The 63,764-nt window shown below is 47.6% G+C and overlaps 3 protein-coding genes and 60 non-coding genes across 63 annotated transcripts; 11 read left to right on the forward strand and 52 right to left on the reverse strand.

Annotated features, from left to right (window-relative positions):
* Positions 1–4,258: 4,258 nt before the first annotated feature.
* trnar-ucu lies at positions 4,259–4,350 on the reverse strand. The gene is given in 2 exon segments: positions 4,259–4,294; positions 4,314–4,350. It is a non-coding gene; the product is annotated as a tRNA-Arg (tRNA).
* A 215-nt stretch (positions 4,351–4,565) lies between these two features.
* trnaw-cca lies at positions 4,566–4,637 on the reverse strand. The gene has a single exon. It is a non-coding gene; the product is annotated as a tRNA-Trp (tRNA).
* Positions 4,638–4,824: 187 nt separating this feature from the next.
* trnak-uuu lies at positions 4,825–4,897 on the forward strand. The gene has a single exon. It is a non-coding gene; the product is annotated as a tRNA-Lys (tRNA).
* Positions 4,898–5,120: 223 nt separating this feature from the next.
* trnat-agu lies at positions 5,121–5,194 on the reverse strand. Its single transcript has one exon. It is a non-coding gene; the product is annotated as a tRNA-Thr (tRNA).
* A 187-nt stretch (positions 5,195–5,381) lies between these two features.
* Positions 5,382–5,453, reverse strand: trnae-cuc. Its single transcript has one exon. It is a non-coding gene; the product is annotated as a tRNA-Glu (tRNA).
* A 277-nt stretch (positions 5,454–5,730) lies between these two features.
* On the reverse strand, positions 5,731–5,804 carry trnan-guu. Its single transcript has one exon. It is a non-coding gene; the product is annotated as a tRNA-Asn (tRNA).
* A 146-nt stretch (positions 5,805–5,950) lies between these two features.
* trnar-ucu lies at positions 5,951–6,042 on the reverse strand. The gene is given in 2 exon segments: positions 5,951–5,986; positions 6,006–6,042. It is a non-coding gene; the product is annotated as a tRNA-Arg (tRNA).
* Positions 6,043–6,257: 215 nt separating this feature from the next.
* Positions 6,258–6,329, reverse strand: trnaw-cca. The gene has a single exon. It is a non-coding gene; the product is annotated as a tRNA-Trp (tRNA).
* A 187-nt stretch (positions 6,330–6,516) lies between these two features.
* trnak-uuu lies at positions 6,517–6,589 on the forward strand. The gene has a single exon. It is a non-coding gene; the product is annotated as a tRNA-Lys (tRNA).
* A 223-nt stretch (positions 6,590–6,812) lies between these two features.
* trnat-agu lies at positions 6,813–6,886 on the reverse strand. Its single transcript has one exon. It is a non-coding gene; the product is annotated as a tRNA-Thr (tRNA).
* Positions 6,887–7,073: 187 nt separating this feature from the next.
* Positions 7,074–7,145, reverse strand: trnae-cuc. The gene has a single exon. It is a non-coding gene; the product is annotated as a tRNA-Glu (tRNA).
* Positions 7,146–7,411: 266 nt separating this feature from the next.
* On the reverse strand, positions 7,412–7,485 carry trnan-guu. Its single transcript has one exon. It is a non-coding gene; the product is annotated as a tRNA-Asn (tRNA).
* A 146-nt stretch (positions 7,486–7,631) lies between these two features.
* trnar-ucu lies at positions 7,632–7,723 on the reverse strand. Its single transcript is given in 2 exon segments — positions 7,632–7,667; positions 7,687–7,723. It is a non-coding gene; the product is annotated as a tRNA-Arg (tRNA).
* Positions 7,724–7,938: 215 nt separating this feature from the next.
* trnaw-cca lies at positions 7,939–8,010 on the reverse strand. Its single transcript has one exon. It is a non-coding gene; the product is annotated as a tRNA-Trp (tRNA).
* A 187-nt stretch (positions 8,011–8,197) lies between these two features.
* On the forward strand, positions 8,198–8,270 carry trnak-uuu. Its single transcript has one exon. It is a non-coding gene; the product is annotated as a tRNA-Lys (tRNA).
* Positions 8,271–8,493: 223 nt separating this feature from the next.
* On the reverse strand, positions 8,494–8,567 carry trnat-agu. Its single transcript has one exon. It is a non-coding gene; the product is annotated as a tRNA-Thr (tRNA).
* A 187-nt stretch (positions 8,568–8,754) lies between these two features.
* On the reverse strand, positions 8,755–8,826 carry trnae-cuc. The gene has a single exon. It is a non-coding gene; the product is annotated as a tRNA-Glu (tRNA).
* Positions 8,827–9,103: 277 nt separating this feature from the next.
* trnan-guu lies at positions 9,104–9,177 on the reverse strand. The gene has a single exon. It is a non-coding gene; the product is annotated as a tRNA-Asn (tRNA).
* A 146-nt stretch (positions 9,178–9,323) lies between these two features.
* On the reverse strand, positions 9,324–9,415 carry trnar-ucu. Its single transcript is given in 2 exon segments — positions 9,324–9,359; positions 9,379–9,415. It is a non-coding gene; the product is annotated as a tRNA-Arg (tRNA).
* A 215-nt stretch (positions 9,416–9,630) lies between these two features.
* On the reverse strand, positions 9,631–9,702 carry trnaw-cca. The gene has a single exon. It is a non-coding gene; the product is annotated as a tRNA-Trp (tRNA).
* Positions 9,703–9,889: 187 nt separating this feature from the next.
* Positions 9,890–9,962, forward strand: trnak-uuu. The gene has a single exon. It is a non-coding gene; the product is annotated as a tRNA-Lys (tRNA).
* Positions 9,963–10,185: 223 nt separating this feature from the next.
* Positions 10,186–10,259, reverse strand: trnat-agu. Its single transcript has one exon. It is a non-coding gene; the product is annotated as a tRNA-Thr (tRNA).
* A 187-nt stretch (positions 10,260–10,446) lies between these two features.
* Positions 10,447–10,518, reverse strand: trnae-cuc. The gene has a single exon. It is a non-coding gene; the product is annotated as a tRNA-Glu (tRNA).
* Positions 10,519–10,795: 277 nt separating this feature from the next.
* Positions 10,796–10,869, reverse strand: trnan-guu. The gene has a single exon. It is a non-coding gene; the product is annotated as a tRNA-Asn (tRNA).
* A 146-nt stretch (positions 10,870–11,015) lies between these two features.
* trnar-ucu lies at positions 11,016–11,107 on the reverse strand. The gene is given in 2 exon segments: positions 11,016–11,051; positions 11,071–11,107. It is a non-coding gene; the product is annotated as a tRNA-Arg (tRNA).
* A 215-nt stretch (positions 11,108–11,322) lies between these two features.
* trnaw-cca lies at positions 11,323–11,394 on the reverse strand. The gene has a single exon. It is a non-coding gene; the product is annotated as a tRNA-Trp (tRNA).
* Positions 11,395–11,581: 187 nt separating this feature from the next.
* Positions 11,582–11,654, forward strand: trnak-uuu. The gene has a single exon. It is a non-coding gene; the product is annotated as a tRNA-Lys (tRNA).
* Positions 11,655–11,877: 223 nt separating this feature from the next.
* trnat-agu lies at positions 11,878–11,951 on the reverse strand. The gene has a single exon. It is a non-coding gene; the product is annotated as a tRNA-Thr (tRNA).
* A 187-nt stretch (positions 11,952–12,138) lies between these two features.
* trnae-cuc lies at positions 12,139–12,210 on the reverse strand. The gene has a single exon. It is a non-coding gene; the product is annotated as a tRNA-Glu (tRNA).
* A 266-nt stretch (positions 12,211–12,476) lies between these two features.
* On the reverse strand, positions 12,477–12,550 carry trnan-guu. Its single transcript has one exon. It is a non-coding gene; the product is annotated as a tRNA-Asn (tRNA).
* Positions 12,551–12,696: 146 nt separating this feature from the next.
* On the reverse strand, positions 12,697–12,788 carry trnar-ucu. The gene is given in 2 exon segments: positions 12,697–12,732; positions 12,752–12,788. It is a non-coding gene; the product is annotated as a tRNA-Arg (tRNA).
* A 215-nt stretch (positions 12,789–13,003) lies between these two features.
* trnaw-cca lies at positions 13,004–13,075 on the reverse strand. The gene has a single exon. It is a non-coding gene; the product is annotated as a tRNA-Trp (tRNA).
* A 187-nt stretch (positions 13,076–13,262) lies between these two features.
* trnak-uuu lies at positions 13,263–13,335 on the forward strand. Its single transcript has one exon. It is a non-coding gene; the product is annotated as a tRNA-Lys (tRNA).
* Positions 13,336–13,558: 223 nt separating this feature from the next.
* Positions 13,559–13,632, reverse strand: trnat-agu. The gene has a single exon. It is a non-coding gene; the product is annotated as a tRNA-Thr (tRNA).
* Positions 13,633–13,819: 187 nt separating this feature from the next.
* trnae-cuc lies at positions 13,820–13,891 on the reverse strand. The gene has a single exon. It is a non-coding gene; the product is annotated as a tRNA-Glu (tRNA).
* A 266-nt stretch (positions 13,892–14,157) lies between these two features.
* On the reverse strand, positions 14,158–14,231 carry trnan-guu. The gene has a single exon. It is a non-coding gene; the product is annotated as a tRNA-Asn (tRNA).
* Positions 14,232–14,377: 146 nt separating this feature from the next.
* Positions 14,378–14,469, reverse strand: trnar-ucu. The gene is given in 2 exon segments: positions 14,378–14,413; positions 14,433–14,469. It is a non-coding gene; the product is annotated as a tRNA-Arg (tRNA).
* A 215-nt stretch (positions 14,470–14,684) lies between these two features.
* Positions 14,685–14,756, reverse strand: trnaw-cca. The gene has a single exon. It is a non-coding gene; the product is annotated as a tRNA-Trp (tRNA).
* A 187-nt stretch (positions 14,757–14,943) lies between these two features.
* trnak-uuu lies at positions 14,944–15,016 on the forward strand. The gene has a single exon. It is a non-coding gene; the product is annotated as a tRNA-Lys (tRNA).
* A 223-nt stretch (positions 15,017–15,239) lies between these two features.
* Positions 15,240–15,313, reverse strand: trnat-agu. The gene has a single exon. It is a non-coding gene; the product is annotated as a tRNA-Thr (tRNA).
* Positions 15,314–15,500: 187 nt separating this feature from the next.
* Positions 15,501–15,572, reverse strand: trnae-cuc. The gene has a single exon. It is a non-coding gene; the product is annotated as a tRNA-Glu (tRNA).
* Positions 15,573–15,838: 266 nt separating this feature from the next.
* On the reverse strand, positions 15,839–15,912 carry trnan-guu. Its single transcript has one exon. It is a non-coding gene; the product is annotated as a tRNA-Asn (tRNA).
* Positions 15,913–16,058: 146 nt separating this feature from the next.
* On the reverse strand, positions 16,059–16,150 carry trnar-ucu. Its single transcript is given in 2 exon segments — positions 16,059–16,094; positions 16,114–16,150. It is a non-coding gene; the product is annotated as a tRNA-Arg (tRNA).
* Positions 16,151–16,365: 215 nt separating this feature from the next.
* On the reverse strand, positions 16,366–16,437 carry trnaw-cca. Its single transcript has one exon. It is a non-coding gene; the product is annotated as a tRNA-Trp (tRNA).
* Positions 16,438–16,624: 187 nt separating this feature from the next.
* On the forward strand, positions 16,625–16,697 carry trnak-uuu. Its single transcript has one exon. It is a non-coding gene; the product is annotated as a tRNA-Lys (tRNA).
* A 223-nt stretch (positions 16,698–16,920) lies between these two features.
* Positions 16,921–16,994, reverse strand: trnat-agu. The gene has a single exon. It is a non-coding gene; the product is annotated as a tRNA-Thr (tRNA).
* Positions 16,995–17,181: 187 nt separating this feature from the next.
* On the reverse strand, positions 17,182–17,253 carry trnae-cuc. Its single transcript has one exon. It is a non-coding gene; the product is annotated as a tRNA-Glu (tRNA).
* Positions 17,254–17,519: 266 nt separating this feature from the next.
* trnan-guu lies at positions 17,520–17,593 on the reverse strand. Its single transcript has one exon. It is a non-coding gene; the product is annotated as a tRNA-Asn (tRNA).
* A 146-nt stretch (positions 17,594–17,739) lies between these two features.
* On the reverse strand, positions 17,740–17,831 carry trnar-ucu. Its single transcript is given in 2 exon segments — positions 17,740–17,775; positions 17,795–17,831. It is a non-coding gene; the product is annotated as a tRNA-Arg (tRNA).
* Positions 17,832–18,046: 215 nt separating this feature from the next.
* Positions 18,047–18,118, reverse strand: trnaw-cca. The gene has a single exon. It is a non-coding gene; the product is annotated as a tRNA-Trp (tRNA).
* Positions 18,119–18,305: 187 nt separating this feature from the next.
* trnak-uuu lies at positions 18,306–18,378 on the forward strand. The gene has a single exon. It is a non-coding gene; the product is annotated as a tRNA-Lys (tRNA).
* Positions 18,379–18,601: 223 nt separating this feature from the next.
* Positions 18,602–18,675, reverse strand: trnat-agu. The gene has a single exon. It is a non-coding gene; the product is annotated as a tRNA-Thr (tRNA).
* Positions 18,676–18,862: 187 nt separating this feature from the next.
* On the reverse strand, positions 18,863–18,934 carry trnae-cuc. Its single transcript has one exon. It is a non-coding gene; the product is annotated as a tRNA-Glu (tRNA).
* Positions 18,935–19,211: 277 nt separating this feature from the next.
* Positions 19,212–19,285, reverse strand: trnan-guu. The gene has a single exon. It is a non-coding gene; the product is annotated as a tRNA-Asn (tRNA).
* Positions 19,286–19,431: 146 nt separating this feature from the next.
* trnar-ucu lies at positions 19,432–19,523 on the reverse strand. The gene is given in 2 exon segments: positions 19,432–19,467; positions 19,487–19,523. It is a non-coding gene; the product is annotated as a tRNA-Arg (tRNA).
* A 215-nt stretch (positions 19,524–19,738) lies between these two features.
* trnaw-cca lies at positions 19,739–19,810 on the reverse strand. Its single transcript has one exon. It is a non-coding gene; the product is annotated as a tRNA-Trp (tRNA).
* A 187-nt stretch (positions 19,811–19,997) lies between these two features.
* trnak-uuu lies at positions 19,998–20,070 on the forward strand. The gene has a single exon. It is a non-coding gene; the product is annotated as a tRNA-Lys (tRNA).
* A 223-nt stretch (positions 20,071–20,293) lies between these two features.
* On the reverse strand, positions 20,294–20,367 carry trnat-agu. Its single transcript has one exon. It is a non-coding gene; the product is annotated as a tRNA-Thr (tRNA).
* A 187-nt stretch (positions 20,368–20,554) lies between these two features.
* Positions 20,555–20,626, reverse strand: trnae-cuc. The gene has a single exon. It is a non-coding gene; the product is annotated as a tRNA-Glu (tRNA).
* Positions 20,627–20,903: 277 nt separating this feature from the next.
* On the reverse strand, positions 20,904–20,977 carry trnan-guu. Its single transcript has one exon. It is a non-coding gene; the product is annotated as a tRNA-Asn (tRNA).
* A 1,227-nt stretch (positions 20,978–22,204) lies between these two features.
* On the reverse strand, positions 22,205–24,872 carry pts (6-pyruvoyltetrahydropterin synthase). Its single transcript, XM_047032335.1, has 6 exons — positions 24,639–24,872; positions 24,098–24,177; positions 23,960–23,982; positions 23,426–23,482; positions 23,238–23,308; positions 22,205–22,896 (listed from the first exon to the last, which is right to left on the reverse strand). The coding sequence occupies exons 1-6, from the start codon at positions 24,728–24,730 to the stop codon at positions 22,773–22,775; spliced, it is 447 nt and encodes a 148-aa protein (XP_046888291.1). The 5' UTR covers positions 24,731–24,872; the 3' UTR covers positions 22,205–22,772.
* A 1,125-nt stretch (positions 24,873–25,997) lies between these two features.
* On the forward strand, positions 25,998–27,905 carry rcvrnb (recoverin b). The gene is made up of 5 exons (XM_047032567.1): positions 25,998–26,227; positions 26,346–26,483; positions 26,647–26,797; positions 27,188–27,299; positions 27,787–27,905. The coding sequence occupies exons 1-5, from the start codon at positions 26,136–26,138 to the stop codon at positions 27,903–27,905; spliced, it is 612 nt and encodes a 203-aa protein (XP_046888523.1). The 5' UTR covers positions 25,998–26,135.
* Positions 27,906–28,708: 803 nt separating this feature from the next.
* On the reverse strand, positions 28,709–33,890 carry LOC124475448 (glucagon-like peptide 2 receptor). The gene is made up of 12 exons (XM_047032055.1): positions 33,797–33,890; positions 33,610–33,714; positions 32,995–33,095; positions 32,630–32,736; positions 31,955–32,111; positions 31,538–31,697; positions 31,276–31,336; positions 31,011–31,077; positions 30,141–30,229; positions 29,708–29,846; positions 29,412–29,453; positions 28,709–29,104 (listed from the first exon to the last, which is right to left on the reverse strand). The coding sequence occupies exons 1-12, from the start codon at positions 33,888–33,890 to the stop codon at positions 28,709–28,711; spliced, it is 1,518 nt and encodes a 505-aa protein (XP_046888011.1).
* Between the last annotated feature and the right edge of the window lie 29,874 nt (positions 33,891–63,764).

The raw sequence follows: 63,764 nt of genomic DNA on the forward strand, positions 1-63,764 counted from the left end.
GAGATCGCTAATTAATGCAGTCATCTGTCATGTACAGTAATTCAATGGGTAAATGTGTCCAAACTTTTGACTGGTAATGTATGTCTCTCCTACCTGTCCAAATGTCTATCTATCTATCTATCTATCTATCTGTCTGTCTGTCTGTCTGTCTGTCTGTCTGTCTGTCTGTCTGTCTGTCTGTCTGTCTGTCTGTCTGTCTGTCTGTCTGTCTGTCTGTCTGTCTGTCTGTCTGTCTGTCTGTCTGTCTGTCTGTCTATCTGTCTGGTCTGTCTATCTGTCTTCTGCAGGCTTAGCAGGCAGCACCTTCATAAGACTGTGGCAGAAGATGAGAGCAGGAAGAGAGAAACCAGGCGTGAAATGATATGTTTACCTAGGAGGGGGGAGAAATGACAGGCCCATCACATGTCTGTCTCATCTGGGGCCACAGGGCTCATTTTGCTTTTTAATCAGCCTGACAGCGGAAAATTTGAATTTCACTCTCCTATTATCTGTCAAAGACAGTCGGATGACAGTCAATTTCAGGGCTTGTCGGGCGGAACAGAAGTGGGCGTGTACCAAATGCACACAGACACACACTCTTTTCCTTCCGAACATCTTGAGTGTGTTGCAACAAGTGGCACTTGAAAAAGGTCACCAGTCAGTGAAGAGAAAGTTCACATGGAAACACCAAATCCCAGAATTCCCCAGTTCAACCCTTCTGCGCTGATTAAACACCTCAGCCCAGCCAGTCGGCTGCTTTAACCCTCCAGCTGGGCGCCTGTCTCTGTAAGGGTAGTGCAGGGCATGTCAGATGCCAGGGAAATGGCAGGCATCCACACCCAAGGTCTTTGTTTTGTTAGCAAGGTTTTTCTTTGGTTCTTTGGGCCACATCACAATCAATGGTTCTATTGTCTGTGTAAGAGACAAATTAAATTATAACTGGTGTGTGTGTGCGTGTGTCTGTTTGCATATGTGTCTTTGTGTGTGTGTGTGTGTCTTTGTTTCCTCCAAAGTATGTGTGTGTGTGTGTGTCAACGGGTGGTGGTGTTTTGAGAACTCATGTCTTACATGAGGTAGCTTGTGGCTTCGCTCCACCTCAAAGATGTAATCCCAGCCAACGTGTCCACAGAAACCATAACACGAGTGTCAGAGATGGTTATCCGTCGATAACGTTGTTTTCCATGACACATTTCAATCCAACCCATTAAATTATTTGTCTGGGTCTATCACAAAAACACCCAGGATCCTCTTTGATTGCTTTAGGTGTGGAAACAATTAAGACTTCTCCCTGGCAGGAGATACTGTACACAGCCCTCCTCCTCTCAGCCATTACACACATAGGAAGACCCTATCGCAAACACTTTTCATGAAGAAGCACTTTAATCATAGGCTTTTACCTGGTAATTGCTATAATCTCATTGCCTGCTATTTGGGTGTAATGATAGGGCCAGGAACACAGTCTTAACCGAGAGAGATGTGCTGCTGTCTCTGCTGCCCCACGTACGAGATGCCCTCAGGGTCAGATCCCAGGTCAGCCTCGAGGACTCCCAAATTCAAACCACTGGGGAGGGCATCCTCACAGCTGATCTCAGATCAGCGTCGGAGGGGATGCACACACCTCTGCTTCGCTCCGGTACGATTGCTTCAGGTCTGGCTGTGCATGAAATGACGCACGTTTATGGAATTTGATAAATTAAAGGTTGGAGCTGATGGGTTCAGCGTTCGTACAGCACAGCAGGAGGATTCTTGACATCAAAATTATAACTTTGGCAAAGCCCACCTTTCCCTGTGCCCCCATCGACCCATCTCTACCTCTCTGTTTGATCACCCATCAGGGGCTCACTTGACGTTTCACGCATGTTGTGGTTGGAAATACACAGACATCATGCTATTAAACAAGAGTTTTTTGTGGTAACATTGTTCCTTCCCTCTTATGAAATCATGGAGAGACAAAGAGAACAAGATGAATACCGCAAAGAGAGAATGCAAGGTTGGTTACAAGGTTAGTACAACCAGGCGTATCACAATTTTGACACATTTTGTGTATCGTTTACTGTACATATACAGGTACTGTACTGTTAATGCCATGAACACACCAACAACTGCAGTTCAGTTAATATGCTGAGTTGGTCTTTTTTTCTTGGTCGGTTGAGCATCTTCGAATCATTTTAATGTCCAAACCTTTGTCAAACACACGTTGTTTATCACTTTGCAGTTGTCAGAAGTTGTGGAAAAGTGGTTGTGAACATTTGATCAAATCAGAGGATAGCTCACAAACAAGCCTCCTCATCACCAAAACCCTGCCAATGCCAGTCAACACTGGATCAATACAGACTTTACAATAATGAGCTGGATCAACACTTCTCCCAGGCCTTTTCCAGAACTAAACACCCTGTGTTCACGCTCGAGGCAGGGCTGACTCGTCACAGAGACTCATCTAGATTCTTCTAGAATCGAAAACACCACACAGACACAGTTGCAGATTTACAAACCTAAAGATGGTCTAACCCTGCTGTCCGGGGAGGCAGATCCATCAACCCAACATTTGTTATTCCATGTCTGGAAGATGAAGCACACAGCTACCACCAGCCCCGCAGGCAGGGAAACGTCTCCATGAATCAGGGCAGGGTCTGGGCCTGCTATGGTGAGGGCATAGCCTGCTGTTTATTCACACTGTCCGTGAGCGAGACAAGACCAGATCTTTACAAACGGCAAGAGGGAAGAAAGAGAAAATGGAGGTTCCGCTAGTGTTGAAGATTGTTTGTGGCCAGCTTGGAAACCGAGTCTCCCCTATCTTGGAAAAAAAGGCTAAAGAGGCTCTTTGTCACAGGGGCAAGGCCCACAACAGAGGCAAACAAGAACACATTGGCACCTGGGTGGGCTCAAGGAGACAAGGGGAATACATATGTGAGGATGCTGTTCATTGACTACAGCTCTGCATTCAACACCATCATCCCCTCCAGACTGGTCTCCAAGCTTGTGGACCTGGGACTAAGCACCTCCCTCTGCAAGTGGATCTTCCACTTCCTGACGGGGAGGCCACAGGTGGTGAGAATCGGTGACCGCACTTCATCTGTACTGATCACCAACACAGGCACCCCCCAGGGCTGTGTGCTCAGCCCTCTCCTGTTCTCCTTGTTCACCCACGACTGTGCGGCTACGCACAGCTCCAACCTCCTCGTTAAGTTTGCTGACGACACAACCATCGTGGGCCTCATCTCTGACAGTGACGAGTCAGCCTACAGAGAGGAGGTTGACACCCTGACATCATGGTGTCAGGACAACAACCTCTCTCTTAACATCAGCAAGACCAAGGAGATGATTGTGGACTTTAGGAGGCGGCAGGAGGAGGAGCATGCACCCCTATTCATCAATGGATCGGAAGTGGAGAAGGTCAGCTGCTTCAAGTTCCTCGGGGTGAACATCAGCAATGACCTCACCTGGTCTGTTCACACGGACAAGGTGGTCAAAACGGCCCGTAAGCGCCTCTTCTTCCTGAGGAGACTGAAGAAGTTTGGTATGGACTCAGTCATCCTTACTAACTTTTACAGATGCACTATAGAAAGCATTCTGACTGGTTGTATCACAGTGTGGTATGGGAGCTGCACAGACCGGGACCGCAAGGCCCTACGAAGTGTGGTCCGTTCTGCTGAGTTCATCATCGGCAGGAAGCTCCCAGCCCTACAGGACACCTACCACACACGTTGCCTTAGGAAAGCCAGCAGGATTCTAAGAGACTGTTCCCACCCATCCTTCAGTCTCTTTACCCCGTTGCCTTCTGGCAGGCGTTACCGCAGCATCCGGTCGCGCACACGCAGACTGGACAACAGTTTCTACCCAAGGGTCATCAGGCTTCTCAATGGACACTGATATGGACATTTTTACTGCACACTAGTCACTTATACACTGTCACTTTCAGCTACTGGTTGCTCTTCAGTAACATTGCACTACTGTACCTCGCCACCAGGCTCCTGTTTGGTCATTGACAAAGTCACTGATCTGTAAATTTGCAAATTTTGTGTATTAGGGTTAGTATAGCGTACTATTTATTGTTATCTGTAATTTAGGAAGTTTTAGTGTTAGGGTTAGTATAGTCGTTTATTTATTGCTATCTGTATATTTAGGAAGTTCACTTATCTAAGCTCAGCATAGATGTAAATTTGTTCTGTGTACTTATAGGATGCGAGTGCCAAAACTCCCATGAAGAAGAGGAGGAAAGGCCGTACAAATAACTCTTCCCGTGATCCGTCGACGGGAGTTTGGGGAAAAAAAGTGTGAACGACTCTGGTGGGACTCGAACCCACAACCTTTGAATGGCTTTTCCTCCCCCTGCCTAGAAGTCCAATGCGCTATCCATTGCGCCACAGAGCCCCCTATCTATTTGCCCAGTTTGACGTCTACCTTTTCAACCTTGACGGCATCGGGTCCCTTTTTGGGCAAAGGGCGTTGGTGGCATGCCTCACTTTGAGGAAGCAATCAGAGCTTGATTTTGCCAGGTCAGTAAAAAGAGGCAGCTCTCATTGCGTCCGCTGCGCCCTGAAAGAAAGACCCGTCTGTCCCAACGGAGGGCCACACACAATGCCTGCTGACCCCGACGTGATTTGAACACGCAACCTTCTGATCTGGAGTCAGACGCGCTACCGTTGCGCCACGAGGCCTACTTGTGAGCCTCTGATGTGCAACCGTCGTGCCTCAAAGTGCGCTGAGAGTACCGTTTACAGAGGCTCAGAGGTGCACCGGCATGCTTGCGAGGGTTTGGCCACACGATCCTTAGGGGTTTGTGTGGTGGAGGAGATGTACGTGTAGATGTTCCACGAAAAGCTCAGCGTGTCCTCCCTTTCCAGAGCCCGGATAGCTCAGTCGGCAGAGCATCAGACTTTTAATCTGAGGGTCCAGGGTTCAAGTCCCTGTTTGGGCGAAGGGGGTTCAAACTGTGGGATGAAGCAGGCCAAATTCAAACGTGTCTCCCTTATGTACCTGACTTTGAGGAAACAAGGGAAGCTTTTAATCGGAGGGTCCAGCGTTCAAGTCCCGTGTGAGCTGTGTGTTCAAACCGCAGAGCGTGGCTTGTGGCACGCAACCTTTGTCTCCGTTGCACGCCTGACTTTGATGCAAAATTGAGCTGAGGCCTGCGCCTAAAAAGGCACCGCTGAGATTTGAACTCAGGATCTCCTGTTTACTAGACAGGCGCTTTGACCAACTAAGCCACGGCGCCTTGATTCGTCAGGCGAGACGGGCTCAGGCTTCTGTTTTCTCTTCGAATAGGTGCTTCAAGGTTGGGTCGAGAGCCTCTTCGAAAGCCACCATGGAAAGTTATGCCCAACATGCAGCAGAGGCTCTCAAGGCACCAGAATGAAGAGATTTTCCAGCTTCTTGGCCTCTGATGGCGGTCTAAAAACACATTCCCTGACCGGGAATCGAACCCGGGCCGCGGCGGTGAGAGCGCCGAATCCTAGCCACTAGACCACCAGGGAGAGCTTGCCATCCTCTGCTCGCTGTCAAAGATGACGACCACGTTGCAAAACGCAGCTGGTCAAAGGTTTCCAGGCTTTCTTCTTTTGTATCTGAACTGGAGTGACAATGGGGGATCGCACGGCTTCCTCGCAAATAAAGCCTCCCACTCGCTCACCCTTTGACAGCTCAGTGGGTAGAGCGGAGTACAGTGTTTTTCAGAGAATTTCCAGCTCCGACGGCGGCACAGCTCATAGTCACACAGGCAAGACCCGCAACAGAGGCAAACAAGAAGACGTTCGTCCCTGGGTGGGCTCGAACCACCATCCTTTCGGTTAACAGCCGAACGCGCTAGCCAATTGCGCCACAGAGACCCTGACTCGACAGAAACAGGACCGGAAAATGGAAGGAAACGCTGGGAGGCGAGTGCCAAAACTCCCAATTAAGAAGAGGAGGAAAGGCCGTACAAATAACTCTTCCCGTGATCCGTCGACGGGAGTTTGGGGAAAAAAAGTGTGAACGACTCTGGTGGGACTCGAACCCACAACCTTTGAATGGCTTTTCCTCCCCCTGCCTAGAAGTCCAATGCGCTATCCATTGCGCCACAGAGCCCCCTATCTATTTGCCCAGTTTGACGTCTACCTTTTCAACCTTGACGGCATCGGGTCCCTTTTTGGGCAAAGGGCGTTGGTGGCATGCCTCACTTTGAGGAAGCAATCAGAGCTTGATTTTGCCAGGTCAGTAAAAAGAGGCAGCTCTCATTGCGTCCGCTGCGCCCTGAAAGAAAGACCCGTCTGTCCCAACGGAGGGCCACACACAATGCCTGCTGACCCCGACGTGATTTGAACACGCAACCTTCTGATCTGGAGTCAGACGCGCTACCGTTGCGCCACGAGGCCTACTTGTGAGCCTCTGATGTGCAACCGTCGTGCCTCAAAGTGCGCTGAGAGTACCGTTTACAGAGGCTCAGAGGTGCACCGGCATGCTTGCGAGGGTTTGGCCACACGATCCTTAGGGGTTTGTGTGGTGGAGGAGATGTACGTGTAGATGTTCCACGAAAAGCTCAGCGTGTCCTCCCTTTCCAGAGCCCGGATAGCTCAGTCGGCAGAGCATCAGACTTTTAATCTGAGGGTCCAGGGTTCAAGTCCCTGTTTGGGCGAAGGGGGTTCAAACTGTGGGATGAAGCAGGCCAAATTCAAACGTGTCTCCCTTATGTACCTGACTTTGAGGAAACAAGGGAAGCTTTTAATCGGAGGGTCCAGCGTTCAAGTCCCGTGTGAGCTGTGTGTTCAAACCGCAGAGCGTGGCTTGTGGCACGCAACCTTTGTCTCCGTTGCACGCCTGACTTTGATGCAAAATTGAGCTGAGGCCTGCGCCTAAAAAGGCACCGCTGAGATTTGAACTCAGGATCTCCTGTTTACTAGACAGGCGCTTTGACCAACTAAGCCACGGCGCCTTGATTCGTCAGGCGAGACGGGCTCAGGCTTCTGTTTTCTCTTCGAATAGGTGCTTCAAGGTTGGGTCGAGAGCCTCTTCGAAAGCCACCATGGAAAGTTATGCCCAACATGCAGCAGAGGCTCTCAAGGCACCAGAATGAAGAGATTTTCCAGCTTCTTGGCCTCTGATGGCGGTCTAAAAACACATTCCCTGACCGGGAATCGAACCCGGGCCGCGGCGGTGAGAGCGCCGAATCCTAGCCACTAGACCACCAGGGAGAGCTTGCCATCCTCTGCTCGCTGTCAAAGATGACGACCACGTTGCAAAACGCAGCTGGTCAAAGGTTTCCAGGCTTTCTTCTTTTGTATCTGAACTGGAGTGACAATGGGGGATCGCACGGCTTCCTCGCAAATAAAGCCTCCCACTCGCTCACCCTTTGACAGCTCAGTGGGTAGAGCGGAGTACAGTGTTTTTCAGCTCCGACGGCGGCACAGCTCATAGTCACACAGGCAAGACCCGCAACAGAGGCAAACAAGAAGACGTTCGTCCCTGGGTGGGCTCGAACCACCATCCTTTCGGTTAACAGCCGAACGCGCTAGCCAATTGCGCCACAGAGACCCTGACTCGACAGAAACAGGACCGGAAAATGGAAGGAAACGCTGGGAGGCGAGTGCCAAAACTCCCAATTAAGAAGAGGAGGAAAGGCCGTACAAATAACTCTTCCCGTGATCCGTCGACGGGAGTTTGGGGAAAAAAAGTGTGAACGACTCTGGTGGGACTCGAACCCACAACCTTTGAATGGCTTTTCCTCCCCCTGCCTAGAAGTCCAATGCGCTATCCATTGCGCCACAGAGCCCCCTATCTATTTGCCCAGTTTGACGTCTACCTTTTCAACCTTGACGGCATCGGGTCCCTTTTTGGGCAAAGGGCGTTGGTGGCATGCCTCACTTTGAGGAAGCAATCAGAGCTTGATTTTGCCAGGTCAGTAAAAAGAGGCAGCTCTCATTGCGTCCGCTGCGCCCTGAAAGAAAGACCCGTCTGTCCCAACGGAGGGCCACACACAATGCCTGCTGACCCCGACGTGATTTGAACACGCAACCTTCTGATCTGGAGTCAGACGCGCTACCGTTGCGCCACGAGGCCTACTTGTGAGCCTCTGATGTGCAACCGTCGTGCCTCAAAGTGCGCTGAGAGTACCGTTTACAGAGGCTCAGAGGTGCACCGGCATGCTTGCGAGGGTTTGGCCACACGATCCTTAGGGGTTTGTGTGGTGGAGGAGATGTACGTGTAGATGTTCCACGAAAAGCTCAGCGTGTCCTCCCTTTCCAGAGCCCGGATAGCTCAGTCGGCAGAGCATCAGACTTTTAATCTGAGGGTCCAGGGTTCAAGTCCCTGTTTGGGCGAAGGGGGTTCAAACTGTGGGATGAAGCAGGCCAAATTCAAACGTGTCTCCCTTATGTACCTGACTTTGAGGAAACAAGGGAAGCTTTTAATCGGAGGGTCCAGCGTTCAAGTCCCGTGTGAGCTGTGTGTTCAAACCGCAGAGCGTGGCTTGTGGCACGCAACCTTTGTCTCCGTTGCACGCCTGACTTTGATGCAAAATTGAGCTGAGGCCTGCGCCTAAAAAGGCACCGCTGAGATTTGAACTCAGGATCTCCTGTTTACTAGACAGGCGCTTTGACCAACTAAGCCACGGCGCCTTGATTCGTCAGGCGAGACGGGCTCAGGCTTCTGTTTTCTCTTCGAATAGGTGCTTCAAGGTTGGGTCGAGAGCCTCTTCGAAAGCCACCATGGAAAGTTATGCCCAACATGCAGCAGAGGCTCTCAAGGCACCAGAATGAAGAGATTTTCCAGCTTCTTGGCCTCTGATGGCGGTCTAAAAACACATTCCCTGACCGGGAATCGAACCCGGGCCGCGGCGGTGAGAGCGCCGAATCCTAGCCACTAGACCACCAGGGAGAGCTTGCCATCCTCTGCTCGCTGTCAAAGATGACGACCACGTTGCAAAACGCAGCTGGTCAAAGGTTTCCAGGCTTTCTTCTTTTGTATCTGAACTGGAGTGACAATGGGGGATCGCACGGCTTCCTCGCAAATAAAGCCTCCCACTCGCTCACCCTTTGACAGCTCAGTGGGTAGAGCGGAGTACAGTGTTTTTCAGAGAATTTCCAGCTCCGACGGCGGCACAGCTCATAGTCACACAGGCAAGACCCGCAACAGAGGCAAACAAGAAGACGTTCGTCCCTGGGTGGGCTCGAACCACCATCCTTTCGGTTAACAGCCGAACGCGCTAGCCAATTGCGCCACAGAGACCCTGACTCGACAGAAACAGGACCGGAAAATGGAAGGAAACGCTGGGAGGCGAGTGCCAAAACTCCCAATTAAGAAGAGGAGGAAAGGCCGTACAAATAACTCTTCCCGTGATCCGTCGACGGGAGTTTGGGGAAAAAAAGTGTGAACGACTCTGGTGGGACTCGAACCCACAACCTTTGAATGGCTTTTCCTCCCCCTGCCTAGAAGTCCAATGCGCTATCCATTGCGCCACAGAGCCCCCTATCTATTTGCCCAGTTTGACGTCTACCTTTTCAACCTTGACGGCATCGGGTCCCTTTTTGGGCAAAGGGCGTTGGTGGCATGCCTCACTTTGAGGAAGCAATCAGAGCTTGATTTTGCCAGGTCAGTAAAAAGAGGCAGCTCTCATTGCGTCCGCTGCGCCCTGAAAGAAAGACCCGTCTGTCCCAACGGAGGGCCACACACAATGCCTGCTGACCCCGACGTGATTTGAACACGCAACCTTCTGATCTGGAGTCAGACGCGCTACCGTTGCGCCACGAGGCCTACTTGTGAGCCTCTGATGTGCAACCGTCGTGCCTCAAAGTGCGCTGAGAGTACCGTTTACAGAGGCTCAGAGGTGCACCGGCATGCTTGCGAGGGTTTGGCCACACGATCCTTAGGGGTTTGTGTGGTGGAGGAGATGTACGTGTAGATGTTCCACGAAAAGCTCAGCGTGTCCTCCCTTTCCAGAGCCCGGATAGCTCAGTCGGCAGAGCATCAGACTTTTAATCTGAGGGTCCAGGGTTCAAGTCCCTGTTTGGGCGAAGGGGGTTCAAACTGTGGGATGAAGCAGGCCAAATTCAAACGTGTCTCCCTTATGTACCTGACTTTGAGGAAACAAGGGAAGCTTTTAATCGGAGGGTCCAGCGTTCAAGTCCCGTGTGAGCTGTGTGTTCAAACCGCAGAGCGTGGCTTGTGGCACGCAACCTTTGTCTCCGTTGCACGCCTGACTTTGATGCAAAATTGAGCTGAGGCCTGCGCCTAAAAAGGCACCGCTGAGATTTGAACTCAGGATCTCCTGTTTACTAGACAGGCGCTTTGACCAACTAAGCCACGGCGCCTTGATTCGTCAGGCGAGACGGGCTCAGGCTTCTGTTTTCTCTTCGAATAGGTGCTTCAAGGTTGGGTCGAGAGCCTCTTCGAAAGCCACCATGGAAAGTTATGCCCAACATGCAGCAGAGGCTCTCAAGGCACCAGAATGAAGAGATTTTCCAGCTTCTTGGCCTCTGATGGCGGTCTAAAAACACATTCCCTGACCGGGAATCGAACCCGGGCCGCGGCGGTGAGAGCGCCGAATCCTAGCCACTAGACCACCAGGGAGAGCTTGCCATCCTCTGCTCGCTGTCAAAGATGACGACCACGTTGCAAAACGCAGCTGGTCAAAGGTTTCCAGGCTTTCTTCTTTTGTATCTGAACTGGAGTGACAATGGGGGATCGCACGGCTTCCTCGCAAATAAAGCCTCCCACTCGCTCACCCTTTGACAGCTCAGTGGGTAGAGCGGAGTACAGTGTTTTTCAGAGAATTTCCAGCTCCGACGGCGGCACAGCTCATAGTCACACAGGCAAGACCCGCAACAGAGGCAAACAAGAAGACGTTCGTCCCTGGGTGGGCTCGAACCACCATCCTTTCGGTTAACAGCCGAACGCGCTAGCCAATTGCGCCACAGAGACCCTGACTCGACAGAAACAGGACCGGAAAATGGAAGGAAACGCTGGGAGGCGAGTGCCAAAACTCCCAATTAAGAAGAGGAGGAAAGGCCGTACAAATAACTCTTCCCGTGATCCGTCGACGGGAGTTTGGGGAAAAAAAGTGTGAACGACTCTGGTGGGACTCGAACCCACAACCTTTGAATGGCTTTTCCTCCCCCTGCCTAGAAGTCCAATGCGCTATCCATTGCGCCACAGAGCCCCCTATCTATTTGCCCAGTTTGACGTCTACCTTTTCAACCTTGACGGCATCGGGTCCCTTTTTGGGCAAAGGGCGTTGGTGGCATGCCTCACTTTGAGGAAGCAATCAGAGCTTGATTTTGCCAGGTCAGTAAAAAGAGGCAGCTCTCATTGCGTCCGCTGCGCCCTGAAAGAAAGACCCGTCTGTCCCAACGGAGGGCCACACACAATGCCTGCTGACCCCGACGTGATTTGAACACGCAACCTTCTGATCTGGAGTCAGACGCGCTACCGTTGCGCCACGAGGCCTACTTGTGAGCCTCTGATGTGCAACCGTCGTGCCTCAAAGTGCGCTGAGAGTACCGTTTACAGAGGCTCAGAGGTGCACCGGCATGCTTGCGAGGGTTTGGCCACACGATCCTTAGGGGTTTGTGTGGTGGAGGAGATGTACGTGTAGATGTTCCACGAAAAGCTCAGCGTGTCCTCCCTTTCCAGAGCCCGGATAGCTCAGTCGGCAGAGCATCAGACTTTTAATCTGAGGGTCCAGGGTTCAAGTCCCTGTTTGGGCGAAGGGGGTTCAAACTGTGGGATGAAGCAGGCCAAATTCAAACGTGTCTCCCTTATGTACCTGACTTTGAGGAAACAAGGGAAGCTTTTAATCGGAGGGTCCAGCGTTCAAGTCCCGTGTGAGCTGTGTGTTCAAACCGCAGAGCGTGGCTTGTGGCACGCAACCTTTGTCTCCGTTGCACGCCTGACTTTGATGCAAAATTGAGCTGAGGCCTGCGCCTAAAAAGGCACCGCTGAGATTTGAACTCAGGATCTCCTGTTTACTAGACAGGCGCTTTGACCAACTAAGCCACGGCGCCTTGATTCGTCAGGCGAGACGGGCTCAGGCTTCTGTTTTCTCTTCGAATAGGTGCTTCAAGGTTGGGTCGAGAGCCTCTTCGAAAGCCACCATGGAAAGTTATGCCCAACATGCAGCAGAGGCTCTCAAGGCACCAGAATGAAGAGATTTTCCAGCTTCTTGGCCTCTGATGGCGGTCTAAAAACACATTCCCTGACCGGGAATCGAACCCGGGCCGCGGCGGTGAGAGCGCCGAATCCTAGCCACTAGACCACCAGGGAGAGCTTGCCATCCTCTGCTCGCTGTCAAAGATGACGACCACGTTGCAAAACGCAGCTGGTCAAAGGTTTCCAGGCTTTCTTCTTTTGTATCTGAACTGGAGTGACAATGGGGGATCGCACGGCTTCCTCGCAAATAAAGCCTCCCACTCGCTCACCCTTTGACAGCTCAGTGGGTAGAGCGGAGTACAGTGTTTTTCAGCTCCGACGGCGGCACAGCTCATAGTCACACAGGCAAGACCCGCAACAGAGGCAAACAAGAAGACGTTCGTCCCTGGGTGGGCTCGAACCACCATCCTTTCGGTTAACAGCCGAACGCGCTAGCCAATTGCGCCACAGAGACCCTGACTCGACAGAAACAGGACCGGAAAATGGAAGGAAACGCTGGGAGGCGAGTGCCAAAACTCCCAATTAAGAAGAGGAGGAAAGGCCGTACAAATAACTCTTCCCGTGATCCGTCGACGGGAGTTTGGGGAAAAAAAGTGTGAACGACTCTGGTGGGACTCGAACCCACAACCTTTGAATGGCTTTTCCTCCCCCTGCCTAGAAGTCCAATGCGCTATCCATTGCGCCACAGAGCCCCCTATCTATTTGCCCAGTTTGACGTCTACCTTTTCAACCTTGACGGCATCGGGTCCCTTTTTGGGCAAAGGGCGTTGGTGGCATGCCTCACTTTGAGGAAGCAATCAGAGCTTGATTTTGCCAGGTCAGTAAAAAGAGGCAGCTCTCATTGCGTCCGCTGCGCCCTGAAAGAAAGACCCGTCTGTCCCAACGGAGGGCCACACACAATGCCTGCTGACCCCGACGTGATTTGAACACGCAACCTTCTGATCTGGAGTCAGACGCGCTACCGTTGCGCCACGAGGCCTACTTGTGAGCCTCTGATGTGCAACCGTCGTGCCTCAAAGTGCGCTGAGAGTACCGTTTACAGAGGCTCAGAGGTGCACCGGCATGCTTGCGAGGGTTTGGCCACACGATCCTTAGGGGTTTGTGTGGTGGAGGAGATGTACGTGTAGATGTTCCACGAAAAGCTCAGCGTGTCCTCCCTTTCCAGAGCCCGGATAGCTCAGTCGGCAGAGCATCAGACTTTTAATCTGAGGGTCCAGGGTTCAAGTCCCTGTTTGGGCGAAGGGGGTTCAAACTGTGGGATGAAGCAGGCCAAATTCAAACGTGTCTCCCTTATGTACCTGACTTTGAGGAAACAAGGGAAGCTTTTAATCGGAGGGTCCAGCGTTCAAGTCCCGTGTGAGCTGTGTGTTCAAACCGCAGAGCGTGGCTTGTGGCACGCAACCTTTGTCTCCGTTGCACGCCTGACTTTGATGCAAAATTGAGCTGAGGCCTGCGCCTAAAAAGGCACCGCTGAGATTTGAACTCAGGATCTCCTGTTTACTAGACAGGCGCTTTGACCAACTAAGCCACGGCGCCTTGATTCGTCAGGCGAGACGGGCTCAGGCTTCTGTTTTCTCTTCGAATAGGTGCTTCAAGGTTGGGTCGAGAGCCTCTTCGAAAGCCACCATGGAAAGTTATGCCCAACATGCAGCAGAGGCTCTCAAGGCACCAGAATGAAGAGATTTTCCAGCTTCTTGGCCTCTGATGGCGGTCTAAAAACACATTCCCTGACCGGGAATCGAACCCGGGCCGCGGCGGTGAGAGCGCCGAATCCTAGCCACTAGACCACCAGGGAGAGCTTGCCATCCTCTGCTCGCTGTCAAAGATGACGACCACGTTGCAAAACGCAGCTGGTCAAAGGTTTCCAGGCTTTCTTCTTTTGTATCTGAACTGGAGTGACAATGGGGGATCGCACGGCTTCCTCGCAAATAAAGCCTCCCACTCGCTCACCCTTTGACAGCTCAGTGGGTAGAGCGGAGTACAGTGTTTTTCAGCTCCGACGGCGGCACAGCTCATAGTCACACAGGCAAGACCCGCAACAGAGGCAAACAAGAAGACGTTCGTCCCTGGGTGGGCTCGAACCACCATCCTTTCGGTTAACAGCCGAACGCGCTAGCCAATTGCGCCACAGAGACCCTGACTCGACAGAAACAGGACCGGAAAATGGAAGGAAACGCTGGGAGGCGAGTGCCAAAACTCCCAATTAAGAAGAGGAGGAAAGGCCGTACAAATAACTCTTCCCGTGATCCGTCGACGGGAGTTTGGGGAAAAAAAGTGTGAACGACTCTGGTGGGACTCGAACCCACAACCTTTGAATGGCTTTTCCTCCCCCTGCCTAGAAGTCCAATGCGCTATCCATTGCGCCACAGAGCCCCCTATCTATTTGCCCAGTTTGACGTCTACCTTTTCAACCTTGACGGCATCGGGTCCCTTTTTGGGCAAAGGGCGTTGGTGGCATGCCTCACTTTGAGGAAGCAATCAGAGCTTGATTTTGCCAGGTCAGTAAAAAGAGGCAGCTCTCATTGCGTCCGCTGCGCCCTGAAAGAAAGACCCGTCTGTCCCAACGGAGGGCCACACACAATGCCTGCTGACCCCGACGTGATTTGAACACGCAACCTTCTGATCTGGAGTCAGACGCGCTACCGTTGCGCCACGAGGCCTACTTGTGAGCCTCTGATGTGCAACCGTCGTGCCTCAAAGTGCGCTGAGAGTACCGTTTACAGAGGCTCAGAGGTGCACCGGCATGCTTGCGAGGGTTTGGCCACACGATCCTTAGGGGTTTGTGTGGTGGAGGAGATGTACGTGTAGATGTTCCACGAAAAGCTCAGCGTGTCCTCCCTTTCCAGAGCCCGGATAGCTCAGTCGGCAGAGCATCAGACTTTTAATCTGAGGGTCCAGGGTTCAAGTCCCTGTTTGGGCGAAGGGGGTTCAAACTGTGGGATGAAGCAGGCCAAATTCAAACGTGTCTCCCTTATGTACCTGACTTTGAGGAAACAAGGGAAGCTTTTAATCGGAGGGTCCAGCGTTCAAGTCCCGTGTGAGCTGTGTGTTCAAACCGCAGAGCGTGGCTTGTGGCACGCAACCTTTGTCTCCGTTGCACGCCTGACTTTGATGCAAAATTGAGCTGAGGCCTGCGCCTAAAAAGGCACCGCTGAGATTTGAACTCAGGATCTCCTGTTTACTAGACAGGCGCTTTGACCAACTAAGCCACGGCGCCTTGATTCGTCAGGCGAGACGGGCTCAGGCTTCTGTTTTCTCTTCGAATAGGTGCTTCAAGGTTGGGTCGAGAGCCTCTTCGAAAGCCACCATGGAAAGTTATGCCCAACATGCAGCAGAGGCTCTCAAGGCACCAGAATGAAGAGATTTTCCAGCTTCTTGGCCTCTGATGGCGGTCTAAAAACACATTCCCTGACCGGGAATCGAACCCGGGCCGCGGCGGTGAGAGCGCCGAATCCTAGCCACTAGACCACCAGGGAGAGCTTGCCATCCTCTGCTCGCTGTCAAAGATGACGACCACGTTGCAAAACGCAGCTGGTCAAAGGTTTCCAGGCTTTCTTCTTTTGTATCTGAACTGGAGTGACAATGGGGGATCGCACGGCTTCCTCGCAAATAAAGCCTCCCACTCGCTCACCCTTTGACAGCTCAGTGGGTAGAGCGGAGTACAGTGTTTTTCAGCTCCGACGGCGGCACAGCTCATAGTCACACAGGCAAGACCCGCAACAGAGGCAAACAAGAAGACGTTCGTCCCTGGGTGGGCTCGAACCACCATCCTTTCGGTTAACAGCCGAACGCGCTAGCCAATTGCGCCACAGAGACCCTGACTCGACAGAAACAGGACCGGAAAATGGAAGGAAACGCTGGGAGGCGAGTGCCAAAACTCCCAATTAAGAAGAGGAGGAAAGGCCGTACAAATAACTCTTCCCGTGATCCGTCGACGGGAGTTTGGGGAAAAAAAGTGTGAACGACTCTGGTGGGACTCGAACCCACAACCTTTGAATGGCTTTTCCTCCCCCTGCCTAGAAGTCCAATGCGCTATCCATTGCGCCACAGAGCCCCCTATCTATTTGCCCAGTTTGACGTCTACCTTTTCAACCTTGACGGCATCGGGTCCCTTTTTGGGCAAAGGGCGTTGGTGGCATGCCTCACTTTGAGGAAGCAATCAGAGCTTGATTTTGCCAGGTCAGTAAAAAGAGGCAGCTCTCATTGCGTCCGCTGCGCCCTGAAAGAAAGACCCGTCTGTCCCAACGGAGGGCCACACACAATGCCTGCTGACCCCGACGTGATTTGAACACGCAACCTTCTGATCTGGAGTCAGACGCGCTACCGTTGCGCCACGAGGCCTACTTGTGAGCCTCTGATGTGCAACCGTCGTGCCTCAAAGTGCGCTGAGAGTACCGTTTACAGAGGCTCAGAGGTGCACCGGCATGCTTGCGAGGGTTTGGCCACACGATCCTTAGGGGTTTGTGTGGTGGAGGAGATGTACGTGTAGATGTTCCACGAAAAGCTCAGCGTGTCCTCCCTTTCCAGAGCCCGGATAGCTCAGTCGGCAGAGCATCAGACTTTTAATCTGAGGGTCCAGGGTTCAAGTCCCTGTTTGGGCGAAGGGGGTTCAAACTGTGGGATGAAGCAGGCCAAATTCAAACGTGTCTCCCTTATGTACCTGACTTTGAGGAAACAAGGGAAGCTTTTAATCGGAGGGTCCAGCGTTCAAGTCCCGTGTGAGCTGTGTGTTCAAACCGCAGAGCGTGGCTTGTGGCACGCAACCTTTGTCTCCGTTGCACGCCTGACTTTGATGCAAAATTGAGCTGAGGCCTGCGCCTAAAAAGGCACCGCTGAGATTTGAACTCAGGATCTCCTGTTTACTAGACAGGCGCTTTGACCAACTAAGCCACGGCGCCTTGATTCGTCAGGCGAGACGGGCTCAGGCTTCTGTTTTCTCTTCGAATAGGTGCTTCAAGGTTGGGTCGAGAGCCTCTTCGAAAGCCACCATGGAAAGTTATGCCCAACATGCAGCAGAGGCTCTCAAGGCACCAGAATGAAGAGATTTTCCAGCTTCTTGGCCTCTGATGGCGGTCTAAAAACACATTCCCTGACCGGGAATCGAACCCGGGCCGCGGCGGTGAGAGCGCCGAATCCTAGCCACTAGACCACCAGGGAGAGCTTGCCATCCTCTGCTCGCTGTCAAAGATGACGACCACGTTGCAAAACGCAGCTGGTCAAAGGTTTCCAGGCTTTCTTCTTTTGTATCTGAACTGGAGTGACAATGGGGGATCGCACGGCTTCCTCGCAAATAAAGCCTCCCACTCGCTCACCCTTTGACAGCTCAGTGGGTAGAGCGGAGTACAGTGTTTTTCAGCTCCGACGGCGGCACAGCTCATAGTCACACAGGCAAGACCCGCAACAGAGGCAAACAAGAAGACGTTCGTCCCTGGGTGGGCTCGAACCACCATCCTTTCGGTTAACAGCCGAACGCGCTAGCCAATTGCGCCACAGAGACCCTGACTCGACAGAAACAGGACCGGAAAATGGAAGGAAACGCTGGGAGGCGAGTGCCAAAACTCCCAATTAAGAAGAGGAGGAAAGGCCGTACAAATAACTCTTCCCGTGATCCGTCGACGGGAGTTTGGGGAAAAAAAGTGTGAACGACTCTGGTGGGACTCGAACCCACAACCTTTGAATGGCTTTTCCTCCCCCTGCCTAGAAGTCCAATGCGCTATCCATTGCGCCACAGAGCCCCCTATCTATTTGCCCAGTTTGACGTCTACCTTTTCAACCTTGACGGCATCGGGTCCCTTTTTGGGCAAAGGGCGTTGGTGGCATGCCTCACTTTGAGGAAGCAATCAGAGCTTGATTTTGCCAGGTCAGTAAAAAGAGGCAGCTCTCATTGCGTCCGCTGCGCCCTGAAAGAAAGACCCGTCTGTCCCAACGGAGGGCCACACACAATGCCTGCTGACCCCGACGTGATTTGAACACGCAACCTTCTGATCTGGAGTCAGACGCGCTACCGTTGCGCCACGAGGCCTACTTGTGAGCCTCTGATGTGCAACCGTCGTGCCTCAAAGTGCGCTGAGAGTACCGTTTACAGAGGCTCAGAGGTGCACCGGCATGCTTGCGAGGGTTTGGCCACACGATCCTTAGGGGTTTGTGTGGTGGAGGAGATGTACGTGTAGATGTTCCACGAAAAGCTCAGCGTGTCCTCCCTTTCCAGAGCCCGGATAGCTCAGTCGGCAGAGCATCAGACTTTTAATCTGAGGGTCCAGGGTTCAAGTCCCTGTTCGGGCGAAGGGGGTTCAAACTGTGGGATGAAGCAGGCCAAATTCAAACGTGTCTCCCTTATGTACCTGACTTTGAGGAAACAAGGGAAGCTTTTAATCGGAGGGTCCAGCGTTCAAGTCCCGTGTGAGCTGTGTGTTCAAACCGCAGAGCGTGGCTTGTGGCACGCAACCTTTGTCTCCGTTGCACGCCTGACTTTGATGCAAAATTGAGCTGAGGCCTGCGCCTAAAAAGGCACCGCTGAGATTTGAACTCAGGATCTCCTGTTTACTAGACAGGCGCTTTGACCAACTAAGCCACGGCGCCTTGATTCGTCAGGCGAGACGGGCTCAGGCTTCTGTTTTCTCTTCGAATAGGTGCTTCAAGGTTGGGTCGAGAGCCTCTTCGAAAGCCACCATGGAAAGTTATGCCCAACATGCAGCAGAGGCTCTCAAGGCACCAGAATGAAGAGATTTTCCAGCTTCTTGGCCTCTGATGGCGGTCTAAAAACACATTCCCTGACCGGGAATCGAACCCGGGCCGCGGCGGTGAGAGCGCCGAATCCTAGCCACTAGACCACCAGGGAGAGCTTGCCATCCTCTGCTCGCTGTCAAAGATGACGACCACGTTGCAAAACGCAGCTGGTCAAAGGTTTCCAGGCTTTCTTCTTTTGTATCTGAACTGGAGTGACAATGGGGGATCGCACGGCTTCCTCGCAAATAAAGCCTCCCACTCGCTCACCCTTTGACAGCTCAGTGGGTAGAGCGGAGTACAGTGTTTTTCAGAGAATTTCCAGCTCCGACGGCGGCACAGCTCATAGTCACACAGGCAAGACCCGCAACAGAGGCAAACAAGAAGACGTTCGTCCCTGGGTGGGCTCGAACCACCATCCTTTCGGTTAACAGCCGAACGCGCTAGCCAATTGCGCCACAGAGACCCTGACTCGACAGAAACAGGACCGGAAAATGGAAGGAAACGCTGGGAGGCGAGTGCCAAAACTCCCAATTAAGAAGAGGAGGAAAGGCCGTACAAATAACTCTTCCCGTGATCCGTCGACGGGAGTTTGGGGAAAAAAAGTGTGAACGACTCTGGTGGGACTCGAACCCACAACCTTTGAATGGCTTTTCCTCCCCCTGCCTAGAAGTCCAATGCGCTATCCATTGCGCCACAGAGCCCCCTATCTATTTGCCCAGTTTGACGTCTACCTTTTCAACCTTGACGGCATCGGGTCCCTTTTTGGGCAAAGGGCGTTGGTGGCATGCCTCACTTTGAGGAAGCAATCAGAGCTTGATTTTGCCAGGTCAGTAAAAAGAGGCAGCTCTCATTGCGTCCGCTGCGCCCTGAAAGAAAGACCCGTCTGTCCCAACGGAGGGCCACACACAATGCCTGCTGACCCCGACGTGATTTGAACACGCAACCTTCTGATCTGGAGTCAGACGCGCTACCGTTGCGCCACGAGGCCTACTTGTGAGCCTCTGATGTGCAACCGTCGTGCCTCAAAGTGCGCTGAGAGTACCGTTTACAGAGGCTCAGAGGTGCACCGGCATGCTTGCGAGGGTTTGGCCACACGATCCTTAGGGGTTTGTGTGGTGGAGGAGATGTACGTGTAGATGTTCCACGAAAAGCTCAGCGTGTCCTCCCTTTCCAGAGCCCGGATAGCTCAGTCGGCAGAGCATCAGACTTTTAATCTGAGGGTCCAGGGTTCAAGTCCCTGTTTGGGCGAAGGGGGTTCAAACAGTGGGATGAAGCAGGCCAAATTCAAACGTGTCTCCCTTATGTACCTGACTTTGAGGAAACAAGGGAAGCTTTTAATCGGAGGGTCCAGCGTTCAAGTCCCGTGTGAGCTGTGTGTTCAAACCGCAGAGCGTGGCTTGTGGCACGCAACCTTTGTCTCCGTTGCACGCCTGACTTTGATGCAAAATTGAGCTGAGGCCTGCGCCTAAAAAGGCACCGCTGAGATTTGAACTCAGGATCTCCTGTTTACTAGACAGGCGCTTTGACCAACTAAGCCACGGCGCCTTGATTCGTCAGGCGAGACGGGCTCAGGCTTCTGTTTTCTCTTCGAATAGGTGCTTCAAGGTTGGGTCGAGAGCCTCTTCGAAAGCCACCATGGAAAGTTATGCCCAACATGCAGCAGAGGCTCTCAAGGCACCAGAATGAAGAGATTTTCCAGCTTCTTGGCCTCTGATGGCGGTCTAAAAACACATTCCCTGACCGGGAATCGAACCCGGGCCGCGGCGGTGAGAGCGCCGAATCCTAGCCACTAGACCACCAGGGAGAGCTTGCCTTCCTCTGCTCGCTGTCAAAGATGACGACCACGTTGCAAAACGCAGCTGGTCAAAGGTTTCCAGGCTTTCTTCTTTTGTATCTGAACTGGAGTGACAATGGGGGATCGCACGGCTTCCTCGCAAATAAAGCCTCCCACTCGCTCACCCTTTGACAGCTCAGTGGGTAGAGCGGAGTACAGTGTTTTTCAGAGAATTTCCAGCTCCGACGGCGGCACAGCTCATAGTCACACAGGCAAGACCCGCAACAGAGGCAAACAAGAAGACGGTCGTCCCTGGGTGGGCTCGAACTACCATCCTTTCGGTCAACAGCCGAACGTGCTAGCCAATTGCGCCACAGAGACCCTGACTCCATAGAAACAGGACTGAAAAATGGAAGTGAATGGATATGAAAGAAAGTCCGCTAAGGGTACCGTTTAATCAACTTGCATGAGATGAAGAACATAATAAGTGCTCTGACAGTACTGCCCTGCAAAAGCTAACCGCAGTAACTACGCAAACAGTGAAACTGAGAAAAATGACTTAAAGTTCTTTGACTATCCAGCCAGATGTGTTGTAGGTAGATCAGTGGTAGTGCACTGCTTGAACATATATGAATGAAGTAATATTTATTAATTAAAAAACATGGCCACAGATTTGACCCATGACCCCAAAAATGCAGATACTTCACTCTGCCTTTTCATTTCCGTAATAGCTACACAGGTAATGCAGAAGCTAAGTGCAGTAACTACAAAGTTGTTTTCCAGTTTTCGTAGGTCATTAGCATAAAAATACTTACCATTATCTGGATATTTTCTTTCAAGTGCAAGTTCCACCATTCTTTTTCCTCTTGATGCCATTTCATTCAGTTGACAGTGGTGTTAAAGAGCACGAAATAAGGATTAGTAGAATGATATGAAGACCGCAGTAAGTGCATCCAATGTAGGGCCATACAGATACAGAGCGCAGCAACTACATTTACTGCGGTTTGCTTCGGTTTTAATTGCGTCCGATGTATGGGGAAACAGATACAGAGCGCAGTAACTAGACTTACTGCGGTTTGCCTTGGTTTTAAGTGTGATTTTGTAGTTACTGCAATTCTTTATACCCCTTTTCTTGAAAACTGAGCAAGATTGAACTCTTAAACCTAAGATAAAACAGATATTGAGTTCAATTTAACTTACAACTCAATTTTGACAAAAACGAAGTTACTGCGGTTAACCTTTGCACAGCAGAGTAGATTAGGCAAATGTCCCAGAGGTTACAGTGTATTCCTGGAACAGTAAACCTTATCTGGCCATAAGAAAGAAAGAGCATCTGCTAAATGACTAACTGTAAAAGTAAATATAGAAGAGTCTTTGTATATTCATACCACGTCAAATAAGAAATTATCTGAAACTCATTCAACATATTTCAGAGAGGATCATTTAAAGGATTAGAGAAACATCTCAGGCATTCTGCTGTCCATTGTTGCAGGTTGGTCCATCCACTGTTAAACTACCCTGGAGGAAGAACGCTCCAATCTTGACCCCTTGTGGTCATCTTAAGTAAAGCATCTTCCGGGCTCAGAGAAGTTTTACTGAAAAGACACCTTTAGTTTAACCATGTGTTTTTCTCTTTTATTGTAACAAGTCTTTGGGAAGTCACAGCATCAACTGTCAATAAGAGTAAACATAAAACGTAATCAACGTTGTTAAGTTTGTTAACAAACTTAACAAAACGTAACTCAAACTTAACATATTATTTAGGTTTTTAGAATTGGTCACATTGGATGGACTTGGGTAAAAAATCTAAAAGATTGTGGTGGATTTACAATTTTCATAAAAAAATCTACTTCAGTCCTATCAAGAATAGGGATTGGAATGTATCAATTTAATTTTACACTGAAAATAGACAAATTTGGCAAACATACTTTTTCATCAATAACACAAAGTGTACTGGTCTGGCTGTAAAGTGTAAAATGACCTTTGGGTTTTGGATAAAATCTCATCAATACATATTCAGCCACAACTTAGATTGTGTGCATTATACACACCACAGGCTTACTTAAGTTTCATTATACATGGGACATTTCCCACCCACTTAAAAAAAATAAATGAAAACCCACACCCAGCACTGAGCGTGACCTTTGACCCCTACGAGGTCATGGACGGGTCGGCCTCACTCTCCCCGGTACACTACGATGTTCTTGTCCGTCTCGTGGATCTTCACCTCGTAGAGAAGGCCGTCAGGGATGACCGTGCACAAGCTGTCCCAGATGAACACTGCCACGTTCTCTGTTGTGCTACATACACAGGCACACAGTCACTTACATTTTTATAATATTATTCTAATCTGATCCATAAATATGATCAGGTTGAAAATAAAAACTGCCCCGAATGAGATGTTGCATGGTTATAAACTTGGTTATAACTCAACTAGAGCTTTGCTTGGTCACAATTTATTCCACGGCTATAATTTGGTAAATAACCATGTATAACATGGTTATCCTCCCTCTGTCTGCTGTCCTCTGCTTTTCCTTGTTCTTTTGTTGCAGGATGGTCGACTGGGGTGAGGAGGTAGTTACTGTGATTGGATACACCTGTATATCGGACAAAAGAGAGAGAGAGATAGAGAGATACACACCTGACTACATCAGAAAAGTATGGGACATCCCTGTCCAAGTTTTTGTGATCCAGTGGAATCATGATTACCTCCTGAAGGAAAAACGAATGGATGTATTATTTGATTTAATAATGAGAGGAACAAGATTGAATAAAATGAGTGAATAGCCTATAAATGAAAATGGAGTCCATGCATCGAGTCCAACTCACCTCAATGTACTTTTTTAGATCTGTGAGGTTCATGACCATGCCAGTGTGACGGTCGATCTGTGGACAGACAAAGAGAGGCTGTGAACAGGTGCGATTGTAGGATCAGACATTTAGGGGTGCTCAGCCCCCATTTAGAATGTGACATGAATACAGTACAGTGCCTTGCAAAAGTGCTAAACCTCCTTGCTAACAAAATCCCTAATTTCACTGGATAACAATTAATTCATTTATGTATTATTATGCAAAATATTGTATGAATGAACGAAAAAAACTAAGGATGTCCCTTTCTTCATGAACTACCAGCATCAAATGATAATAAACAATAATCATAGTAATTCTTTTAAAAAAAAAAATTTTGGAGTGCTGAGATGAAATTTAGGGGTGCTTGAGCACCCCTATAATGGATCTAAAATCGCCACTGGCTGTGAATAACTGTGTGTGTGTATTCTAATAATCTTTGTTTTCAGTAGCCAAATAGTCTCTGTATCATGTGAGAGGCTGACTACCTGCTTGACTGAAAAAAGAAACACTTACTTTACCTCGCACAGTCACCTCCACTAAAAACAGAAAACATTTGTAAACAGATTAATACATGAGTTGATACAAACACCCTCTGCGTTTAATAAGGGCCTTTTTCATATAGATAGTAAAGTAACCCTTTCTCTGACTGACCTTTGTAATTGTGTCCATGTCCATTGGGATTGTTGCACTTTCCAAATACTCTTTTGTTATCCTCGTCGCTCAGACATTTACTGTGGAGGAGACAAAGGACAGAACAAGATTTAGAAATTATTGTTCGTAGGCTACTTGTTGTTACCACGTTTGAACAGCTTAATACGAAAGTACTCTACTCTACTCGTTAGTAGGCCGGGATTATTTATTTATCGCAAGAGGACTACAAATCCCATCAGTTTCCGGAATCAAGCAACAGGTTATATGACCACACGTACGACGAAGCCCACTTCAGTTATAACTGATTATAATAGAAATTAACGGGGAAATATTGTTGTCAGACCCACGTTTGGGAAACATCTTAAAGACGATGTCAATGTTACGACATCCGCTTCGAAGTCGGAACTACATTATCTCGACAATCCTGACAGTAACGTCCCACTTAAAACTCGGTGTTTTCAATCGTATGATTCAGTCAACGTTTCATCAACAATAAAATAATTTCTCGCCGCGGTGATTATACGGTCCCAACGTAGGCTACCTGTGCAGTCGATGGCAAGCGCTGAAAGATTGTACTCGTGTGATGTATCCAATACGCTCCGCCACATCTTTTCCAGTGCATGATTTGGCCATGATTGCAATGTAAATTAGCCAATATTGGTTATAGCCTACACATACACACACAACAGGCGACTATAACTGATAATCCTCTCAGCTGTCAAGCAGCCTAGGTTATGAAGTAGGCTACGGCACGAATGAATAATCATGTCTCCGCCCCTCGGTTGGGTTTACTTTGCTACAAGCACAGTGGGCATGCGTCATTGGTTCACATCTGTGTGTGAAGATAATTATGAATGCATTCATAATAATTTCCCCAAAGTAGGTTATACAATGAGTCTCCTAAAGATCACTGAAATGAACGTGAAATGAAATCCGCGTGAGCCAATAGTCACACTAACATATCGTAATCCTGTTTAGTGCTTTCTTAGAGTTTTTTTCTATATTAAAATGAGTCACAGACAATTGGATTATTTACTGATCTAAAATTGGTTTTAGTTAAAGGTCTTCATGCTTGATTGAAGCCGCTTACACTCAGTGTGGCTATCTTTCACGTGCAATTTAATCAGAAGGTCTTTAATATGTCCCAGAGTTAATCAAAGAGACTTTAGTTATTTGGATCCAGAAGATAAAATGCAATGACCAGTCAGATCTTTTTAACTTTTGTAACATTTCCAACATTAACGAAGAGATCGGTCCTGTCATGGCTGTCCCAAGCCTTAAGCAGAATTGATTTGGGGGGCCCCTCGGTGACGCTGTATATATATATATATAATTGTTACAGTAATTGAGCTGTAATTTCATGTGCTATTGGGGGCCCTCTGGTGGCCATGGGGGCCCTAAGCAGCCGTTTAGTTCGCTTATGCCTTGGGCCGGCTCTGGTTCTGTCCAGTCATCAGAGATACATTTCACACAGGACATAGTCACCCAGGGTATAACAGAACAAACACTTAGGTAACTAACTAAAGCCAATTTAATCAGGCTATCCAACAAGATCACAAGGCTCCCCTGCTGTTGCCGGGTAAGCCTGGTAAAGTCTAGCACTTTTAGAATTAGAATTAAAAGAACGTACATACCCGTTCCATGAGCAGGTTGTGGGTTCTGGTTGCAATAATCCTGCTTCTTCGGTCTCCAGCTGTGTGTGTTTAGACCATCAAGTCTGAGGTCAGTGCTACCTCCATGGGACTATGATTCATCCAGATTATCCCAACCATAGCCATCAAATTAGGATTTATAGAGGAGGCCTCTGGTCTCAATGGTGTGAGTGTTCAGAGGACGGACTGTTGTAGCTTGGTGAGGTCACGGCTGAGAACTTCTCGACACGGTCAACAGACAAAGAGGAGAAGTGGGAGAGGAGAACTACGAGGAGGGAAAGAAAAAGAAGAAGGAAGATATAGAGAAAGACAGGGAAAAAGAGAGAAGCATAGATTCAAAAAGTGATATAGAAAAAAAAGGCGGTGGATAGAGAGAGAGTGGAGATATGGGCAACAGCAAGAGTGGAGCTCTGTCCAAGGACTTGTTGGAAGACCTGAAGCTGAACACTATGTACAGCGAGGAACAACTGTGTACATGGTACAAGCACACACATACAGACACATCACACAAGCGTACACACACCACACACACACCAACATATCATGGACTCCACTGCATATTGAGTCTCTTTGTGTCTCCCCACCTCCCCTTGCAGGTACCAGACCTTCCTGAAGGAGTGTCCGAGCGGGCGCATAAGCAGACAGCAGTTTGAGACCATCTACGCCAGCTTCTTCCCCGACGCTGACCCCAAGGCCTACGCCTGCCATGTCTTCAGAAGCTTCGATTCAGACAGGTACTGCTTCTGTCAGCAACTGATTCGAACCGGTTTGTTTATGCGATCGATTCCGTTTGATTCATTCGTAATGTCAATTACGTCTGCCTACGCGGTTGGCTACGGCTGGTCTTGTTTCTTGTTTTGGACGACGAGACTGTATACCTTGTTGAATGTGAAACAGTGATGGCACGCTGGACTTCAAGGAGTATATTGTAGCCCTGCACCTCACCTCGTCAGGAAAGACCATCCAGAAACTGGAGTGGGCCTTCAACCTGTACGACGTGGACCGCAACGGCAGCGTCACCAAGAACGAGATCCACGAGATTGTTGAGGTAAGGCTGTTTTACCGGAAGTGGCTGTTTGTGGGTGTTCGGGATTGTTTGGTCAGGTGTTGAATATGGACAGCTAGGTTGCATGGATGTTTGATTTATCCTACGGGTTTTATTCATTTATGTAAATGTCAAACCAACTCAAGTATTTGGTGATGTCGCCATGGGTGTTATGGATGTCGGCTTTGGTGTCATCTGGGAATTCTGTCGTGGAGTGAGCCAGGACTTCATGAACATGTCATGCAACAAAAAAACAACAACCTTGGAACGGACTCACTTTAGTAGTACTAGATAGTATTAGTGCAGCCAAGTAATAACAGAAAATACCAAATTCTTGAAGTGCTTTTGGGTACAGTGCAACCAATAGACTGATCCCTTAAGATTTCCCCGCAGTCAATCTTCAACATGATTTCCAAGGAGGATCAGAAGAACCTTCCAGAGGATGAGAACACTCCGGAGAAGCGAACAGATAAAATCTGGGACTTCTTTGGAAAGAAAGAAAACGGTAGGTTGACGGTCGTCATCATGAGCTCATGGCATGTCATCTTCATTTGTCACTCACTTAACGACACATTTGTGATACATCTCTAAATTAATCTTTTGGGTAGTGGTGTTTGTTGTAGCTCCTCTTAATGACTATTTTGCTGTGTTATTTGGTCCTCAAATGAATCCCCAATGCTGTTTGTCGAATCGCTAAATGAATCCCATGTGGTGTATTTCACCCCTTTAAATGAATCAGTTGAAATGTTTGTCATACGGCGAGATGAATCAGTTGTAGAGTTTGCCATACCTTTAAATTCATTCATTGTAGAGTTTGTCATTCCTCGAAATAAATCCCTTGCGGCGTTCGTCATATCTGTAAACAAATCAATCGTGGCGTTTGTTGTATCTCTAAACGACTAAACGAAAATGACTAAATGTAAATGTAAACAAATCTCTGGTGATGTTCTTTGTATCTGTAAATGAATCAGTTGTGTTTTTCTGTGCTCCAGACAAGATAACGGAAGGGGAGTTCATCCAGGGGGTGATGGCCAACAAGAACATCCTCAGACTCATCCAGTTTGACGAACCCCAGAAGGTCCAGGACAGGCTAAAGGAGAAGAAGCACTAGCATTACTACTTTATTAGTATAATAATACTATTTATATAGTCAAATAATTGTTAATAGCTGTAATATTTGTCTTTTTGTTCATAGAATATTTGTGTCTGGTTTGGATCCAGTGTCTTTAGTGAAAGAGGACCCAGTGCTTGCACGAATGTACGTTTATTTTTTAAGCAGTTTTACATCACACCTAGTTGTGTCGTAGAAATACGACAGCTTTGCCATGTACTGTACAGTAAGAATTTAGCTTATATATGGTGTAACATCAACCTATATACTGGAGTCGTACGAAAAACATTTCATGTATCACTATATGCTCTATACATGACAAATATAATATACCCATCTCATCAAGTGATTGTTACTTTCACACATTTTCTTTCAAAATACGAGACTATAATGTAGCATATTATTTACATTTTAACAACAAATACATATTTTACAATCATCTGTTCGTGTTTGTATTTTTCTTTTTTTTTGTATAAAGGCCTGCCATTTACAATCGTTATTTACAATATTTTGTACTTGGTTTTAACAGTACTTAGTACAACAAAGTACACATTACACTTGACGGTAAATACATGTGCAGAACGGGCGGTACAAAAACACAATGTGAACATTCTAGATCTTCACTGGTACGCAACGGTATACAAATGCACTTTACTTTATCCCTATTCATAGAAAGTCAATCCCTGTCAAATGGGTTTAGGGTCCATCACTACAGTACATGTCTGTTGGTGACACAGCAGTCTGAGATAGTCTGGGTGGACTTGGGGAGAGATATAGGGATGGATGGAGAGAAAAGACAGGCCTCAGAACTCGCTCTCCTCCAGTATCTCCTCCATGGTTTCTCCCAGGGTGATCTCTCCATCGCTACTGGACAGACTCTTCCTTGCCAGAAACTCCAGACTCGTCGTGTCCCTCCCCCTCCCTCTCCCCTGCTGGCCCCCTTTATCTCCTCCCCCGCCTTCTACTCCTCCTCTTCCTCCTCTTCCTCCTCCATCTCTCTGTGTGGCCACCTGTAGCAGGTGGCAGTGAGTGGGAGCTCCGCCCTCCTCGTACGATTCGCTCTGCTCGGATCCGTGTGGGCGGCGGCCTCGGGAACACTTCCACAGGTGTTTGAGGGGAGCGCCCCGGAAGCAGTTCCTGACCTGGAAGTGGTTGGTGAACAGGAAGAGCTGCCAGCGCTTCTTCAGCTCAGTCTGGACCTGGACGGACATGGAGGAGAGCGGAAAGCGCTTTACGTTGGTTTGTATAATGTACACAACCTTTTTTTAACAACGTGGCTGAATATACATGTATTGATAGCAGGGGCGTAGGTTTGTTTTAAAATGTGGGTGGGACAGCTTTTTTATAACTGAGTTTTTTTTTTTTTGGTGGCTGTTAAATGTAATTTTCTTTTTCCCACCTACGACCCCTGGTCACACCACATAAAAACGCAAAACAGATCATGTCGTTAATGTGATTCTGTGTTGGCGAATCAGACTGTGTTCATGCTAATGTCTGTCTTCTCACCTCTCCATTGGCGAAACAGTACAGCACAGCTACCAGGAATCCCTGTCAGAGATCCCGAGTGTTACCACACAACACACGCATGTACGTTCAGGAACACTCACATTCTTTCAAGTCTCTTTGAGGATGAATACCTTTGCATCTAACTATACTTAATTTCCGAAATTAAAACGAGTGGGACAAAAGGTGAAAAGGATTTTGTTTGTTTGTGGGATAACTCTGACATCAAAATGGAGGAAAACCAAAAAGTATTGTTGCCCTGATTTCCCCTTCCAGCCCTGGATGTGCTCCTCTCTCACCTGGAAGGAGCTGAGCGTCAGGTTGAAGAAGTTGCGCACGTAGCGTCCGTCGCCCTTGACGCACTCGTCTATGAACATGGCGAACACCATCTCGTGGAGCCCCAACAGAGGAATCAGAACCAGGGTGGCCCGGGCCAGGCTGGGGGGGAAGGGAAAAGGGGTGTGCAGGGAAGGGAAGGGTGAGGGGATAGAGGGGAGAGAGCGGGGTTGAGGGGGAGTAAGGGTGAGGGAGAGGGTTTGTGGAATTGGGGCAGCGGGGGCAGGGGGAGAGGGAGAGGGGGGGAGGTTGAGGTGAATGAAAGGGGGTGAGGGAGAGAGGAGAGGGGCAAGAGGCAGACACATACACTGTATTGAACTACAAATAATGGACACATAGATCACTGTACTGTATTGATGGTCCATCAAGATGTTTGAGTCAGAGCAGCAAACCTACCTGTATCTGTAGTCTGTGAACTTCACCTGATCAGCTTTCAACTTGGACAGCAGCAGCATAAGGATTTTTATAAATATGACGAAGATGACCTACAATGGAAATTCCCAGTTCAGAAAGACATCCACTGCATATCTGTATTTATACTCCACACATAATTAAACAAAGATGTAGTCGGATAAACAATCAACAAAGTGGCAGGATGAAAATCGAATAATTTGTAATAATATCTCATATCTAATCATTGGACTGTCATATACATAAACATATATGATTTCTTATGATTCATAATGCAGTATGTGCTTTTTGTGTGGAAATTCTGACTGGACTTTGACTGGAACTGTGAAACAAACCATGACATTTCCTATCTGATGAATGCGCTTGTGACTCCTGAATATCACGTTTCCCTCCTGCCTCCAACTATCCCTGAGTCATGATGCATCACGAGAGCCACCATTAAATCCACCCTGAAATCAGCCTGGAAACAGGCTGAGATCAGCCTGGAAAAGTTCAACAGGCCAGATGTACGTTCACTGCAGTGGCCCCTGTGGCCCATGCCCTGTGACTGTAAGGTCAATAAACGTTGTCATCTTACAAGAAATGTCACACAGGGCTTCACGGTTTGCCAAACATATCAACATATGATATCAACATGTCTTAGCACGTGATTTCAATGTATGTAATTAGCATATCAATATATGATATCGGCATTTCAACATGTGATATTGATATGTGAAATCCACATGTGATATCATCATGTCAACACATGATATCAGCATATCAACATACTGAGTTATGAAATCAACAGAACCAGAACCATCAACATATCAATATCAAACACAAATCTCGGGTGTTTGCCGCAGTTCGACTCACCAGCACGGACAACGTGATTGGTCCTCTAATGATCCACCATATCAGTCTGCTGGTGTTGACCCAGCACCTGGGAGAAACACTCAGGTGAGCCCAGTCAGGACCAGAAACACTCAGGTGAGCCCAGTCAGGACCAGAAACACTCAGGTGAGCCCAGTCAGGACCAGAAACACTCAGACCGCTGACCCTATCTCAGTCTCACAAGTGGTCGGCCTCGTCATGTTTAGTAAGTGAGCAGGAAGAAATGACAGATTGAAGAAACACTCACCCTGTGTTTTCATACAGGATCTTGACCACTGCCCATGGCACCACAAACAGGAATGGGGTTCCTAAGTGAAACAAGAACATTAAGGGTAGAATCCTTAATAACAAATGAGCTATTGTCTACTCTGCTTACAATTCCATCCTAGCCAATGATTTCTTGCCCACCCTGTCTAGATCTCTACCCCAAGCCAATGAGCTTTGACCTGTTCAGCCTATAACGTTAATCCTGGCCAATGAGCTTGGGCCAATTCATTATGAAACCCTACCCCAGCCAATGAGCATGTATCTCTTCAGCAGGCGTCTCTTGGTCAGCACGGCCGTGAAGAGGAGGGTGTGGAGGAAGATGGCCTCCACCAGGAGCCAAAAGAAGCTACAGGCCACAAAGTACTCCATGAACACCTTGGAGCCCTTACACAAAATCTGGATCTGGGTAGGCCACAAAGTAGACAGACAAAACAAGACAGACGACACAGTATGGATCAGATACTAGATTGATAAGTTATAGATTGATTACTAGTCATGCATAAAGAGAGAAATGACACAAACCACTGTAGAGATTCCTTCCACAAAATCAACATCATAACACAACATTACTTTTTAGTTTGATGTGCAATTTTTTTAACTAATCCCTCAAAAAAACGTTGGAAAATGTAGCATCATTCATCCACTGGGATTCTTTATACCGTGGAGTTGGAGTAGGCCTTCCACCCAGTCTCATCTTTGGGCAGCTTGGTGTAGGTGAAATGAAATAGGATCTCCTTGGTGATGACTGCCAGGGCCCTCAGGATGAAAGACAGGAACAGGTTCATGTGGATGTAATTCCTAGCACAGTGGAGCTTCCTGAGGGAGGAGCCAACACAAACAGCCTCTGATTCAGAAGCCAATAGCAAACAACAGGACAGATAGCTGGAACACTGGAGGGGTGATTCCGGAACTGGGTCATTACGGGTCTAAAATGTTCTTGGGTGCGTGACACCGTGAATTGTGATCTGTTTTGGGACAGGCGTTTGGATGCAACTCTTCGTCGGCTAGGGGGAAGATGAATCTAAGTTCACAGAGAAGGATGGAGGCGGTTTTTTGAGAGACGGAGGGATTGCGGTCAAACGTAAGGAGGGATTCGGTTTAGAGAGGAGGCATTGAGGCAGTGTTCAGAGGGAAAGACGGACTGTGTTTAGGATAGAAGGAGACATGAAGGCAGTATTTAGAGAGACGGAGAGACGAGGCCAAATTCTAGGAAGTATTGTGTGGAGAGAGAAGGAGGGATGAAGTGTATGTTTTGGGACGAGGGAGGGACGGAGGCAGCAGACGGCGTGCGTTTCAGTGAGGGTGGATAGGGATGATGCAGGGATGATGCACACCTGAGCAGGCCCATCAGCAGAGTGGCCAGGGAGAGGGAGGACAAGGACAGGGAGTAGCCCACGAGGGAGATGACCCGGAGAGCTGTCTGCCGGAACATCTCGTCTTCCTGTTACACACACACACACAGGCACACATTTACACACACACACACACACACACACACACACACACACAATTATAACACAAGACAATATATACAAATGGTTTCTTTTTTTATCATTCATCATCAACACGCGACATGGGGCAGTTGATACATCGTGAAGCGCTGCGTTGTTTTGAACACGTTCAGTGGTTGAACTACAGATTGCAGGAAACAGGGAGCTTTCAGAGTGCACCCAGAGGGCTCTTGCGACCGTCTCCTCACCTCCTCTTTGAAAAAGTGTGGCTCCTGACATTCTCTCTGATCGCGGTCAGACCGCCAGCTCCCATTGGCCAGACATTCCTGGTAAACGTTCCTGGAGGCGTCTGCGAGAGGAAGGCAACATGTCTTCATTTGGCTTTCATCCATAGCGACCAATGTCTATGTAGTAAGTGCAGCAGATAAGCATCTGTAGTGCTAAGGAATGGCCTGTGTTGCTAGATGATCTGAGGTATTGAGGTCTGACAGATTATCGGTGCTGTAGCGGTGGTTCGTGAGGCCTGGGGTGGATTCCAGAAAGGAGGTTATTTGACTCCCCAGCTGACATCCAGCGTTGTAGCCACGGAGACATTGCAGCAACATAGCCCACGAGGGAGAGTTAACTTGCCCGGTGATGTCGCATAACCTGCTTTCTGGAACACTCCCCTGTTCACATTGCCCCAAAAAACACCAACACCAAACATTCTAGTGTTGGCTGTTAGGTGTAGGATCTTTGGAAAGATAACTGATTTTTTTCACGGCCCCAACACATGCCAACAGGCATATCACTCCAAATCAACACAGTGGGAACTGGCCTTAATTAGAGATGAAGAGATACGAGAAACGCAAGTGTTTGTTTACCTTCCTTGATCCATGGCAGGTATGAGGGACACAGGACCGACACGTTCCCTGGAGAGGAATGAGGCCAGCACACAAACCTGTCAAAGGTCCCGTTACAGAAGATTCCTGCAAGGCAAGGTGGGGTTGAAAGGTCACATGCCCAGTTGGTTTGTGAGTTGAAACGCCCCAAAGCGGACAGGAATCATACCGGCTTTTGTGGGGGTGCTGGACTCCAACGTTCTGGTGCAGTTTTCCTGGTACTCAGTCCGTTTAGTTATCACGTTCTCCAGCACCGAACCCATGACCTTTCACGTATTCAACAGACGAACAGCACAGAATATATCAATATCCCTCATCAACATGCCAGGAATCTCTGTCTATAAGTGGATTGATTATCTCACAAACTGGCTTTATGGAATATGGAAGGTGTGTGGCTCTCCAGACCCAAGGATGTGCAAAGTGAGCGTGCAATGTTTTTAGATGCAACAAATAAATGGAAGTGTATTTGATGTTAAGGCGGCACTATTGAACGAGGCAGGCCACTGGCCATGAGTGGGTGTCCGAGGGTTGACAAACAGTTTACATTTCTTGGCAAACTTTGTTCGCTTGGAACCTCGACGGAAAGTTTAAAGAGGTGACTGCGAATATTAATGGGACCATTTGGCTGTATTAAGGGTCACTTTCACCTCTCTCTGTAGCTCTACAGTGGCCTACAGCAGGTCAATTACAACTTCATAACCGTTTAACTCGCCGGCAATGTTACCAAAATGAACGTTGTCTCTGCCATTCCTAGAGTAGGCCTTTTGGATTGAGTGAAAAACTGATCAGGCTATTGAGCAAATCAGGCTAACCGATTTGAAATAGGAAAATGTACAAGAGAATGCACACATTCTATCGAACCAGCAAACAGTTACAGTGTAGCAGCCTAGTAGATCCACAATGGGCACTGTAGGCCTACTTCTATCTATAATTCCAGAAACGTTTGTGTTTGTGTTTGTCTGTGCTACCGAATCAACTGACATTTTACTAACTGGCTGCATCATGGGCACAGACACTTCATTATTTAACACCAACCAATGGGATGACAATACGTATCCTATTATTTAATTCAGCTGGAGAGTCGGGGTTGAAATTCTTCCAGTTGACCACTTGGGGGTGGTAAACAAGCAGGAGTCATTCACGGTACCTATTATAAAACTGTTGTTTTACAGGTAAACATTTACACCCAAAAAGTTCATGTGGTATAATATTTACCAGAGATTACACAAGGATTTGTTTTCTTTTTTTCAACACTTTCAAATAACAGGTTTTTACAAACTGATTTCTGTCTGTCGGTCTATATGTCTGTCTGTCTTTCTGTCTGTTTGTCTGTCTGCCTGTCTATCAGTCTGTCTGTCTGCTGGTCTGTCTGTCAGTTTGTCCGTCAGTCAAACTCCCTCCCTTCTCTTTTTTCTCTCTGTCTATCAGTAAGGAAATGTTCTAGGTCCTGACCCACTCCCCAGATCCTCACCTTGGCAGTATCAGGAGGAGTTGAGAGAAGATAGAATGCTTTGAATGATAAAATGTTTCTCTTCAACACACACCTCGACCGGTCAGAAATCACTTTAGATTTCACGATGTAGAAACACCATAGATATGGAAATACCAGACAAGGTAGACATGACACAGATTTAGGGCTTCGTGTCTGTGGCCGTCTGAATCAAAGCCTCATTACGTCGTTACAGCTCTCCAGTAGCATCTGACCTCCACGGAACAATCCACGGAATTGAATTTTAGTACACTTCATATGCACTTTTATCTGTGTGTGTTTTAGTTCACTGCCAAGAGTTTTGAAGCAATGAATTGAAAACTAATGGTCTACAAAGAAAACCTGTATTCATTATGCTTCACAATAACTTTAATAGTTGTCAACAATTTACGTAATATAGACAACTTTACCAACTTGATCATGTTGTTACGTATTACAATCATTGTTGTACATATGTGTCTGTGTGTGTGTGTGTGTCTATGTGTGTGTGCACTTGCCCGTCTTACCTGCACACTGCAGAGAAACAGCAGGAGTGGTGATAACAGTGTGGTTGAGCCCGCTGCCCAGTTTCCTCTATGCCAGGCAGGTGATGAGGAAGACATGGCACTTTGTTTACACACAATCAATCATATAGGTGGGTTGCCAGGTTTGCCAGCTCATGCCACTTTCCGGAACCCTCCCGCCCCTGCTTCCATGGCGCTCATCCTTGGTTCGTCACTCGTTGTCCGCGCCACTCACAGAAGGAACGCATGGAACTTCCTACACCTCTCAAAGCAGCGAAACCGACTGTTCCCTTCGAACGGGAGGTAAACGTGATCTCATGAAATGCTGTACTTCCTCGGTTAGCTGTTGCACGCTGGGTAGCTGAATTGGGATGGAGCAGAATAGAGCTAACTGCCTCCCAAAGACACAGCTATCCAGAGCTGTTCTTGTAATGAGATTTGCTACTTTTGATGTTTTTTCAGTCTTCTATCCGTTAGTTACTCTCAAAGGTGGGATGTGCCAGGTAAATCTCTCCTCTGATTCTCTTTGACCGTGCTTTCATATATTAAGTTAAACCTCTCCAGCTGCTCCCTCAATCCTCTGATAGAAGCATGTATTTCTTCTTATAGATTTCCTTCAGAAGTTGTCCTTAGTTGTTTCTGGCAAAAGTTATTCTGGTCGCGCCTGTCAGTGGTGGAGTGTGTTTGGTTTGGTTGTCCTTGGTTGGGGCGCTGTCCAGAGGGCTGCTGAGAGGGGTGGGGCCTGGTTGTCTTCTCTCCTCTCTGTTGACCCATCGGAGACTGAGAGCGTCTGGGGATGCTCAGCTGCCACTCGACGCCTCCCCCAACCAATCAAGATCAGGCCGCTCCTCCCCCAACCAATCAAGATCAGCCCTGGGAGACGCTGCAGTACTGGAGTAACTTGGTTGTCCAGGAAGAGAACACATGGGAGAGAGTGGTACACATACACACACACTTGACACACATGCACGCAAGAATGCATCCAGACATCCATGCATGCACGCACAAGTAGGGACACACATTCACACATGCACACCTGGAAGCCAGTAAAACCAACTGCACGCACACACTTGTGAGGAGGACACACAAAACACACACACAGAACCTGAACCGAAAAGTGTGTGTTGACCCCCCCCCCCCCCCCCGACAAAGAGAAGAAGAGGCAGCTTTATGTGCTAGGTTTTCTCCCAGTAAGAGGACTTCACCTCCACTATTTGACACTAATGGAGACTCTGTGTGGTCTAATGAATCCACAAACACAGACGTGTCTCTGTAACCAAACACAGACCAGGGCAGGAGACAACACAGCTCGCCCTGCTACGAGTTGTTGCTGTTTCATATTTACATTCTGCTCGCGCTGCAGCGGTTGAACGACTCAGAGAAAAAATCACATTTACATCCACGTTGGACATTCTAATCATTTAGGAGGGGCTCCCCCCCCCCCCCCCTAAGCAACGCACAGAGAGTGCATGTGGAAAGTGCAGCAGGAGACCAACGCACAGAAGTGTATGGTTCTAACATTTCGGTGGTCAGAGTCAAGGAGCCACAACAAGCAAATTAACCTAGTATCTTAATATCATGCAGCATTAACAGGAAGATACGTTTAAAAAGAGCTATCAATATTGAAACAAGCAGAACAGGCCTTTTCAGTATCATGGCTCTCCATGCTGGCATAATATCGCGCCAAAACAGCATTCATGCCTTCATAGAGGCACACGATAAAATTACACCGTGACTCATGCAGCAACGACAATGCAGTGGCGAGCGTAAATCGGATGTTTGTCGATGTCAGAAGAAATGAAAAAACGGAACAAATCAAAAAACGCTGAAGGCTACAGATGAAATAAAGGCCAACATGGAGGTCTCCTCCGTGTGCCTGCCCGGGGAAACCCACACCATTGTGTAGACCTCTCATCATTCCCATGACGAATGACAAACTCGGAGGTGCCAATAAGCACAAGCAGTACCTTAAACAGCAATCGGATTCGTTTATATGAAGTGGAGGCAACATTTGCAATGCATCAACCGGATTAATTGCGTTCATAATACTCAATAATACTGAGTGATCAACTGCCTGGACCCAGCATAGCCTGGCGGGTCATCTGTTTGGATCACTGGATGAGATGATATGGTTATTAAGGGGCGCCACCGTGACCCAGGCAAACGGATGATTTGTAACTGTGATATACGAAACATCCACGTAAGTGGGTTTATCCTGCGTCCGGCTCCATCAGCATGACTGTACACCCGCTGTGACCAGAGCCTATACATCTGTGTTATAATCACAAATAATGAAACAATAGAGGAGGGTTTCGACGGCAATGTGGTTACGGAGAAGGATCGTATCTAGGTCTGGGAGAATGTCGACGGTTAGAAGGCAGTTAGATGGAGACCTGGCCTCGGGGGGGTTGGTTCTGAGTAGGTTCTGGGATGGTACTGGATAGGTTCTGGATTGGTTCTATGTTGGTTTTGGGGAGCTTCCGAGGGGCTTCCGGGTCGGATCTGGTCGGTCAGTTCTAAATTGGTTCTGCTGTGTAACCTAAAAGCACTCAGAGCACTAGCTCTGGGATTCTTGTTACTGTAAAACGTGATGATGGTTAGATACTCCTACTAAAAATGGAAAGACAGTAAAATAGAGAAAGAGAGACAGAGAGCGAAAGAAAGAAAGAAATGAAGAAAGAATCAGAGAAAGTCTCGAATTCGTTCTTTCTTCTCTCTGTCATAAAATAACAGTTTCAATTATTGTAAAATCAGCCCAGCTCTGTCCTGGCCAAGAACAGGAAGGCTACTTCAGCGAGTATTTCTATCTTTCTGTAACTCTGCCCTTCCTTAAAGTTCTATTTACTTTGAGAAAGTAATGGAGGTCAGTGGTCAGAACGTCAATTTCAACCCTTCAGTAGTTGTGAACCTTTATGCACAAGTTCTTTCAAAGTTGTAACGGAATAGCACTCAGGCAATGTACACACACTTAGTCCGAAAAGCCTGTTTCCTTTCACACATAAAAAAATTACGAGCATCATAGCCCATTTTTCTCCCGTATGGCATTTAGGTTTTTATCTGTACAGAAACAATCATGTTGTCAGATCCAGCTATTAGATCTTAAATCAATACGTAAATCAGGTCAGTACCTCTCCTATCCCCTCTGTTTTAAAAAGGACTGTGAAATTATTTATTTCAGACTTTTGAAACTCTTGTAGTTGGTTTCCATTGTCTTCACCAGCTTGTGAGCTTTCAAGAGACAAAGGAGCTAAGCTCTCCTTGCCCACTTTGTAGTTTGGGGTCGTAAATTATAATGTAATAATAATAATAATAATAATAAGACTTCATTTATATAGCACATTTAATACAAGAATTGCAGCTCAAGGTGCTTTACATAAAATCTATAAAAACAATAATATAAGTAATAAAAGTAATAAAACCCTTTAGCCGCAGTCTTTGCGGTAATCCAAAACATACAAGCCGCAGTCTTTGCGGTATCTCGAGCCAGGGATGGATTAACCAACGGGCCTACCGGGCCCAGGCCCAGGGGCCCATGAGCTCAGGGGGCCCATAACCCAGAGCCTCGGCGTATCGTTGCTGTTATTAACTTGATGTACTAGGGTATTGATATGATGATATGCACCGTAGCCGGTATATGCTAGGCTTAAGTCATTAATGTCTTTAACAGGGCCCCAAAAGTCCTACTGATTAAAATAACAAATAGCCTAAACATTCACTTTGAAGATGTCACAAGAAAGAAACCTTCATGATACCTTTCAAGTGAGTGTTTATCCCCTCAGTTTATCTATAGGACTTTAGAGGGGCTGAGTACTCCATGCAATATGGGCCCTTCAACTTTGTAGGGAGAAATCCAAAAAGCAAGTGCAAAACAATAGCATTAGAGCTGTGTTTAAGCACCCGCAACACACTATTTATTGAAGCTATAATATTATTAAGCCTATGATGGTAATTTTTCAAGAAAGAGAGAGGGTTGTGTGGGCTCCAAATGTACACTCTAGTCTATGGTTACAACTATCAAATATTTTTGTAATATGAACGTTGTTTATTTTGTTGATTACTCGAGTACTTTTGCGTTTTTAAACAACAATATCAATATTATTCAAAAAAAAAAAAAAAATGTTTTGCCAAGAGAAAGGTTTTTTTTTTTGCGGTGAGGGGGGGGGGGGGGGGGCCTTGACACATCCAGGCCCAGGGGCCCATGGTTTCTTAATCCGTCCATGTTTCGAGCCACAGTCTTTGCGGTATCTCGAGCCACAGTCTTTGTGGTTTCCCAATATAGATCAAATGTAACTCTAAAAAACACAAGCCGCAGTCTTTGCGGGAATCCCCCAAAATTATAAAAACAATGATACAACTAATACAAATAATAAAACCCTTCTGAGATAAAATTAGTTAAATGCTTTGGTAAAAAGATAGGTTTAAGCTGTCTTTTGAAAATGTCTAGCGTGGTTGCTTCCCTAATATTTATGGGTAATATGTTCAATAGTTTTGGGGCGTAATTGCCAGCCGTATCACCAATCTTCTTATGACTGCTTCTGGTGACCTCTAATAGGCCTGCATCTGATGATCGCAGTGTTCTAGCTGGTGTGTAGTTAATAAGAGAGTTAGCAAAGTAGCTAGGTCTTTGTCCGTTTAAAGCTTTGTGTGTGAGGAAAAGGACCTTAGATTCAATTCTGAAGGTAACAGGGAGCCAGTGTACAGTAGCTAGGACAGGACTAATGTGTTCTCTCCTTTTAGTTTGGGTTAATAATCGAGCTGCAGAGTTTTGAATGAGCTGTAGTCGTTCAGTAGTTTTCTTGGGAAGACCTATGAAAAGTGCGTTACATTAGTCCAGTTGACTGGATATGAAAGCATGAATTAGCTTTTCTGCATCATTTTGGTTTGTGAATGGTCGTACCTTCGCTATATTCCTAGGTGAAATTAAGCTGTTTTGGTCACTTTATTAATATGAGAGTTCAAATTCAAATCTGGGTCCAGGATTACAGAGAGACTTGTCACCTCTGGTTTAAGACGGGTTAAATCTCCTAGATTCTTACTTAGCATCTCTATTTTGGATTTGGGGCCACATAGTAGGACTTATATTTCAAAGTTATCATTCATCCATTTGTTTATTGCCGACAAGCAGTTGGTAATGGAATTTATGGCTGTTGTATCATTAGGTTCAGCGGATATATACAATTGTGTGTCATCCGCATAGCTATGGAAATCTATATTATATTCTCTGATTATGTTGCCGAGTGGTAACATATAAAGAGAAAACAGTAATGGATTTAAGCAGCTTCCTTGAGCAACCCCATAGCAGTTCTCATGTTACTTAGACATATGGTCTCCAAAACTAACAAAACTTCCTTGCTCTGATACATGATTTCATCCAGTTGAATACGCTATCCGTGAATCCAATAAGCTTTTCCAGTGTATTGATTAGGATGTCGTGATCAATGGTATCAAATGCTGCACTGAGATCTAACAGGATAAGGATAGAGACATTATTTGCATCGGAGTTTAGTCTGAGGTTGCTCATAAAACAAGGCTTGATTTCAAGAGCCTTCCCATGATCTTTGACTTTTACGGGGTGAGGGTATATAGTTTACAGACAACAGACACTATAAATTCTCTGTATCTCCAGTCATCGTCAGCTGGAAAATGTAGTCAACTTTCGAATCCATCCATAGATACATTATAGCATGACACTTTACCATCAGAATACATCTTTAATGTGTAGCATACCTAGTTCTGGCATTGCGTTACTATTCAGACAGTTCTTCAATCAAGCTACAAGGATTTTAATTGCAGACAATGAGAGAGACTATTGATTTCTGGTTATCGTAAACCAGGCTTGTATCCAGCAAGTCAATTAAAGCTGTGAAAACGGATTTCTGACCCTGTTCTCAGCCGCTGGGTTCCAATATGGGTCAAGGATATAATTGTCCTGCTGCTTGTCCCAGAGGAGTATGAGAGGGGGGGGGGGGGATCTCAGTGTGGGAACTCTGCTTTGAATCGACCCTACCTACCGAAAAATGTCCTAATCTCAAAGATGGCCGCGAGCACACGTTGTGCATGTGAAAGAACCATGGTACTTTGGCAGTGGGCAAACACAGAAACACAGGCCTCTCTATCGGGCCCTGCTCCTGCCTATGATGGATGCTGGCCAGGAGAATGTTTACCAGAGGTCATGCATGTAACAGATGTTGTACATTAATGCCCTTGGCGGGCTGATAAACGTTGTGTGAAAAGATGGAACAGATCCTTCCTCACACCGAGCTGACAAAGTGTGTTGTCGTTCGGCGGAACATATAGTATATAATTCTTTACCAACATTTGCTTGACGGGCGCAACATTTGAGGTACATTCCAACCGAGCTTTTGGACCCCCCCCTCCAAGCTCTCAAGGCCAACGTAAATAAGACATAAATCCACGGCGTTAGTTCACAGCTAGGTTGGGACGTGTTTACACGTCTGAGCATCTCTTCCCTCCCAGGGGTCAGAGAGAGTCAGTCCCAGTTACAACCCACAGGTAAACACACCGCCAGAAGGTGTGTGTGTGTGGGGAGATGGGGGGGGGGGGGCTGCAGACTGGAGTGGAGGGCTCGCAGGGATGTTTGCCAGCAGCTGTAACTGGGTTAGAAAGTGTTTAGTGGACAGGAAAGGTGCTCTGTGGGAAGTTAAACAGGTTGCGAGGGAAGGCTCAGCAGGTTCTCTGCTGCCTTCAGGGTCCACTCCTTCCGGAAACTCCTCTCGTCACTTCTCAGGTAAAACACAAAAACATGTTTTTTTCCTCCTTATGAAGGAGGAGGAGGAGGATGGAGTGTTGTGAGAAAGAGAAGAGGAGTTACATTACCCAGCATGCTCTTCTCGGTAGACAGGGTGGGGGTAGGGGTGCCTGTGGGTTTGTGAACATCCTGCAGGCTATTCAGAACCAGCAGAATACAGACTGGGTACATGACTGACTTGTTTATGAATGTTTGTGTGTGTGTGTGTTTGTGTCTCAGTCCATCCGTTCGCGTCCATGCGAATGTGTGTGTCCTCAGCGTACGGTGTTTACATTCTTCACGAGCTAGAGACGAGTGTTCCATGTTGGGAGGGTTAGGGTTTGCGTGTGTGTGTGTGTTGGGGGGGGGGGTCTGTGTGTGGGTGGGTGTGTGTGTGTGTGTGTGTGGGATGGAGGGTCGTACTGGCTCTCAGCAGGAAAAGCAAACAGGGGCGTGAGCGTGCCTGCGGCCTGGGGATCTGAGAACATCCTGTCCAGTGAGCGGTCTCTGTCAACACCACTGCCCCCGGCGACACCCCACGCCGAGCGGCATGCCTCCGTCGCTAACGATGTCAGAGCGGCAGCAGTCGCCATCGCCCTCGGGACCAACGATTCTCCCGCTAGTACTATAATACTCACCATAGTACCACAGTAGTCACCCTGATACAAAAATACTTACCTTATACTGGAATACACACAGTACTACAAGTAAATTAGTACTGCAGTGCTCAGCACAGTCTTACAACACTCACCACAGTCCTACAATACTCGCCATGATACTACAATACTCCCAGTAGTACAACTGTACTCAACATAACACTGCAATACTCACCACAGTACTACATTTACATTTAGTCATTTAGCAGACGCTTTTATCCAAAGCGACTTCCAAGAGAGAGCTTTACAAAAAGTGCATAAATCAATTATCATAAACAACGAGCCCCAAAACATTGTGGGTAGCCAAAACATGAAGCATACATTGTGAAAAACAAATAAGTGCCAATGGGAAAAAACACAAGAGCATGTAGTTAAACAAATTTTAATTAAAAAACATGACCCTCAAGCGCAAGAGTGTACCTGTAGGAAAGCAAGCAACAATAATGTATTTCAAAGCGAGTAAGAAGTTAAATCAGTTACAACAAACCAACAAGAGAAACAACTCCCTCAATAAGAATCATTGTTTTCCTGAAAGGAAACTAACATCAGGTCCAGCAACTACAGTACTTACCCTAATACTATATACTATAATACTCACACTAGTACTAATGCAATTACTGTATGGGAACATAATACTCAAAACATTCTCCCACTAGTACTGTAGTCAGAGAAATACCAGCCATACCAGCAGGTTTACCAGTAGCCAATAATCATTCCAATGTGAGTCATTCCGAGCTGACATCACCTGCAGAACACACACACACACACACTGAAAGACCGTGCAAACACAGCTTGTCCTTCGACTGGTGAAGCGTTGCAGTTGTCCAACAGTGACCTTGAAGGTTAAGAGGTTGTACAAATACTGCAATCCTCTCTCCTCGCACCGCACACATGTACACACACACACACACACACAAACACATGTTCACACACATACACACAGGCACACGTACACAGGTGCACACACATGTAGAGACCCACCGTGGAACTAACTAAAGCCAGGCAGTACAGGTGGAGGTGTTATGAACCTGCTGGCACAGCCAGGGTGCTCAGCCAGGGGCAGGTGAGCAGGAACAATCAGCCTGGTAATGGGACTGTGACACGAGAATCACCTCTGTAATCCTCCTAATGCCACCACAATGTCCCTGCGCTACCCTGGGGCCAGCTGGGCCTGGCTCTGGGGAGGAGGGGCTGAGCCGCTGCCTTCTACCGATGCTCCTCTGCTTCCTCGTCCTCAGATCATTTCGGTTCTTCCTCTCCTTTCCACTCCTCCTTTTCTTGTCCTTCTCTCCTCCCCCGCTCCTTGTCCCCTTCCTCCTCCCCTCCTTCCTTTTCCTCCTCCGATTCCTCCTCCTCTCCTTCCTTTTCCTCCTCCGATTGCTCCTCCTCTCCTTCCTTTTCCTCCTCTGATTCCTCCTCCTCTCCTTCCTTTTCCTCCTCCGATTCCTCCTCCTCTCCTTCCTCCTGCTCCTGGCCACGCCCCTCTTTTCTCTTCTTACCTGTTCAGTTCAACCAGTTGAGTCTCCACAGCAGGTCTAGGCTGAGACAAGCCGGCTTAACAATGTCAATTTGTTTTGACAGGAGCACAATAACAACTCAATAAAAATGTCCCTTCAGGAACTCTTGAGGCCATTCATGAAATCTAGAGGGGGGGAGGGGGGGGGGGGGTGTAGTTTAACATTGGGCGTCAACAGGCCTGCATTTTCGAGGCACGATCCGAGTAAGAACATTCAGCTGTTGTTTATTTATTTCGATTTTAGGAGCAGGTGTGAGAAGGTGGCAGGGAGTTGGAGAAAGGGATTTGTCCCGGGGTCCTGAAAGATGAAAGTGGGGAACAGTCCATACTGATCTTTAAGATTTAAACTTTCACTCACACTTTCCCCCCCAAAAAACACACTGAACCCACAACCTAAATACACAGTAGCCCGGCAGCCATATGTCCCCACATGGTCACAATCACTTGTCAGGAAGGATATACGTTTCACATTTACATGTTCTTCCTTTACCAGATGCTTTCATCCAAACTGACAAAAGAATTGTGCTTAATAGAAAGCACCCAGCTGGTTAATCAGTTGGTGTCAGCGTTCATGGCATATCATGTATTTCAGGATTCAAAGCATAAGATGTAAAATACAGCAGAACTTGTCTCAACTCATCCCCCAAAAATGATATGCTTGACTTTCATTTACCCTGACTTAATAGTGTTTACAAATACTATTAAACTGTTTATGAATACCAGGAGAACATAACAAAACCAACCATGTTGATTTGTTGTCGTTTATGTTCACTTTGTTGACAGGATGCTCATGCATGGTAGAAATGAAAAGTAACCTGTAAAAATAAAAAATAAACCTGTCCTATACGAATATATTTTTTTGTAATTTATTTTATTGTAATATGAATGTGTTCATAAATCCCTATAATTTGTAAAGATTCTGAATTGCCATGATAAAGAAATGTAGTGTATGCAACCAATCTTCATCCAGCATGCAGTTTAATTTATCTCTTTCCACCCACACACACACTCCCTCCCTTTTTCTCTCTTTCTCTCCTTCCCTTCTTCCCAGGTTACGTCTTTCTCAGATGAATGTCTTCAGCTCACTGTTTGCCTGGTTTCACGCATTCAGACCCAAACTGTTTAGCGGGGGCCCGTTGATAGCCATCAAATAATTAATCTCTCAATCGTTAATCTGTTTCTCTGACAGCTTCGTGTACACACACCAGGGACGCTGGACTCTCCTGGCTCCCAATCCAAAAAGAGATTCTTTCTAAGAAAGGCTGGATCTGGTTCTTCAGTTGCCTAGCGGACTGTTTATCTGTTTTTGTTTGGTCGTTGAGCTAAGGAACATGACCCTATCGGACTAAAGACGGAGAGGGGAGCGGAGGATGCAGGGACACTGTATATGGCGATGGTTTAGTCTGAAGGCTGATCTGGTGGACACTCATTCAGGAATCTGTGAGTTACTGTGAAACCACTCACGACACTGCTTGTGAAAAGGATAGTACAAATAAAGTTTGATTTGACTTGATTTGACTTGTGTGATTCTGAACAGAACGCTTTGAATCGTGAAATCCTAGCCACACGGCACGCGAGAGATGCTTAAATGTATATTAAAGTGTAAAGAATGACAGTGACAAAGAATCACAGTTAACTGATGAGAGCGTCTGCATTTACGGTAAATCAGAGTGAAGAAAACCATTCGGGCCTTGCCTTCATAGTTAATAAATCACAGCACGGCCCGATTCTTAACTGTGCTAGTGTACACATACATTTACATTTAGTCTTTTAGTGGACGCTCTTATCCAGAGCGACTTACAGTAAGTACAGGGACATTCCCCCGAGGCAAAATAGGGTGAAGTGCCTTGCCCAAGGACACAGCGTCATTTGGCTCAGCTGGGAATCGAACTGGCGACCTTCAGATTACTAGCCCGATTCTCCACCGCTCAGCCACCTGACTCACATATGGTACAGTACAAGCGCTTTTTCGAGGCCTACATCGCTTTGGGAAGCGTTGGCCAAATGAAAATACTCAATGTTCCATATGTCTGACAGGGAGACACAAGCACCACCTGAGCCCAGGGCACACTGACACTGAACCCCCTCCAACCGCCCCCCGCCCCCAACCCCTCCCCCCTCCCAACCCCGGGGAATGTGGGTGAACTGTAGTGACCGTGCGTCTGAGCACGGGGGGGAGGGGGTGTCTGGGTGAGATATGACGCAGACTGCTGAGGGGCTTCTGTGGACCGGGGGGGGGGGGGGGGTAGGGGGTAGCGCTGAGCAAGAGCAGAGACTGGGAGAGGGAGAGGCGGAGAGCAGGAGGAGGGACACACTCTACGAGTACACACACACGCGCGCGCACATTCACACACGCTTCCTCACGTGGAGCCAGAGAGCTGATCTGTCATGCCAAACAGAGTGGGTTCAATGAGTCTCGGAGCTATGCGGGGCTGGGTTCAGTGTTAGTGATGGACTGCTTTGTACACACTAGGGCACCAGCCGTTTTGGTTTGCCCCACGGTGAGATTCAGCAGGCTGCTTCAGTGGCATGGAACACCAGCCTTCACTCCCCCAGACATCGACGTTGTAGAGTGGATCCATAGGGTCCGAAAACCCACCTGTGAACCGTCTGGCTTGTATGTGAGAGGAGACCACCCACCAACAGCACAGAAGTCTGGAACATTCTCAACAATGGACTTGAAACTTTGAGTGTCTGGAGGTTGTACCGTAATATTCCACAAAGTCCATCTGTCCTTCGGTGCTTCATGCTTCTCTGCTCACCTCGCAGCTATCGAGGGAGCAGGAACATGCAGCAAAGAAGCCTGGGGGGAAAAAAAGACTGATAAAAATCAACACACATCCTGCGTGTCCTCAAAATATGGCCGCAATGCATTCTCCAACATAAACATCATTAATATCCCCTCAGCCTTCGGGACAAGCTCCAAGCCTCATGGAGTGACAATGTTTGGGTCTTTTCTCCCATCCTGCCCTGATTTGGCTACAAGTGTCTCCCACTTGGAAACAGGAAGATGGAGACTCTCTCTCTTTCTCCCTTTTTTCATTCTCTCTCTCTCCCTTGATTTTTACGTTGTCTATTTCCAATCCCCTCTCCTTCTAACTCTCCCCCACTCCCACTCCCACTCCCACTCCCACTCCCACTCCCACTATCAGTCTCTTTCTCTCTCTCTCTCTCTCTCTCTCTCTCTCTCTCTCTCTCTCTCTCTCTCTCACTCTCTCTCTCTCTCTCTCTCTCTCTCTCTCTCTCTCTCTCTCTCTCTCTCTCTCTCTCTCTCTCTCTATCTCTCTCTCTCTCACTCTCACTCTCTCACGCTTTTCCTCTCCATTTCTCTCCCACCCTGTCTCTCCCCCTCGGCGCTCCTCTCTGCGTGACTGAAGACACGTCTTCTCTCATGGAATCTCACGGAGAACGGACAAGTCCCAGGCTCGCTGCTCCATCCTCCTCCTCCTCTCTCTACCTGACTACGGAAACTTCTCCCACTGACACCCGAGTTCTGCTTTCCAGACGGATTATAAGCAAGAAAAAGATCAAGCTGTAAGTGTCTCCACTTACATAATGGCAAGGCTCTAACAAAAACGCTCCTACCTCTTCGAGAAAACAACTGTCAGTCCGTTGACAGCCAGTCCGACACAATGAACTCCTGTTGTGATCAGGTGTCATGGTGCTCAACACTTCTCCTCAACGTCCAAACTGCCTCCACTCATCTGAGAACCACCCTGGGCAATCTAGTTAAGAGCCGTGGTGTGTGACTTGTGTTCCTCACTTTGTTGTTTGCCAGTGCCTTTGCTTGCTCACAGTACGTAACTAGATCCAATTGACTTTGGCTGGAATGGGAGAAGTGGTTGAATGTCCTCTTTCAAATTAAAAGTCCCAAAAGGGTCAATTAGTATCACCTTTCCTGTTGACGTCATTGCCTGACTTTTTTGTCTTGTTTACTGAGGGCTTGAGTGGACGAGCTGCATTGACTTAAATGAGAATCGGCTAGACCACAGCGTCACACACTGGCCTCCACCGGTAATACAGTCTCACAAAAACAGAACCGCAAACACTTTTACGGATCATTAATCTCATAATGTATGACATCCTCTAACACCAGGGAAGTATTGAAGTGCAAGATGGGAACGTCTGTTTATGATTTGGATACGTACGTTTAGTTTAGTTTCAGACGGGGAAACTCTTCACACTGAGATGCTCTCTCCACTAAGCTGGGAAATGAGAAGGCAGACCCTTATCCTGCTCAACAAGCTGCTTGGCAACAGGGTAATCTCTCTCTCTCCATGTCTCTCCCTCTTTATCCCCTTCTCTCCCTGTCTCTCTCTCTCCCCATCTCTCCATGTCTCTCTATCTCTCTTTCTTCCCATCTCCTCTTCTCTCTTTTTATTTCTGTCTCTCTCACCCTCTCCCGCTCCCTCCCCTCAATTTCTGTCTCCTTCTCCCCCCTTCTCTCACCGTCTCTGTCTCTCTCTCTTTCACCTCAACGTTTTGTCCTCTGGTGTTTGAATAGCAAACAAGAGCACAGAAGGAGAAAGACAACGAGGGAGGGAGGGAGGGAGGGAGGGAGGGAGGGAGGGAGGGAGGGAGGGAGGGAGGGAGGGAGGGAGGGAGGGAGGGAGGGAGGGAGGGGGAGGGAGGGAGGGAGGGAGGGAGGGAGGGAGGGAGGGAGGGAGGGAGGGAGGGGAAATAATGATGCAACACCAGAAACAGAACTTCCCCTAGTTTGTGAACACACGTCTTGAAAAGCGCACCGGCGCAGAGAGAGATGCTCCCTCAAGGGGGCACCGTTGCATCTGTTTTCCACCAGAAAGACCTCAGAAGTCCATAAGTTTCCTTGTTTAAAGACCTCTCTTGGTAGCGCTTCCTTTGATGAAAGTCTAATGAACAGTGCAGGGCAACATACATCAACACCAGACCTTTACAGCTTTGAAACAGCTGTCCAAGCACCCGAGCTGCAAATCTCCTTTCCAAAGGTACTCATATTTGACATTAGCTTAATAGCCTCACAATCATGCTGATAAAGTACCGGCATGAACAGGAGCAGACGAAGTCACCCCAGGCTGTTATCAGTGACGCACAGACTGTGAGTGGCCCTAAGCCTTCTCCAACCCAGCCCTCTCCCTCCTCCGAAGCGAATTAACATTTGCCTGAGGTTTCGTGGTCTGTCTATCTGTCTGTCATAGTTCCTGTTCCATGGGCTCCAGGAGTTCCAGGGGTTCCCGGGGTTCCACACTTCCAGGGGTTCTGTGGATTCCATCATTCCATACCACTCGTATGGTATAGACGCCGTCACCTCAGAACGGCATTCAAATACAAGAACACACGTTGACACAGTTGATGAGGATCAAAATAATCTGCACCTTATTTCAATAAGAAATATTTCAAAAATTCCAAGTACATTTAGTCATTTAGCAGACGCTCTTATCCAGAGCGACTTACAGTAAGTACAGGGACATTCCCTCGAGGCAAGTAGGGTGAAGTGCCTTGCCCAAGGACACAACGTCATTTGGCACGGTGGGGAATCGATCCGGCAACCTTCAGATTACTAGCCCGACTCCCTCACCGCTCAGCCATCTGACTCCTCATTTGGCAGACGCTCTTATCCAGAGCGACCTATGATCAGTACAGGGACATTCCCTGTAGCAGATTATTTCTTGAGGTCAGTGTTGGTTGTGCTGGTAATTAATTGAGGTCTGGATTGAGATGGGAGTGTGTGATTAACACGCTCTAAAGAGGTTGTTACCTGATCTCGGGGTGTATGCAGCCCTAATAAAAGGATCATTCATAACACAGCAAAGAGAGAGGACAGGTGGCACCAGTGGAGTGTGTGTGTGTGTGTGGGGGGGGGGGTTTGTGTGTGTGCATGTTGCGGTGTGTATGGTGTGTGTAGGTGTGGGTTATTGTGTGTGGGGGGTATCATTGTGTGTGTGTGTGTTTTGGTGTGTGTATGTGTGTATTCTCATGAGTGTCTGACAGCAGCATAACATGTGTCCTGTCTTTACAAGAGACATGTAGACGTACCTATGAATGCCTGTCCTTTTGTTCCAGGTGATCTATGCTCAAAGTCATCAGCTAATTGCCGGTAGGTTCTATCCAGACTGTTTATTACAACACCTCCAGTGACCCTGCTCTCCAGAGTATTGACTGGAGAAAGTCCTTGTTCTATCTAAAGCTCATCCTTGGCATTGTGAAATCATGTAGGTGGCATTCTGCTCCAATCCCCAAGCCAAACAAATGACATCCTTAAAGTCTCCTTGCAAAGTACAAGTACAAACATACTTACATGTAATTAAATCAGTACATTTTATATACTCTTATAATTGAGTGGAAATATATTAATGTAATTAATGTATTCAAGTTATATTACAAAAATGATGAAAGTTGTCTCTTTTTCCGCATAGGTGTTTTATTGTCTGAAGCTTTGAGACTGACAGACGTCACATGCAGTATTTGCTTCCTACTGAGCCATGAGAACATTAACAACATTAACAACATTAACATGAACCACATTGACTGATTAACAAATTAATCTATGGACTGCATCTATCAATTAATGTGCCTATCTATTTTTCTCAACCAGTCACTCAATCAGGGCCGTACGCAGGGCCCAAAAAATACTGAGGTCATGAGTCAGAACTTCTAGGCGGGTTCGGGGGCATGCTCCCCCGGAATTTTTTTAAATTACATTATTTAAATATGGCCATTTTCTCTTATTGAGTCTTAAGGAGCAAAAACATCATCATTATGACTTTTGAATATGGGGCGGTGTGGAGCTTTTGAAATTTTGAGGTAAACATGGGGCATTCTGAGGCTTTTTGAAGGACCTTTATGGGACTCATGAAGTAAGGGCAAGTTACCACAATTTTTTTAAAATTATTATTATATGGCAACGACGGTACGAGCGTTCTGATTGGATAATGAGTAGTCACCCCAGCCGCGTATTGCCCTCCTCGCCGGTCAATACGGATCCGTATTGCCCTCTGACGTCAGCTTCAAAATGAGCGATATGGACAAGTCAGCTGCTGAGTTTTACTATCCAGATGATGCTGAAAAGCTTTGTCATCGAAAGTGAGGATGAAGACCAGACTCTTTGAATCACTTGTGTCGTTATTTTGTGATGAAATTAAAGCCATTTTAGCAGAACCATGTTGTCAGCTTTCTATAAAAAGTAATGAGTTGCTTGGCAACACATGAAACACACCGTGAGAAGACTTGAGAGCTAGCTACAATTAGCCTAAAGGTACCATTTATTTTCGTTTACAAAATGAAAAGAATCTAAAATTGCCATATAATAAACTACTTACTAACCTCGACCGTTCGGTCATGCCGGGAAATATCAAACTGAGGCTGGAACGTATCGACCGAGCGATAGCGAGTCAGTTTGATATTTCCCAATTGCCACTGAATTTCATTTTCAATCAATCACATCAATGACATATCAATCGCAAAATGAATGTTGATTCAACCGGTGGAAATTGATTGACAACCGGTACTGACGGAGTTAACCAAACTTTGATTTGATGTTTCCTTATCCGAGTAGTACGTTGCTGCAATACAAATATTTCCACATGAAAATGAATCTTTCTTCTCACAGTCATCTGCCACTTAAACTTCTCTTAACCTACATGTTTAGTTTGCTGCGCTCCTCTTCCAGTGACTGTAACTAACATAGGCTATTCACTAACAGTAGCGGTATGTCTATGGCAGAGCCATAGAAAAATATTCTGCAAATTCTTTTTCTATGGCTCTGGTCTATGGCGGTAACATCAGCGTCCGACTTGTGTTTGGTGGTTACCATAACGACAGTACGTTTTGTTGATGACGCGCAGCACGTATGTCCAAACTCTTGAGCTACTCGGCTCTTCAAGTATAAAATCACGTTACGGTTTGTGGGAGACCAAGATCATCGTCCTGCAGTCAGTTTCACGTGTACTTTATTTTGAGTTTATATACCACGATTTAAGCACACAAAAAAACTGAAATACGAAAAAAATACCGAGGACACGACCTCGGTGTCCTCAATGGTAGTTACGGCCCTGCACTCAATTCTTCATTTACGTAACTGTTCAGTTGTTGTCAGCCCAGAGGGAATTTGACATGCACAGATAAACCAGACAGGCAATCCAGTTTAACAGAAGAGGTCTAAAACCAGGAGAGTGGGTTATGAATCAGGAGAGTTGGTGATGCCGGGGTTGAGGTGAGGTGAAAACAGCAGAGAGAGAACTGGGGACACATGCAAATCCTGTCACCGGGTCATTTCCTGTCTCTGCAGGGGGAAATCAGCTCTGATTGGAGATGTCTCTCTCACTGTTATCCACTGATTTAGCCTGCAAAGATCGAGGACGGAGAGAAGTAGGGAGGGAGGGAGGGAGGGAGGGAGGGAGGGAGGGAGGGAGGGAGGGAGGGAGGGAGGGAGGGAGGGAGGGAGGGAGGGAGGGAGGGGAAGAGATAAACCAGTAATCAGACAAATCCTTCACTGCTCGAACCTACAGACGCCGAGATGCAAATGATGAAGTCATTGTAACAGGAAGCAGGAAGTAGGTCATTCATTCATTCATTCACGTGCCCATTCATATACAGTAGTTGTTCATTCATCCCCCTACTACGTGTGACGGATGAGATCCATAATTCAACCTGCTGTGCTTCAGCATGGTGGAGAGGCCAGAGTTGCTCTGCAGATACAACACAGTACCAAAACTCTGACGTCGATGTGCTTTTCTGCTTCAAAGACGACTGGCAACTTATTTCTCCACTCATTTCCCAAGGGATGGATTCCAGCCGTCACACAGCGAGTTAGGAGTCCACGGTCTGCTACGTGAATCTGTTATTGGATTCCCTGAGCTATCATTATTTCATCAAAATCCCTCCACATTAAATCCTGGTGCTTTTGCGTCGTAAAAATCTGCGACCGGGGGAAGTGAATTATGGAGTGATTCTCTCTGATTTGTACCCGACGTGAGGCCTTTAGAGGAGTTTTAATGTCTGCTTCTGAATTTGATGTGATACATTTCGCAGCACCATCTTCTTGGAAAGCTCCAGTGTGCTGGCTGTTCAATGGCACGTTCACAACACCAGTCTAGAAGGAAACACAGTCCAGCTTCCTCGGTAGCTCATGAATATTCACTTTGCAATAACGGAGGGGTAGGGCTCTGAAATGATTCATCAATAGTTCATGGTTGTCTGGGGGGGGGGAAGTGAGATGGACATTTCTTTTTAAATAGGGCAAACCATTGAAAATTAGCCTGGCTGCCAGCCCAACTTCTCCCAGCCCCCAAAAAAAATGTTCGGGAAATTGGGTCTGGAGGGTCTCGCATTGGGGACAACTACAGAAAACCAGAATTGGGACGGACCAATGAAATTGCCAGGGCGGGCTTTATACGATGATGGACAGATGATCAACAGTAACGTAATCAACAACGTCACGAAAGAGCGCTTGGGTTGAATTGGTTTTCAACAAACAACATATTACATTGCTCTGATTGGTTGTAGGTCTATCCAATTGAGCGAAGAGGCATTTGCTTTACGAGTTCGGTTGAAACACGCCCCGTAGTCACAGCCCAACGGAGAGTTTTCAGACTCATATTCTGACCAGAATTATGAGCATGACAACGTCAGGCTAATCGAAAATAGTAAGATCCGATAATAGGATAAAGGGAAAAGTTTTCTGTGAGTGTTCAGATGACTAGAAAAGTGGAACAGTATCACTTGTTGAGGGTAATATGCTATACTAGGCCCAGGGCTCTCCTACTAACACTGAACTCATTGGGCTCTTTCCTCTTTGAGACTCCGAATGAATCAATTAGTGCCAGTAATTGCCCGGAGGGAACTAATAAGTCTCCCATTAACAGCCAATCAAGATGTTTCCCCTGTGAAATCTTCACGACGGATATGTAGGCTCCATCCCGACTCGAGTGTCCTGGATCACCACTTTGCCATGTTTTAAACATGTATACTGTTATTCATTAGCATACATATTGTTTTTTAAAATTCATGCTGTGAGTAAACGAAGTGTGAGAATGTTCTTCCTTTTTGTTGCTCGAAATCTTTTGGGAATTTCATTCTGTTGCATCATCATCACGGTCTTCAAGGCACTACGAAGAGAAAGGGAGCAAGACAAAAAATAAATAGAGAGAGAAACTTAAATAAGGAGGGAAAGAGAGAGAGAATGCGAGAGAAAGAGAGGAGAGGGATTACATTCCATTACTCAACATTACCACGTAATTATGTCACAAGTGATGTTTGATCTATCTCCAAGCAAATACCATTTTTCTGAAGAATCCTGTGTTCACGTTCCCAGTGAAACACAACTGCTGCGGAGCTTGAGGGCGGATTATCACACCCTCATCCCTAAATGGAGGGAAGCTCGACTCCTGGCACTCCACCTCCTCGATTCGAAGGGCACGTCTGTGACCGAGGCGACGTTTCGCTTCTAAATGCAATTCCAGCAGTGACTCGCTAGATGAGATGCAGGCCGATGCATTCCCTCTCTTCGGCTGCCCATCCCGATCCGATGCTGACGTCCACTCCTTTGGCGGTGAGTTATTCGATGACTGAACAGTCCTGTCCTGGACCCATGAGATGTACTGCTGATGGCGTCCATGTAGCGATGGTGGTAATCATGGCTGTATTTCTCCTGACTCTCTTATGTCACACACACACACATCCACACACTATTAATCAGAAGGTTGCCGGATCGATTCCCGGCCGTGCCAAATGACGTTGTGTCCTTGGGCAAGGCACTTCACCCTACTTGCCTCGGGGAGAATGTCCCTGTACTTACTGTAAGTCGCTCTGGATAAGAGCGTCTGCTAAATGACTAAATGTAAATGTAAATAAGAGTGTCTGCTAAATGACTACATGTAAATGTAATGTAAATGAGACAAGTACTGCATAAACAGTGCACACACAAGGGTATATACACACACACACACGTCTGAGAGAGAAAAACAGGTGAAGATTCAAAGAGTGCCCAGAAGGACCAGCTCAGACTGAGGATTTGGGTCCATGAATACACATGGTTTGTTCAAACTAACCTAAAGCTGGGTCTTTGGCAGCAGAGCAATCAATACTCCTTTCTGAAAAGGCAGTCTTTGTCACTATCCCTTTATTTTCCTTGAGGGGTTTTGAAGTAGTGACAATGGAAGTGTGTCAGTGTGTTTGTGTGCTTGTGTGCGTGCGTCTTCCTACGTGTTGTAATGCGTCAATTAGGGTGAGTGTGTACGTGCGTGTGCCTGTGTGTTACCGTGCGTCGGTGCGTGTGCACGTGTGTGTGTGTGACTCTCTGTGTGTCTGATCTGAGGGGCAGCATGACGCTGAAAGTCTGGGAGCTGGAGGACAGAGTGACAGAACCAGGGCTCCATACTCAGACGACGCCAAGGTGGCATACATATCAAACACACTGGCTGAGGGCACAGATGCTCAGGGGAAGTGGCTAGGAGAGAGTGGGGATCTGAGATTAAAGGCAAGGCCGGCATCTCATGCTAAAAGCCTTCTGTTCGTTCAGACAGGAGGATTCGGACAGGAGATGCAACGTACCGTCCTCCATCGCACCTCTGTTACCATGACGTTCCAGACGCTGCGTTAATGAACAGGAAGAAGATGTCGTCCTCGACTATCACTCAGACTGAAATCCGTCCTGTTTTCGACAAAACAATCTGACCCAGATTAATTAATCCAGACCTAGGTCAATGTAGCCTTGACTCCATGTCTGTGGCGTTGCAGGGAAGATGAGGAATGCATACTCATTCTCCTCACACACACACACACACACCTCCATGTCTATCTTGCTACGCAGAACGAACCGGTGACAAATCCACTCAGCCCACAGCCTGTTTTCTTCTCAGATGAGATGAGGTAAGTATTGATTTACTATTATTCCCCACACCAAGGACACACACACATACCAGCCGTGAAAAACATTCACCAGACAGCATTGCATCATCACCTTCGACACTCAGACCAGATAAACACCAAAGACATTCCTCAGTGGGGCTGACACTACCTCAGAGGCCCACCACAGGCCTTTAATCACACCTCAGCCGCCGCAAAGGATTCTGGGTATCTCACCGGAGGCAGGGGCAAGATGGATGGACACCAGACTGTTTCCTTGCTGAGAAACACTAAACGCACGCGGTTCATCACTCGGGGTGTGAGTCATTCACATCGCTGGGCTCGGGGGCGCCGTTCACACGTCGGTGGTCTCCAGGAAAATGAATGTCTTGAGGGTTGTAGAGCGGGGCTTTGCGATGCTGTGCTGTCCAGGGGAGGAGACGAGGAGACGAGGAGAAAGAGAGAGCCGGAGAGCCTTTGAAGCTCCAGTTTAGCTTGTCCCGTCCACCCGGAGTGCCTCCTCACAATCACTGCTCATCATCACAATCACAGCTGCTCGTCATCATCACAATCACAGCTGCTCGTCATCATCACAATCACAGCTGCTCGTCATCATCACAATCACAGCTGCTCCTCATCATCACAATCACAGCTGCTCGTCATCATCACAATCACAGCTGCTCGTCATCATCACAATCACAGCTGCTCCTCATCATCACAATCACAGCTGCTCGTCATCATCACAATCACAGCTGCTCGTCATCATCACAATCACAGCTGCTCCTCATCATCACAATCACAGCTGCTCCTCATCATCACAATCACAGCTGCTCTTAGGAGTCAGATGGCTAAGCGGTTAGGGAATCGGACTAGTAATCTGAAGGTTGCCAGATCGATTCCCGGCCGTGGCAAATGACGTTGTGTCCTTGGGCAAGGCACTTCATCCTACTTGCCTCGGGGTGAATGTCCCTGTACTTACTGTATGTCGCTCTGGATAAGAGCGTCTGCTAAATGACTAAATGTAAATGTAAATGCTCTTCATCATCCCAATCACAGCCGCTGAAAACCCATCCACATGCTACTCCTGTCAACAGACCTGCATGCATACTGATCATCCATCTGATTTCATCTGAGCTGGCGCCTAACACCTCTGGTGATACGACAGAGTGTTTGTGGTTAATTGCTTTCATGCCTCCACATCAGCTAACGTCATTATTAGCATACTGAAGGTTGATAAACCATGTAGCGCCCAGTGGCTATGAGTGACACCGGGCTCCCTCAGGAACACTTCAAACTTGATAAGGGGCCTTTTTATGGTCCTCCATGGCATCAGTAGATTGCTATGGACATTCATGGACACTGCAACACCAAAGGTCTGCATGTAGTAAAGCTACAAGCTACTAAAGTAAACTCTTATCCAGGCACAAAACTACCCTAGTCTCTGCTTGGGAGTCACCTTTTCGAAGTTTAGCACCCAGAAAAAGGAAGAAAAAAAAGGAAAGGGGCAAAAAAAGAAGAGAAGAGTTGAGTTGAAAGTGATTCTACCGCGGAGGAGGAGAATCCCCCGAAGTCCTTGTTTTGTGTGCAGGCATGGTGCTCATTAGGTTCTCTTTGTGTTGGGATTTCTACTGTTTCTACTGCCGCTGTTCATGAAGCCTGCTGTTTGAACTGGCATGGGCCATTCTCCCCACACCCGGAGGGGCTCTGTGCCTTTAAAGAGACGTTTCCACGGTGGAATTCAAACAAAAGAGAAGAAAAGGATAAGCGGAGACAGGGGGAGAGAGCGAGAGAGTCAGTGACAGAAAGAGATCGAGGGAGGGAGAGGGGGAGAGAGAGAGAGAGGGCAGGAGGGAGAGAGAGAGAACGAGGGAGAACGAGAGAGAGGGAAAGAGAGGGAGACAGAGTCAGGGATATTCAGAGAGAGAGAGAGAGAGAGAGAGAGAGAGAGAGAGAGAGAGAGAGAGAGAGAGAGAGAGAGAGAGAGAGAGAGAGAGAGAGTCTTTCTTCACACAGTAGCTCTCAGCTGGAGCCTTTTGTTTCCTGACAAAGTCAAATGGAACAAGTCAATACGTCGTATTTTGTCCTGGATTCACCCATTTGACACTTGGATACGATAGATGGTTTACTGTATATCCACCTGCAAGGAGGATGTGACATACATGCAGTATGTATGTCTCTAAATAATGGGTCTTGTATTGCAGCACAAAAACATGTTGTACAGTAGGCTCTTTTCAGAGAGAGTCACTGTTTTCATGGAGAGCATTGCGCTTCATCCACGTGAAGGTCAATCGATGTGATGGCTCTGGACCAGCCGACCGTCTGAAGGAAACCTCCCAGTGTTGCTCCTGAAGCAGCTGATCTGATTCATACTTGTTTAAGTAGGTAATTGAATCAGCACATACTCGACCCACGCACGGACGGATTGCCTGGCCACGTTCGCTTTATGAAGTGAGATAGTGGAGGAGGGAGGGAGGGAGGGCAGATAGAAAATCAAAAGCAGAAAACAACAAACCCCATCTGCATCAGCTAAAGCCTTAATGTAAGGGCCCCCGGGTTCAATTCCCGCCACTTACTGCTTGTTTTCCCCCATCTCTCTCCCTGCTTTCCTCTCTCTCTTTTTTTCTCTCCCTCTCTCTCTCTCTCTCTCTCTCTCTCTCTCTCTCTCTCACTCTCTCTCGCTCCAACTGTCTCTGTAAGAATACAATCGTAAAAGAAGGCCAAAGAGAGCAAAGAAGTGTTGTGTTCTGTGCTGTGCGTTTGAGGGTTTAAGGCCTGGCATGAGGAACACGTCGTGACCAACAGTGATCCTCAGGGCTCCTCTCTCTGCGTCGGGGTTTGTGGGTGAAGTCTTCCGTCTTCCTGTCTGCCGATTCTCTCACAGATTGCTTTTAAAGAGATACGTACAGTTTATGCGTATCTGCTCTAGTTGGCCGTGTGTCGCGTCGTGCCTTCAGTAGCACGGCGAACACAGACGTTGTGATGGAGAGACATCCACAAACAAACCTGGAGTCATCTGCCGTGTAGGGGGAAATGGAAAAGTGTGTGTGAGAGAGGGAGAGAGAGTTAGCGAGAGCATAAGAGAGAGAGAGAGAGAGAGAGAGAGAGAGAGAGAGAGAGAGAGAGAGAGAGAGAGAGAGAGAGAGAGAGAGAGAGAGAGAGAGAGAGAGAGAGAGAGAAAAAAAAAAGTAGAGAGATGGTAGAAGGTAGAAGAAGAGAGGGTAAAGCTGGGAGCAGACTGACAGCCGGGTGCTTGCTGCCCAGCTTGTTCTTCTCCTTGCTAAGTTGGGTGTTGAGAGAGAGTGAAAGTTGAGATAGAATTTAAAAGAGGAGAGTGAGAGTGATGGCTGTCTGTTGGGCTTCCATCTGAAGATGTGACACCGTGGCCCCTGATGTTTCATGCAACTTTATCGAAAAACACGACAATCAGTATGACAAACAAAAAATGCACGTCACTGCTAATGTGCTGCCTTCAATTATTCATGTGAAGTTATAGCCAATAGAAACGTCAGGCTACTATGAGAACGGCTCATAAAACCTGTCTGAGTCATGACAGCGCCCATTTCCTCCTCAGATTAACTCTGTCTCATCAGAGGGCTGTCTGAAACGTCGCAAGGTCATCCACAGCTAATTCCGCCTCACTTCCAATTTTCTCCTCCAATCAGGGGAAGTTTCCCCCCCAAAAAAACAAACAAACCATCCACATGTCTATCTGTCGCACCAGACCCTCTCCTGAACCCAGCCTCAGACAGGGGAGAGCGATGGAGGGATGGGGGGGAGGAGAGGGATGGAGGAGATGCCCTCCGTTGCATACTAAATGTGCTGCCTACCTGCAGGGCCTCAGCCTCCTCTGTGGGTGCGGGGTGACATTTGCCTGTTGATTAGGATGCAGGGGAGGGCGCCAGGCGGAGAGAGTGAGCGCTCCGGGGTCGGATTAGGGAGCGAACAAAGCACCTCACCCTTGCCTCCAACCCACCGCTTTTGATTCATTTATGTACTTCTAATTCAATATGGACGACGCTGCCCGGAGCGCGGCGAGCCCGCCACAATTACACGGCGACGGCGGAGCGTCGACACAGCCGGCCTTAATCGTCTAATCGCGATGGAAGGACTCCTCTAGGGAGAGTGACAGAGAGACTCATTCATAAAGCCCCCCCATTACACAGGGCAGGTTTTTTACCAATGTAATTAATATGCCACGCCAGGTCGTGCCCAACCCCCCCCCCTCCCCTCTCCAGACAGATCGAGGCCAGCGAATACCTTCATAAGACCACGTTCTGATACATCCCACCACTCATTTGGAAAATAAGTTCCGATCTGAAGTTTTCTTTGCAAACAACCTCTGCTCGATGTCCTGTCCCCTGTTTTCAGGCACAGGGTCCCTTCAGTGGAAGGTTCTGGAGAATGCTGATGTTCTCTGCAGCCAGGGGCGTCCCAATGTAGCAGGGTTAGTCATGCTGCTCGTCAGAGCCACTTACACCCCAGCTGTACCCAGACCAGGCTTCAAACTAGGGACTTCTGACTTCTGCCAACGTGACTACTAACAAGTTATGCCCGTGTTGACTGTCCGCATACTGAGGAAGAGTGACCCCATCGACCCCAGCTCAGCAATTAATTATCTCATCTCCGATGTGAGATGTATGAACCTAGATGAGGGAACGTCATAGTTCGTCTCGAGGTAAACAACGTTCATCAACACCAAATATCTTTTTTGTTGTTGTTGAGTTAATTGGGTTACAGACATGTCTTTTGTTAACAGTTTTAGAAGAGGATCTTTCCAAATGACACGAGCAGAGTTGTTTATTCATTCGTGTTGGTGTTCTGGGGAAGATGGCAGCGCATGGAGCTCAGTCAGACAAGCCTGGAGGGAGCCCCTTGCTGTTGACGATTATTTTTGTCTCAGAGAAACTTTCTCTATGAAGCAGATGTACGAAACATGATGTGCTTTGGCAAAACAAGATGTCAAAATCTTCGTGTTCAAACTACAACAGCTCAGGAGCGGAGCGCGTTGTTGTGATGATAATCAGGGATGAGGCTGAAGTGGGACCAGAGCCTGAGGATTTTCTAGAACATTATTGTGTTAGTCTCCACTGAATCAGGCTCTGGGAAGGAAAATGAGGACAAAATCCAAGCGCATACAGCCTGGGGTAGCAGATCCAGTTTCTAAAGAGAGTGTTTGAAAACCTGCTCACCAGTATTACCAGGACCTACTAAATAGCTGGACAACAATGAATATGTTGTTGTTGACCTCATTACAGGCTAACTATAGTTTGGGGGATAAGTGAATTAAGTTTAGCCTTTATCCTAAGTGGGGAGATTTGTTACATGTTACAATCATTCAGACGAACTTACTGTGCAACATCTTGGCAGTCCCTTTCGGTGAAAATATTTAATATTTTCTCTGCAAAACCACTTGAATCCTGCTGATAGCCGAGAATATTAATGTCAGCAGTCTGAGAAACATGCATTTGTTTGTGACAGCCAACTCCTCACTCCAGCAGTTCCAACCCCCCCCGCCCCCTGTAAATGGCTGTTTCTAACCAATCCATCAGGGCCTTTTCCCATTTCCCTGTCATGGTAACGGGGGCAGGGGAGGTCACTGGGACATGGGATATGGGAAGTCACGCAGATAATGATAGTTATATAAATCCCCCCCTTTTTCCAAAGTCAGCAGTCAGTAGATAACAGGGAGCAGGAAGCTTGGTTACAGTACCTCCTACCATCCCCATAACACCTCATCGTACGTGTTATGTGTTGTGTTTTATTTGTTTTGGTTATCACTCTTTTGCAGTGTTGCAGTCTTCTGAGGGGCCGAAACAACTTTATCAGTTTGTCGTCCATTTTCGATCATCCCGATTACATGATATTGTGACATCACCACAGGTAGTGGAGGGTTGTTACATCCCTGGAACAGAGAGGTGGCAACACCCCAAAATGGTGGCAATGGCCCACACTACATCTCCCAGAATCCCTCACCAAGTGGACAGGTGTAGATGTGTGAGCCACCTAATTAAGGTTAGGACTAGAAAAGGGGGGGAGGGAAAAGAGCAGGAGGAAAGACCAGAGAGACAAAGGGCACATGGCTGGTTAGTTTGGACCAGGGAGAAGTTGGGTGGAATACTAAGCCCTGTTGGGTGAGTGAAGGACGGCTTTGAAGGGGAAAAGTCATTTTTGTTTAACTTTTGTGGACTTTTGTTGGACTGTGGAAGCTTGAAGAAGGAACCTGCTTGAGTTAGATTTTTTTGGTCTGCTCCCTGAAAATAAATTCCCTCTTCTTGTGGAACCTGTTTTTGCGTGGTCCTTCCCACCCTGTTGCTCTGCCTCACTCTTGCCTGCCCAAGTCAGCTCTTCTCATGACACTAAAATATCTTTAGTGAAGAGTTTTCCCTCAAAGACAGTAGTGTATCTTATCAAAACCTGAAGATATGGAAACAAATCCACAGTCCACTGTGATGGGACTGGCATCCATCAATATGCTGAATATGTTTCCATGGCGCAGTACTATATGATGGAAGATGTCATCAATAAGTTATGAATCTGAAGGGTAAACGTTCTCATATCATTACATTTATAGTGGAGTCAGAAAATTGGACACAGGACATTGTGATTTATTTTTCATCTGAAGCTGGACACAGGAAATTGAGAGCTATTCTCATATCCTCATCTCCATATATCCTGGGGTGATGTATCTAATAGGATAACCGCCCCTGCTGGGGTCTGACAAGGTGGACTATCTTACTCTCTCTCTTTCTTTCACCTCTCTTTGTCTCTCTCTTTCACACACACTTCTCTCTTTGTTCAAACTCTCCTCTCTTCTTTCTTCCCCCCGATCCCTACTCCCCCACCATCCATCCACGTCTCTGTATGAGAGAGAGAGAGAACGACAGAGAGAGGTGAGAGGTGAAAGCGAGAGAGCAACGGAGGAAGAGGGCGAGACAAAAAAAGAGGGTGAAAGAGAAAGGGAGAGCGACAGAGAGAGATAGAAAGAAGATCGTGAATTATTGATGGCTCTTAAGTTAGCAGTTCTGCAGAATATGTTAGTGAAAAGGAAAAGAGCCAAAGGGAAGTAGCGTTAACCCCCTTACTCTCACTTTACCCTCTCTTCTCCTCTCTCCCTTTCTCCATCTTCTCTTCTCCTCTCTCCCTCTCTCCATCTTCCTCTCCACAGGACACTGGTTATACACACCAGGGCTTGCATTAGCATTTGCTCCCCGAATGTCTAAACACCGCTGCACGCCTTGAGCCAGAGAGCATTGATTTCAGGCAGCATTCTCTTATCCGCGCCGATGAAACATTCATCACAATGTGCTCCCCGATTCCCTCTGCAAGGCCCTGTCAATGAATTCAGTCAAACCATGGGGAAATAACACAGCATACACCAGTCCAGCTAAACCCGGAGTCAGGG

Source organism: Hypomesus transpacificus, chromosome 13 (assembly GCF_021917145.1).
Source record: "Hypomesus transpacificus isolate Combined female chromosome 13, fHypTra1, whole genome shotgun sequence".
NCBI lineage: Eukaryota > Metazoa > Chordata > Actinopteri > Osmeriformes > Osmeridae > Hypomesus > Hypomesus transpacificus.

Bases quoted from the DNA above. Each gene is read 5' to 3' on its own strand.
- pts (XM_047032335.1), bottom strand. From the start codon at position 24,730: ATGGCCAAATCATGCACTGGAAAAGATGTGGCGGAGCGTATTGGATAC. The intron at 24,178-24,638 runs GTAGCCTACGTT...TCTCCTCCACAG, and splicing joins GCTTGCCATCGACTGCACAG to TAAATGTCTGAGCGACGAGG. The intron at 23,483-23,959 runs GTAAGTGTTTCT...GTCTGTCCACAG, and splicing joins AGGTGACTGTGCGAGGTAAA to ATCGACCGTCACACTGGCAT.
- rcvrnb (XM_047032567.1), top strand. From the start codon at position 26,136: ATGGGCAACAGCAAGAGTGGAGCTCTGTCCAAGGACTTGTTGGAAGAC. The intron at 26,228-26,345 runs GTACAAGCACAC...CTCCCCTTGCAG, and splicing joins GAGGAACAACTGTGTACATG to GTACCAGACCTTCCTGAAGG. The intron at 27,300-27,786 runs GTAGGTTGACGG...TCTGTGCTCCAG, and splicing joins CTTTGGAAAGAAAGAAAACG to ACAAGATAACGGAAGGGGAG.
- LOC124475448 (XM_047032055.1), bottom strand. From the start codon at position 33,890: ATGGGTTCGGTGCTGGAGAACGTGATAACTAAACGGACTGAGTACCAG. The intron at 30,230-31,010 runs GTGAGTCGAACT...TTTCCATTGTAG, and splicing joins CAATCACGTTGTCCGTGCTG to GTCATCTTCGTCATATTTAT. The intron at 29,847-30,140 runs GTAGGTTTGCTG...CTTCCCCCCCAG, and splicing joins TTCACAGACTACAGATACAG to CCTGGCCCGGGCCACCCTGG.